Source organism: Neofelis nebulosa, chromosome 7 (genome assembly GCF_028018385.1).
Source record: "Neofelis nebulosa isolate mNeoNeb1 chromosome 7, mNeoNeb1.pri, whole genome shotgun sequence".
In the NCBI taxonomy this organism is placed as follows: Eukaryota; Metazoa; Chordata; class Mammalia; order Carnivora; family Felidae; genus Neofelis; species Neofelis nebulosa.
The window spans coordinates 66270386-66342474 of record NC_080788.1 but is presented as its reverse complement, the minus strand read 5'-3'; the positions used below and the strand labels follow the sequence as shown (position 1 = coordinate 66342474).

The following is a 72089-nucleotide window of genomic DNA, read 5'->3' as shown; positions in this document are numbered from 1 at the left end:
CAGAACCAGAGAAATAGAACATAAAGAAACTGGAGTTGTCAGATCGAAATTAAAGTAACCATGATTTACATGTTCATGAAAATAAATGAAAGCTGGTAAATTTACCAGAGAATTTGAATTAAAAACAAAAGCGAGAGAGAGAGGTGGGGGGGGGGGGGATCAAGAGGAAATTCTAGTACTGAAAAATACAATAATTAAGATTAGAAACTCAATGCTTGGGTTTAACAGATTATAGCGAGGGAAGAGGAAATTTCAAATAGTAGAAAATACCCAGACTGAAGCATGAAATGCAAGAGGGATAAAAAAATAGAAAAAGTAAGAGACATATGAGATATAGTGAAGAAAGCCCTAATGCATATGTAATTGGAGTCTCAAAATGAGATAAAATATGGAGCAAGATATTTGAACATATATTTGCTCAAATTTTCCAGAAGTGCTGGATCTACTGAGCTATAAATTTAAGAAGTTCTGCAACCCCCCAATAGGATAATACAAAGAAAGTTATATTTAGATGCATGATAGTAAAAATGCTGAAAACTAGGAACAAAAATATAATTTTAAAAGCAGGTCCCTCCTCCCAAAGACTCATAACCTTCAAAGAAGCAACAGCTAACTTTTGAAGAGAAATCAAGAAAACCAGAAAAGAAAGTATCTTCAAGGTGCTGAAAGAAAATAATTACCAATCTCAAATGCTATAGCCAGAGAAAAAATTTTTTTTTAATTTTTTAAATGTTTATTTTTGAGAGAGAGACAGATTATGAGCGGGGAGGGGGAAAGAGAGAAGCAGACACAGAATCTGAAGCAGCCTCCAGGCTCTGAGCTGTCAGTACAGAACCTGATGCAGGGTTCAAACCCACTAATGGTGAGATCATGACATGAACCGAAGTCGGACAATCAACCGAATGAACCACCCAGGCACCCCCAGAGAAAATATTCTTCAAAAATAAAGCAAAATAAAGATATTTTCACATAAACAAGAATGGAAATAATTCATAGCCAGGAAGTCTGCACTTAAAAAGACATGCTATAGGGGCTTTCTGGGTAAGGAAAAGGATAACAGACAAATGAATGGAAATGCAAGAAGAAATGAAGATCACCAGAAAAGATAAACAACTGTATATATATATATATATATATATATATATATATATATATATATATATATATATACTTTTATAAGCAATAATAATGATGTCTTTAAAATAGTCTTTAAAATCTAGGTAGAGTCATGATAAACAATAGCATAAAAAGGACGGAGAGTCAGTAGAGTTACAGTGTTAATGCAGAATAATGAGAATACTTGAATAACTGAAAGACAGTAAGAAAAAAAAAGATGAGATAATGGAAAATGGATTTGGTAACTTAGTATCAGTAATTACATTAAAAAAACCCAGACTACATACTTTTAATTAGACTACATTAGCTTAAAAAAAGACTATGATTGCCAGGCTAGATCAAACAAATAAAAAACAACTACAACCTGCTACAGAAGGCATATATTAAACCTAAGACCAGAGAAAGGCTAAAAGTAGAAGGGGGGTACCTGGGTGGCTCAGTCGGTTAAGTGTTCGGCTTCGGATCAGGTCATGATCTCACAGTGGCTCAAGTCATGATCTCATGGTCTGTAATCTTGAGCCCTGCATTGGGCTCTGTGCTGACAGCTCAGAGCTTGGAGCCTGCTTTGGATTCTGTTGCTTCTCTCTCTGCCCTGCCCCTGCTCTTTCTCTCTCTCTCTCTCTCTCTCTCTCTCTCTCTCTCTCTCAAAAATAAACATTAAAAAAAATTTTTTTAAAGTAGAAAATGGATTTAGCAAGTACTAACCCAAACAAAGTTGATATAGTAGTTCTTCCAAGATCAGATAAAGTAGACCTAGTTAATTTGTGTTATTAATTTCTAGATTTATTGCACTCTAGTCAGAACACATAGTATATAATCCCTGTCCTTTGAAATATATTGAGAATTGCTTTATGATCCAGTATGTTTTTTATGTATATGTGTTTGATAATCTTGTTCAATTCTTCTTTCTTTACAGAGAGATCTATTCAAAGTCCAGCTATAATTATGGATCTTCTGTTTCTCCTTTTGGCTCTATCACACATTTTGCTTTATGTATTTTTGAACTACATTTTAAGCTGCATATACATTTAGGACTATTATATCTTCCAGTTGAATTGACCATTCTATATTATAAAATGTTCTTTATTTCTGGTAAATGTGCTTGCCTTCCACAGAGAAAATTATAAATTATTACTGGGAGAAATTTTCTTTGGATGGGGGATAAATTTTTAAAAAATAAACAAATACATATATTCATAGGTTGGAAAACTACCGAAAAGTTGTCAACCCTTTCCAATGTGTGTGTATGGTTGTGTGTCGTGTGTTTAAAAAAATGCAATCTCAATAAAAATTCTAGGGGTGTGTGAGTTAGCAAAGAAAAAGGCTGATGTTAAAATTTATATAGAAATGCAAAGGGCCAAGGAGAGCAAATAATATTTGAAAAAGAAGATCAAAATTGTTAACTTTACCTACACATATAATCACTTGATAATGACAAGGATATTTCTCTAACACATTAGAAAAAGAGTGTCTTGGGGGGTCTGGGTGGCTTGGTCGGTTAAGCGTCCGACTTCGGCTCAGGTCATGATCTCATGGTCCATGAGTTCAAGCCCCACGTCGGGTTCTGTGCTGAAAGCTCAGAGCCTAGAGCCTGTTTCAGATTTTGTGTCTCCCTCTCTCTCTGCTCCTCCCTTGTTCATGCTCTGTCTCTCTCTGTCTCAAAAATAAATAAACGTTAAAAAAAAAAAAGAGTGTCTTTACAATTAGTGATACAGGTCTACTGAATGCGCATATCTAAAAAATGACTGTTTCCTTATTTCATATCACACACACACACACACACACACACACACACACACACAAAACAATTCCGACAGATTGTGAATGCAACTGTGCAACGTTAAACAATAAAACTTCTAGAGGATAACATAGAACATGGGTCAGCACATCTAGCCTGCCACCTATTTTTGTAAATAAACTTTTATTTGAATACAGCCATACCCATTCATTTACATATGGTCTCTGACTGCTTTTGTGCTACAACAGAAATATTTACTATTTGGTCCTTTACAGAAATAATGTCAGTCCCGGACATGGAAGAATACAGTCATGTCCTTGCGAGAGATAAAATTTCTTAAATAAAAAAGTACAAATCAAAGAAAATTATTAAATTGTACTTCATTATTACTAAGAATTTTTGTTTACTGGAAGACATTATTAAGGAAGAGTGGGAAGTTTTTGTGATATACTTCCAACTGTGGTACACTGTATTATTTGTTCCCTGTTTCTATCTCTGTTTTCCCTGGTCTCCTTAATCCTCCCTTTTAGGGAGAGGGTACTTCCTTGCCCCAGTGACTTTGGGCTTGATCTTGTGACTTGTTTTGGTCAATGGTGTATAAACAAACATGTTTTTCCTGACTGAATAGTTGCTTTCAGAGGCATTAATAGCTTCTGCCAGCCCCACCTCTTGCTCTAACCTTCAATCATGAGAACAGGATATCTCACATAGTAGGTCCAATCACCACTCATTTTTTAGAATGAAAATACAGATGAAGGCAAGCCAAGCTAAGAAAAGTTGAGCCCAGCCTAACCTAGCACAGTCCAGAAGAACTGAAAAAATCTGCAATCAATAGGTAAAGTAAATATGAAATATATATTTGTTGTTCTAAGCCACTGAGATTTTGAGGATGTTTATTGACATAACCTCATGAAAGCTAATCCATGGACAAAGGATATGTATTCAGAAAAAAATCCTGCAAATCAGTGAGAAAAATAAACATCCAATTAAAAAGGTGCAAGGAGAGGGGCGCCTGGGTAACTCAACCAGTTGGACATCCAACTTCAACTCAGGTCATGATCTCACGGTTCATGGGTTCGAGCCCCACATTGGGCTCTGTGCTGACAGCTCAGAGCCTGAAGCCTGCTTCAGATTCTCTGTCTCCCTCTCTCTCTGCCCCTCCCCTGCTTGCACTGTCTCTCTCTCTCTCAAAAATAAATAAACATTAAAAAAATTAAAAATGTGCAAGGAGGATGACCAAAATGGCCAATAAGCATATAACAAGTTGCTCAAAATGCAACAAATTCAAATTAAAACTAAGAAGAGATCTCAGTACCTTTCTATTGGAATGGCTAAAATGAAAGAACAAAACACCCACAATATTAGGTGTTGACAATGATGTGGAACAAGTCTAACATATGATGCTGGCTGGAGAGTAGTTTGGCATAATCATTTTCAAAAATAACTTAGTAGTATCTACATGAATATATGCACAACCCTACAATCCAACAAATATACTCCTTGATATATACCCAATAGAAATGAGTATAGATGTTTAACAAAAAACATTTATAAGAATATTAATGGTAGCATTATTTGTAATAACCCCAAACTGGAAACAACCCAAATACCCAATCAACAGGAGAATGGATGCTGTGGTATGTTTATTCAAGGAAATAGTACCCAGCAAAAAAAAAAAAAAAAAAGAAGAAGAAGAAGAAGAGACCACTGTCAAGCACAGCACATCAACATAGATGGATCTCAGAAATGTAATTCTCAGCAAGACAAGTCAGACACAAATGAGTATATCCTGTATTTCACATTCTATAATTTGCAACAATAGGCAAATTGAGTTTTGGGGATGGAAGTCAGATTAGTTCTTACCTTTGGAGGCAGTAAGCCCTGGGAGGGAACGTAGAAGAGTTTTCTAGGGTGCTTGTAATATTCTAGATCTTAATCTAGATGATGGTTAGTTACATGGATGTGTTTACCTTGTAAAAATTCCATAAGCTGTACACTTAACATTTGTGCACTTTACTATATGTTATACTTTGATAACATGTTTATGTTTACTAAAAAGGAACAGTACAGCCTATTAACTGAAAGTTAATGCTCACATTATGCTCACAAAATGTTCACACACACACACTCTCTCTCTCTCTCTCTCTCACACACACACACACACACACACACACACACACAAACACTTGAAGGAATTCAATGAAGCAAAACAAAACAAACATATTTTGAGGGATAAAGTCAGCTTACATGTCTTCTGCTTAAGGAAATTTATTTCATTCTGTACCAACTAAAACTTGATGATTTTTTTCTTCATGTAAAAACTGTATTAGGCATAAAAGATAATATATAAATAATTTATAATGCCTTCTATTTTACTTTCAAATCTTAACAGTCTAAGAAAAATATTCCATAGTAATAGGTCCCTGGTGATACAACAATTGAGTGTGAACAATTATTCTTGAACTGTGTTTCTATTAAATGCAGAGTTAGAAGATAAAATCCACTCTTAAATATAGAGGGCTAGAAGATTGTCGAGGGCAGGTATCTAATGGCATACACTGCTCTATACCACATTCCTAGAAAATTTGCCTTGTTTGTGGTAATAGTCAATAAATACTTACTGAATTAACATAAAATTAGATAATTTCTGTATTCAACATTAATAATCTAAATAATATAGTTTCACCGTGTCTTTATATCCCTTGCTCAAGGCTCCGGTTCAAGATGGCTACATAAAAGGATTCTAATCTCATCTCCTCCCACGAATGCACTGAACTACAGGTACATACGGAACAATTTCATTTGAAAAAAAAAAACCCTGAAAACTGGCATCAGGACCAATGAGCGAAGGCACACACTGAAGCAATTAGGCGAGGTTGGGACACAGTTTCACCATGAACCCCCACCCCCACCCCGTGCAGCGACCCACAGTTGAGAGGGAACCCAAAACCTGAGCTTCTCTTGGAGGAGCAAGGGAGTTGAACCTCAAGAAGTCGCCACAACTTTAAGACCTGCACCTGAGAGACAAGCCCCCAAAACATGTAGTTTGGAAAACCAACGTGGCTCCCTTCCACGAGACCCACAGGCTCTCAGCGTCTGAAAAAGAGCTCTCACTCTCGGACTTACCCGCCTCAGGGCCCAGCACGAAGGGACTCGGGGCTTTGCGTGGGAAAGGCTCGCTTGCTTTCTGCTTGTCCTGGAGCCTCGGCCTCAGGGGCAGGCTTCTGAATCCAAACGCCTTTGCGGGCCTGCCAGTTGTCTTCCATGATGGAGACTGGCGGGCGCCGTCTTCACGCTCTCCCTCTGCCTGGCTCCTAGGGGCCAGTAGGCCCTGAAGGGAAGCTTCTGCACGCCCAAGGGATGCCCGTGATCTGCCGGCTCTGGTGGCCAGGGGCACTTGTGTTCCTGGGACCCACGGAACTGTAACATTTGGAGAAACAGTTCTCGGCAGGCTGCCACCTCCAGGAGGCGCACGGACAACCAAATGACGCGGCCCAGTGTTTCTGTGGAAAAGCCGTATTTGCTTGTCCTGGAGCCTGGGCCTGAAGGCAGGCATCCAATTCGATACACCTCTGGAGGCCGGCCAGGGCGCTCTCCTGGAAGCACACTGGCAGGCGCCATCTTGACACGCTCCCTCTGCTGCGCTTGGCGGATAAGTGCCGCCATCACGCTCTCTGTCTGCCAGGCTCCTGAGCGCCGGTATGTCCCTAAGGGGAGCTTTTATACGCGTCACAAGCCCAGTCTTGGTGCGTGCTGCCAAGCGGATGGCCTCTTCATCTGGCGCTGGTGGCCTGGGGGCTTGCGTTTCTGGGTTCCACAGGACTAACATCCGTAGGAATAGTTTGTGGCATGCTGCCACCCCCAGACCACTGCTCAAGCGGCCCACTGACATCCCTTCCTCCCGTCTTCCTGTGAAGAAGGTCTGTTTGCTTGCCTTGGAGCTTGAGCCTGAGGGGCGGACTTCAGGCCTTCTGATGGAGGAGCTCTCCTGCTCTTGTGTGCTCAGGCAATGTGGACAGGTGTTTACGGTCTTGGCACCCTCCTCACTAGAGCTCTCTAGTATCTCACACACAGGCACTTACTCATTTGTCTGGAGCCCTGGTATTTGTGACTGCTGCCCAAGGGATACCTGTAAATCATCTGGCGCTGGTGGCCATGGGAGTTTTTGCTTGCCCATAGGACTGTATATTTTTACACTCTTTAAAAGCTGCTGTCTGAGGGTCTAGCTTCCAATCAGCCTAAATCTAGGTACTGACTGAGATTCTCCCCTTGGCACACTCTCAACTCCTGGGAGTCATTAAAAATAAAATAGGTTACCTGGACAATCACACAATTTTGAGAGATAACCAAGAACCAAGGCAGGATTGAATGAAAAGGTTCATCTCTTACAGGAGGCCCCTCCTTCAAGACTAGGAGAGACAGTTGTTTTATCAAACCCATAGAAAGGAACACAGAGTTAAGCAAATGAAGAAATAGAGGAATAAGTTCTAAACAAAAGAATAAACTAAAACCTTAGAAGAAGGCCCTCACGAAACACAGATAAGTAATTTACCTGATAAAGAGTTCAAAGCAATGGTCATAACAATGATCACTGAACTCAGCAGAAGAATGGATGAAGAGTGAGGACGTCAAAGAAGAGATCGAAAATATAAGAAGTACCAAAGAGCTGAAGAATACAATAAATGAATTGAAAAATATCCCATGCTCTTTAAGTTTCCAGTTACAAGAATGACTTACAAGGTCATTTGCTAGTGAAAAATTGTAATGTTTCTAAACATACTGCCATTTTTTTGGATCTCACATTTTCATTATTGTTTGGTGTCTGAAAAACTTAGCTTAAATCAATCCAACAATATTTTTCTAAGTACCAAAAGTAAGAGTAATTCTGAATAGGGACTGTATGAGACAGGTTTTGTTTTTGTTTTTGTTGTGTGTGTGTGTGTGTGTGTGTGTGCGAACACAACTATTTCATGAAACTAGTAGATATGAAACAGAGAGTCTGTAATAATATGGTATATGAGTATGTGCCAGTATGTCTGGTAAAGGGAGTGAGTGCTGAAGTCAGGCCACAGAATAAAGTCAATGTTTTTGAATTCTTCATCACAGAAAAAGTTGACCTAGAGATGGGCCCTGTGGGTACATGCAACCTGATGTTTATAGCAGCATTACCAACAATAGCCAAACTATGGAAAGAGCCCAAATGTCCATTGACTGAAGAATAGATAAAGATGTAGTACATATATACAATGGAATATTCCTCGTTCACCAAAAAGGATGAAGTCTTGCCATTTGCAATGATGTGCATGGAGCTAGAGTGTATTATGCCAAGTGAAATAAGTCCATTAGAGAAAGGCAAATACCATATTATTTCACTCATATGTGGAATTTAAGACAAAAAACAGATGAACTTAGGGGGAAAAAAGAGAGAGAGAGAGAGAGAGAAGCAAACCATAGGAGATTTTTAATGATAGAGAACAAACTGAAGGTTGATGGAGATGGGCTAGATGAGTGATGGTTATTAAGGAGGGCACTTGTTATGATGAGCACTGGGTATTGTATGTAAGTGATGAGCCACTGAATTCTACTCCTGAAATCAATATTGCACTGTATGTTAACTACCTAGAATTTAAACAAATTTTTTTAAAAAATGAGACGGGTCTTGAATAAATAGTAAAATCTGGACATTCATAGAAAAGGAGCAAAAATGCTGATTTTATTAAGCAATGTCAGACAGAATGTGGAAAAAGTACAAAATGGGAAAGCCTACCGAGATGAGTTTGCTGGTATTAGAAGCATAGTGAAGATTAGAGGGAAAGTGGAACAAGCAAAATGGCACTAGCAAAATGTGCTCCAGCTCCGTGCTTTTCTAGTACAGAGGGCTCATGCACCATCTCATTAAAATTTGGATTGTGATTTAGCAGGCTTGGTGTGGGCCTGAGGTACTGCATTTCCAGCAAGCTCCTGGGTGACATCAGTGCTGCTGGTTTGCAGGTTCACTTTGAGTAGCAAGGGTCTAGAATGCATAAAAAGATTTCAAATTTGATATGATGGACAACAAAGTTTGGAAGACCAGAGAGGGGAAAATGCAGGCAGATTATGAAACTAACGAAAACAACAACAACCATAATCACCACTTATCGAATTTTTACATAAATCATCTCCAATTCATTTACTAGTCAGTTAACAGAAGCAACCACAAAGGAGTCAAGAATATCAATGTAAAAAACAGGGTTGAAGAGAGAGAGACAAGGACTTTATTAAGGCAAGATAAGTCAGAGAGGACCAAGAAAGTAATGAAGACACAACACACGGTGGCATGCTCTGGGGTTTGCTTTGGAATACCGTATCAATATTAAAGTGTGGATGGCACGAGGTTGCCTTGATGGTCTGGAGCGGCTTTCAAGCAATCAAACAGACCTCCACCCGAGTTTGCAATGTCTTCCTTTATATACATTTTTTTAAAAACCAAAAACGTTGGATTCATAAAGAAAAGTGCTGAGGTTATGTTCTTCTCTTTTGGTTGTTTGCCTGTCTTAGCCTCCCTTCCCTAGTAACTCGTTTGCTGCTGGTTTGTAATTACCTGGTATAGCAGTCTGAGTTCACAAAGGGACCAGAGACTGTAAAGAATATCGTGGGATGTACATTTGTTACCTGCAGACTGAGCACTGGAATTTCAGGCCCTTGCTTTAAAAGGCAGAATACTTTGGAGTTTGTAGATAGTATAAGAAATGTGTAGAAATTTGAATAGTAAAAACGAGGAAAAACCTCTCCTAGGTCTGGTTTTGATGAGTAACTTAGCAGCTCCTTAGAAGGTTAAGAGGGTGGAGCTGGCCACCCTACTCTTTATGAAGTCAAGGGAAATGCCGGTAGTAGAGCCATCTCAGGTCAGATGGATGACCTCGCTGTCAACGCTATTCAGGGGTCAGTATCCTTGGGGAAGAGGACCTAAGGCCAGATGCCTGTAGAATATGCTCTCTGCCTCTGCTTAGCTTTCTATTGCCAAAGTATGAATTTTCAATATGTGTTTATACAGCTGCTCAAATCAAGCTTCTAGAAAATAGACACTCTAGGTAGGAAAACTCGCCTTTCAAAATTAGGAAAATATTCAGAAGTTAGCCACAGCATGTATGTTCTGCTCATCTTTAAACATTGTCCATGTCAGATGCCTAAAACTTTCAGATAAAGAGGTATGCAGGACAATGAGAAACGTATTTATCTTTTTATTTGTGTTTAAACAATTAGAAATAATTTTTACCCATTTTTATCACAAAGTTATATTATCACCTTAGAAACTATAAAATACCAATAAGTAGAAGAGGAAGTTACCACCCATAGTACCACAACTTAGTTGACAGTTTGGTGTGTGTTTTTTCCAATCTCTCTTCTGTGCATATTTTATTTGTTGTTTGACATAGTCCATATTAATTGGAATCCTGCTTTTGAAAGTTAACATTATACCGATTCTTCACGTAACAGAAGAAGCCTTCTAGGGGCTTTTCTGATGTTGAAATTATCAAGCAGTTCATCCTTGGAAGGTTAAGAGGATTAAAATAAATGGATAGTTCTATTAAGTAGAATGCACATCTAGAAAACAGCTTTTTCTTTATTGTTAAGAGTGTGTAAATGTAGTTTAAAAACTTTATAGCATTAATCTCTACTACTAGAAGACCTTTAAAAAGGGGTTGTATTGTGAGGAGGTAAAATTTTTTTTTTCTTAGTGAATATCAGAATTTGTTTAGGAATCCATCTACAAAATTCCAGTTAATAAAGTTAAGTCCAGGGTTTGGTGCAGATAAAAGGACCTGGGGTGATTTCTTTTTCCTCACTGACTGCCACCATGACCTTAAATTTTCTTTTTTAATTTGAACTATGCCTTATTAAAGTGAACTTTACATAAAATAAAATGCACTCACTTTATACATACAGCTTGATGAATTTTGACAAATTTCTACACTCACATAACCACTACCACAATCAAGATTTAGAACAGTACCATCCCTCCAAAAAGATCTCTTGTGCTGCTTTCCAGCCCTTCTCTTCCCACCCCCAGCCCTAGGCACCCCCCAGTCTATTTGCTAATCTGTAGATTAGATTTGCCTGTTCCAGAATTTTATATCAATGGAATCATATAGTAAATGTTCCATTGCATTTCATTTCTTTTGCGCAGTAAAATATTTTCGAGATCCATTTGTGTTGCTGTATGTTATCAATGTATTCTCTTCTATTTCTAAGTAGTGTTCCCTTGTTTATGGGTGTTTCACAGTTTGTTTATCCATTCACGGGTTTGGGGACATTTAGATTGTTTCCAGAAACATTCATGTATAGCTTTTTGTAAGAATGCAAGCTTCCGTTTCTCTTGCATTTCTCTTAGGAACAGAACTGCTGTGTCTTATGATAAGTATGTTTAGCTTTGTAGGAAACTGCCAAACTATTTTCCAAAGCAGCTGTATTATTTTGCATTTCCAGCAACAATGTACCAGAGTTCCAGTTGTTCTGATTTTTCATCACCACTCAGTGCTGTCAGACACCTTAAGGGAGTGAAGTGACATCTCAATGTAGTTTTAACTTGCATTTCCCTAATGACTGATGATGTTGAGCACCTTCTCATCTTTTGTTTGACCATTTATATATTTTCATTGGGGAAGTGTCTTTTCAAATATTTTGCTCATTTTTTAAAAAATAGTCTGTTTGCTCGCCAGAGTTTCTTAAAAATAGCTTTACTGAGGTATAATTCACCTAAATAACTGCCCATATTTAAGGGTATAAATTGGTAAGTTTTGAAATATGTATACAAATGAAACAATCACTACCGTCAAAATAGTGAAAATACCCATCACTCTATTACTTCATGCTTTCTTGCTTCAACTCCATGACCCCACCTCTGCCCCTTAACCACTGGCATCCCCAACCAACCACTGATATGCTTTCTAAATTTCAAGAACTCTTCTTTTTGTTATTTTCGTGGCTGCTTTTGTTGATAATATGTATCTTTAATCACAGCCTACCTTCAAGTGGTATCCTACTACATAGTAGATGAGCTTTTTGATAGTGTACTTCTATTTCTTCTCTCCCTCGACATTATGCTATAACCACAAGTTTTACCTGTATGATGGGTTATAAACTCCACAATATAACGTTATGATTTTTGTTTAAAAATCAATTATATTTTATTTATACCCCTTTGAATTTTTAGTGGGTTTTAAATATTCACCTTTAATTAGTAACTGTCTACCTTCAAATATTCTATTACTTCCCGTGTAGTAAAAGAAACTTACAACTGTATACTCCAAATGCTTCTTGTTCCTATCTTCTGTTCTAATTTTTCATCTCTCATATTTTTGATTTGATGTGTCTTATCATTTTTGGAAAATTCTTGGCCATTGTATGTTCAAATATGTCGTCTAATTTTTTCTTTCTTCTCTAGGATTCAATAATACAAACTTTAGACTGGTCATTCTTGGATACTCTTTCTGTTCTGTTTTGATTTCACTCCTTTTTGTTTGTGTGCTTTGAGTTATGAAATTTCTATTGTCCTATTGTATTTTTTTTTTAATGTTTATTTATTTTGATAGGGAGAGCGTGTGCATGGGTGGGGGAGGGGCAGAGAGTGAGGGAGAGGGAGAATCCCAAACAGATTCCACACTACGAGGCCAGAGCCCAATGCGAGGCCCCATCTCACAAAACGTGAGATTATTGATATAAATAACTGCACACCTTTATGGGTATAATTGGTAAGTTTTGAAATATGTATACAAATGAAACTATCACTGCAAAATAGCGAACATATCCATCCCTCTACTACTTCATGATTTTTTGCCTGAACTCCATGCCCTGAACTAAAATCCAGAGTTAGCTGCTTAAATGACTGAGCCACCCAGGCACCCCTCTATTATCCTCTTTTCAAGTTTACTGATTCTTTCCTTAGTTGTGTTGAGTCTACTTATGATCCTGTCAAAGGTATTCATCTTGTTACCATGCTTTTTATTTCTAGTATTTCATATATTTTTCCATCTATTGGCTAAAATTCTCCTAATACGTTTTGTCCATCTTTTAAACTAGACCTACTGACATATTAAGAGCACTTATTTTTAATTCCCTTTCTGATAGTTTTGATATCTGCTTCATCTTGGGTCTGGTTATGCTTATTCCTTAGTCTCTTAACAGGAGATTTTTTTCTTCTAAATGTTCACATTTATGTACAACAATAAAGACTGAAGTAAACAGAAGTTATGTCCAGAAATGGGCAAGGTTTTTCTACTAGGTCATAAATGTTGGAGTGTGTATCCAAGTAGTCAGGAGTAAGCGTTTTGTATTTGTGTGTTGTTGCTATGATCACCCTCTGTGCACAACCCATTGCAAATCTTTCTAGAATTACCTTATGTATATGGTATGGCTGGGTTACTGGAGAGTTTTCATAACATCTCTTCTCCATCTTCTGCTCTTGTCCTTCTTTGTGCCTAACAGGCAGTTTTGTCTCCATTTTCTTGGCTTTCTTACAATGGAAAACTGAGTGCTTCCAACTCAGTGTTTCTTGGCCCAGAGGTCAGAGCAAAAGTGATTCTGTGCATCCTAGCCCAGCTTTAGTTTTAGGCATGCCATCTGTGTTTGGATCTCAGTGGGGAGCTTTCTCAGTGACCCTGCTTCTTCTCCATATGGCAGCCAAATTTTGCCATGGTGGGTGTTATGTGTGAGAATTTCCAGCCTCTCCCCAGCAATCGGGGATCACTCATGGTCTGGGTTTTCTCTCCCTTCTCCAGGAATATAGGAATTTTTCTATGCATCTGTGCCCTAAAAGCAAGAGGTGGGTTTTTTTTTCTTTTTTTCTTTTTCTTTTTTTTTTTTAAAGCAGTCTCCATTCCCAGTGCATGGCCCAACATGAATCTTGAACTCACGACCCTGAGATCAAGACCTGAGCTGAGATCAAGAGTCAGACAGATGCTTAACCAAATGAGCCACCCAGGTTTCCCTGGAAGCACCAGGCTTTCTGCCCTTTGCCCATTGGACTAAGAGTTTTATTCCACAGGGGAGAAGGCTCTGGTGGGGCTTTGGGATTTTTCCATAGCAGTGCCTATACTACTGAGGAAGGATTTCTCTGGTCTCTTGTCCTGCCCAGTCTTTTTCCTTGGTGAGCTGTGAATGTTGGTAGAAAAGAACCTGCAAGAGGAATCCCCTTGAGTCAGCAGTTCTTAGGGATTTTATGTGCTCTTGCTACTTTACAGTGAGCCCTTAAAATTTGTTAAAAATTTTAGATGAAATCTTACTTACATGGTGCTCAGCATCTCTTCCCCACATATTCTCTTAGAACTGAGCCAGAGATCACTTCCTTTCTCTTTGGAGGGGCCTGTCTCTTCTTATATTTCAGGTTACTTGGTTGCTTTGTGATGTTAGCTCTCTGCTGGATACAAGAAAAGTGATTATTTTTTGGCTTATATGGCTTTGTTATTATTGCTGGGTGTGAACGACACTTTCAAAACCCTCTTAATACACTCCCATAGATATATGACTTTAAAATATTAATAAAATATTTTGTGTTTGGGATACACTTGATATATTTTTCCTTTTCCTTTAGAAATAAAATATTTGATATGCATAGATAGTCCCTGGTTTTATCCTCTGAGCTGCTCTGAAGCTTCTTTTTGAAAAAAAAAAAAAAAAGGCTATGACATTCTAAAATATTTACTGTATGCATGATTTGGAAATGAGGAGACTTTTACTAGCCTGTATTCAACTAGCTATGGCAAGCTGGAAACATCTGGGAAATTACTAGAAGAGTAATTTATAGGCACAGAAACAATAGACTTTTGAGCCTACTAGTATTTTTTGCCTGCAAAAGTCTGAGCATTGTAATCCTGCTTTAAAATATAATACAAATTGTGTCTTTGTGAATGCAGTGGCAATGTTTTATACACACACACACACACACACACACACACATATATATCTTAAGCTACCCTTGAAAACAAAGATGTTTACCAATGACTTTAGTGAGGTAAATCCTATGTAAATAGTTCAAGAAATAAAATTACTATGATGAATGACTTACACTTAAGAAGTAGCCATGGTAGATATGCTATATATTAACTTTTTAGTAAGTGGGATTGCTCTGAACAGTTTAAATTTGTTAGTCCTCTGATGGTGATGTGCTTGGAAAACGATTTTCTCTAATATTAGCAATTTATTCTGTTACATTATATAAGAAGTATTTTTATTATTTTTAACTACAGTAGGCCAACAGGATATTGTATAAATTATTTAATAAGATTATCTGGCAGATCTTTAGCATAATATGACCAATGTACATTTATCCTCCCTTTGCAGAAAAATAATGGGTTGATTAGTTTTGACAGTTTGACTTCTCATGTGAAGTTTTGAAGATGAAGCATTACATACATTATTTTAATCCTTTTCTAGAAGTTTATCATTGATGTAGAATAATACAATATGATGCAAATCACAGGGGAAATAAGATATGAGTTAATATAAATACATGTGTGATGGAAATATTAACTTCCAGGAATTGAAAGTGTATTCTTATTGGCATGAGAACACTTCATTTTTCCATTTTGTGGCTTTTAAACCATGAGGAACTCATAGTAAGGGAATTACCAGTTTAAAAATTGGTTTGTAAAAAATAAAAAATAAAAATTGGTTTGTAGATTTTATTAATCTTGCTCTTTTTGAGGCTGCCATTAATTATTGTTAAATATTTGAATAAATTGTATTTATCATAAATTAGACTCAAGGCCTAATTATGCATTCCCATGAAGGATGCAATTAAAAATGTGAAAGGAAACAAAAACAACAGCTTAATAAAATCAGCAGAACTAATTTGCATTTCTGAGTGGATAAATAGACATTAGAAAAGGAAAAATTTTCTTTGTGATCAGATCAAAGTGAAAAAAATCAAAATTCCCTTTACAAGTGCAAAAAAATATAATTTTCACTTAGGGCATTTCTGCAGAATTCAGAGTCTATATATCAGAAATGTGTCTATAGCCACAATTCTTCTCTGGGAGTGGGACTGTGATATGATTCAATGGGCAAAATATTTATAGAATAACAAAAATGAAGTTGTCTCCTGTGTATCAAATGTCAGCAGTATCCCCTATCCCCTAATCATTGTGATACCAAAAACAAGCAAACAAACAAAAAAACCATTCCACAAATTTGCAACGTACCCCTTGGAAGCAATACTGCTTGCTGAGATCCATAGGCTTACCGTCACGAGGCCAAAGAACTGGCAGTGGCCAATATCTTCACATTTTTGAACTTGAAAAATAGATATACTAGTAGTGACTGACTTAGCAGAACTTGGAAAGCTGACCTGAAGCTGACAGGCAGGAAAACTGATAAATCATTATATAAACAATAAATATAAAGACACAAGAATTTGTGACCATATGTCAAGGTAGGGCTGAAAGCAAGATGATACACACATCTGTTTTAAGACTGGAGGCACTGACTGAAAAACATTAAGTGAGTATCTCCACCTGAACAAGACATCTCATTTCTAACTCTTGATTGCATTTGGTTTCCAAAATCCTAGCAGCCGGTACTGTACCCTCTGGTCAATGACTTACAGGATTCTTCTTAGGGACTCTCAATAGCCTACAAAGAGCTAAAGCTAATGGGGTTTACCTGATAAAGCAAATCAGTCAGATGATGATTCAGTAAAACTCTGCTTCAGTCTTACAAGCAAACCCTGTTCTGAAGCTCAGATCTTCAAATCAATTTATACAGCCCCATGCTTCGGGATGAGTGTGAAACCAAGCACCACGAGACATTTGAGGAAAGCCTTCCATGCCAAAGCTGGAGACTCAAATAAACAAACTAAAAAAGCAACCTGGGGTGGAGGGGGGGAAGAGAATTAAATTGGGGTAAGAAGACTCTAAAGAATGATCACTCGTATCCCTTACAAAATAAAATACTTCATTCCTCAAGTACATAACAGGTTGCTATAGAAAGGAAGACCAGAGACAAAAAGAGTTAATGAAAAGTAATAAAGTAAGAAGATAAGTTAAAAGTTAGAAGTTAAAAAGTTTTTTAGGAAGAGGGAAGATGGCGGCATAGGAGGATGCTGGGCTCACCGCTTCCTGCTGACCACTTAGATTCCACCCACATCTGCCTAAATAACCCAGAAAACCACCACAAGGCTAACAGAATGGACTCTCCAGAGCCAAGCATAGACAAGAGGCCCACGGAAGAGGGTAGGAAGGGCGGAGAGGCGGTGCGCGCTACACGGACTGGTGGGAGGGAGCCAGGGTGTTGGAGGGGCAGCCTGCCCGGCAAGGCAGAGCCCCCGAGTCTGGCTTGCAAAAGTGGAGGGGCTGGTTGGAGTGAGTTCTGACAGCCAGCGGGATTTAACATCTGGAATATTATAAGTCAACAGCTCTGCTCAGAGAGCAGGGGGGCTAGAGGACAATGGAAGGGAGAGGTGTTGAGCCCTGGAGGACAGAGCTCAGCTCAGCGGGGAACAAAGGCGCTGGGAAGCGCCATCTCCCTCGCTCATCCCCCAGCCAAAATCCCAAAGGGACCCATTTCCCTTCACAGAACTTGCTTGCACAACGCAAAGCTGTGCTTCTGTGGATCCATCCCTGTGACGGGTCTGCCTCCCCCCTGGTGCCAGTGCCGCAGGGCCCCTCCTGAAGCAGACCACCAAAGGCAAAGCGAACTGAGTCTGCCCCTCCCGCCCCTATGCACCTTGCAGATCCACCCCGGCAAATATGCCAGATCTCATTGAAGCGGCACCACAAGCCCGGCAGTGTGCAAGTAGCCCAGACAGGGGCCACACCACTCCACAGTGAGTCCTGCCCCTGGGAGAGGGGAAGATAAGACACACACCAGTCTGACTGTGGCCCCAGCGGTGGGCTGGGGGCAGACATCCGGTCTGACTGCGGCCGTGCCCACCAACCCAAGTTACTCCAGACAGCACAAAGGAAGAGCCCTGCAGTTCTGCGCCACTCCAGGGACTATCCAAAATGACAAAACGGAAGAATTGTCCTCAAAAGAAACTCCAAGAAGTAGTGACAGCTAATAAATTGATCAAAAATGATTTAAGCAATATAACAGAAAATGAATTTAAAATAATAGTCATAAAATTAATCACTGGGCTTAAAAAAGTATACAGAACAGAGAATCTATTGCTACAGTGATCAAGGGACTAAGAAACAGAGAAGGAGCTAAAAAATGCTGTAAATGAGCTGCAAAATAAAATGGAGGCGATCAAAGCTCAGATTGATGAGGCAGAGGAGAGAATAGGTGAATTAGAAGATAAAATTATGGAAAAAGAGGAAGCTGAGAAAAAGAGAGATAAAAAAAATCCAGGAGTATGAGGGGAGAATTAGAGAACTAAGTGACACAATTAAATGTAATAATATATGCATAATTGGGATTCCAGAGGAGGAAGAGAGAGAGAAAGGTGCTGAAGTTGTACTTGAAGAAATCATAGCTGAGAACTTCCCTGATCTGGGGAAGGAAAAAGGCATTGAAATCCAAGAGGCACAGAGAACTTCCTTCAGACGTAACTTGAATCAATCTGCACGACATATCATAGTGAAGCAAAGTACAAGGATAAAGAGAAAATTCTGAAAGCAGCTAGGGATAAACATGATATAACATATAAAGGGAGACCGATAAGACTGGTGACAGATCTCTCTACTGAAACTTGGCAGGCCAGAAAGGAATGGCAGGAAATCTTCAATATGATGAACAGAAAAAAATATGCAGCCGAGAATCCTTTATCCAGAAAGTCTGTCATTTAGAATAGAAGGAGAGATAAAGGTCTTCCCAAACAAACAAAAACTGAAGGAATTCATCACCACTAAACCAGCCCTACAAGAGATCCTAAGGGGGATCCTGTGAGACAAAGTACCAGAGACATCACTACAAGCATGAAACCTACAGACATCACAATGACTCTAAACCCATATCTTTCTATAATAACACTGAATGTAAATGAACTAAATGCTCCAACAAAAATACATAGGGTATCAGAATGGGTAAAAAACCAAGACCCATCTATTTGCTGTCTACAAGAGACTCATTTTAGACCTGAGGACACCTTCAGATTGAAAGTGAGGGGATGGAGAGCTATCTATCATGCTACTGGAAGTCAAAAGAAAGCTGGAGTAGCCATACCTGTATCAGACAAACTAGACTTTAAATTAAAGGCTGTAACAAGAGATGAAGAAGAGCATTTTATAATAATTACAGGGTCTATCCATCAGGAAGAGCTAACAATTATAAATGTCTATGCGCCCAATACGGGAGCCCGCAAATATATAAAACAATCACAAACATAAGCAACCTTATTGATAAGAATGTGGTAATTGCAGGGGACTTCAATACTCCACTTACAACATTGGATAGATCATCTAGACACAGGATCAATAAAGAAACAAGGGCCCTGAATGATACATTGGATCAGATGGACTTGACAGATATATTTAGAACTCTGCATCCCAAAGCAACAGAATATACTTTCTTCTCGAGTGCACATGGAACCTTCTCCAAGATAGATCACCTATCTGGGTCACAAAACAGCCCTTCATAAGTATACAAGAATTGAGATCACACCATGCATACTTTCGGACCACAATGGTACGAAGCTTGAAATCAACCACAGGAAAAAGTCTGGAAAACCTCCAAAAGCATGGAGGTTAAATAACACCCTACTAAAGAATGAATGGGTCAACCAGGCAATTAGAGAAGAAATTAATAAATATATGGAAACAAATGAAAATGAAAATACAACAATCCAAACGCTTTGGGACGCAGCGAAGGCAGTCCTGAGAGGAAAATACATTGCAATCCAGGCCTATCTCAAGAAACAAGAAAAATCCCAAATACAAAATCTAACAGCACCTAAAGGAAACAGAAGCAGAACAGCAAAGACACCCCAAACCCAGCAGAAGAAGAGAAATAATAAAGATCAGAGCAGAAATAAACAATATAGAATCTAAAAAAACTATAGAGCACATCAATGAAACCAAGAGCTGGTTTTTTGAAAAAATAAACAAAATTGATAAACCTCTAGCCAGGCTTCTCAAAAAGGAAAGGGAGATGACCCAAATAGATAAAATCATGAATGAAAATGGAATTATTACAACCAATCCCTCAGAAATATAAGCAATTATCAGGGAACACTATGCAAAATTATATGCCAACAAACTGGACAACCTGGAAGAAATGGACAAATTCCTAAACACCCACACACTTCCCAAACTCAAACAGGAAGAAATAGAAAGCTTGAAAAGACCCATAACCAGCAAAGGAATTGAGTCACTTATCAAAAATCTCCCAACAAATAAGAGTTTCATCCAGGACCAGATGGCTTCCCAGGGGTATTCTACCAGACATTTAAAGCAAAGATAACACCTATCCTTCTCAAGCTATTTCAAAAAATAGAAAGGGAAGGAAAACTTCCAGACTCATTCTATGAAGCCAGCATTACTTTGATTCCCAAACCAGACAGAGACCCAGTAAAAAAAAAACTACAGGCCAATATCCCTGATGAATATGGATGCAAAAATTCTCAAGAAGATACTAGCAAATCGAATTCAACAGCATATAAAAAGAATTATTCACCATGATCAAGTGGGATTCATTCCTGGGCTGCAGGGCTGGTTCAACATTCGCAAATCAATCAATATGATACATCACATTAACAAAAGAAAAGATAAGAACCATATGATCCTGTCAATAGATGCAGAAAAAGCATTTGACAAAATTCAGTATCCTTTCTTAATAAAAACCCTCGAGAAAGTCAGGATAGAAGGAACATACTTAAACATCATAAAAGCCATTTATGAAAAGCTCACAGCGAATATCATCCTCAATGGGGAAAAACTGAGCGCTTTCTCCCTGAGATCAGGAACATGACAGGGATGTCTACTCTTACCGCTGTTGTTTCACATAGTGTTGGAAGAGCTAGCATCAGCAGTAAGACAACAAAAGGAAATCAAAGGCATCAAAATTGGCAAAGATGAAGTTAAGCTTTCACTTTTTGCAGATGACATGATATTATACATGGAAAATCCTATAGACTCCACCAAAAGTCTGCTAGAACTGATACATGAACTCAGCAAAGTCGCAGGATACAAAATCAATGTGCAGAAATCAGTTGCATTCTTATACACTAACAATGAAGCAACAGAAAGACAAATAATGAAACTGATCCCATTCACAATTGCACCAAGAAGCATAAAATGCCTAGGAATAAACCTAACCAAAGATGTAAAAGATCTGTATATTGAAACCTATAGAAAGCTTATGAAGGAAATTGAAAAAGATATAAAGAAATGGAAAACCATTCCGTGCTCATGGATTGGAAGAATAAATATTGTCAAAATGTCAACACTACCCAGAGCAATCTACACATTCAATGCAATCCCAATCAAAATTGCACCAGCATTCTTCTGGAAGCTAGAACAAGCAATCCTAAAATTTGTATGGAACCACAAAAGGCCCCGAATAGCCAAAGTAATTTTGAAGAAGACCAAAGCAGGAGGCATCACAATCCCAGACTTTAGCCTCTACTACAAAGCTGTAATCATCAAGACAGCATGATATTGGCACAAAAACAGACACATAGACCAATGGAATAGAATAGAAACCCCAGAACTAGACCCAAAAAAGTATGGCCAACTAATCTTTGACAAAGCAGAAAAGAATATCCAATGGAAAAAAGACAGTCTCTTTAACAAATGGTGCTGGGAGAACTGGACAGCAATATGCAAAAGGATGAAACTAGACCACTTTCTTACACCATTCACAAAAACAAACTCAAAATGGATAAAGGACCTGAATATGAGACAGGAAACCATCAAAACCCTAGAGGAGAAAGCAGGAAAAAACCTCTCTGACCTCAGCTGCAGTAATTTCTTATTTGACACATCCCCAAAGGCAAGGGAATTAAAAGCAAAAATGAACTGTTGGGACCTCATGAAGATAAAAATCTTCTGCACAGCAAAGGAAACAATCAACAAAACTAAAAGGCAACCAACAGAATGGGAAAAGATATTTGAAAATGACATATCAGACAAAGGGCTAGTATCCAAAATCTATAAAGAGCTGACCAAACTCCACACCTGAAAAACAAATAATCCAGTGAAGAAATGGGCAGAAAACATGAATAGACATTTCTCTAAAGAAGACATCCAGATGGCCAACAGGCACATGAAAAGATGCTCAACGTCGGTCCTCATCAGGGAAATACAAATCAAAACCACACTCAGAATTCACCTTACGCCAGTCAGAGTGGCTAAAATGAACAAATTAGGAGACTATAGATGCTGGCGAGGATGTGGAGAAACCTCAAAAAATTAAAAATAGACCTACCCTATGACCCAGCAATAGCACTGCTGGGTATTTACCCAAGGGATACAGGAGTGCTGATGCATAGGGGCACTTGTACCCTAATGTTTATAGCAGCACTTTCAACAATAGCCAAATTATGGAAAGAGCCTAAATGTCCATCAACTGACGAATGTTTAAAGAAATTGTGGTTTATATACACAATGGAATACTACGTGGCAATGAGAAAGAATGAAGTATGGCCTTTTGTAGCAAAGTGGATGGAACTGGAGAGTGTGATGCTAAGTGAAATAAGTCATACAGAGAAAGACAGATACCATATGTTTTCACTCTTATGTGGATCCTGAGAAACTTAACAGAAGTTCATGGGGAGGGGAAGAAAAAAAAAAGAGGTTAGAGAGGGAGAGAGCCAAAGCATAAGAGACTCTTAAAAACTGAGAACAAACTGAGGGTTTATGGGGGGTGGGTGATGGGCATTGAGGAGGGTACCTTTTGGGATGAGCACTGGTGTTGTATGGAAACCAATTTGACAATAAATTTCATTAAAAAAAAAGTTAGAAGATAAAGTGAAGAAGTCACCAAAAAAGAGACCTAAAATGCAAAGGGAAAAACAATCTCCCTGAAAAGATGAGAGACTTCCATCTCTTCAGAAGTTTCAGGAAGTAAGAAAGAAATGGAGAAACGAAAACAATCCAGTAAACCGTTCAAGAAGACTAGCCTGGGAGCACTGGGGTGGCTTAGCCAGTTAAGTGTCCAACTCTTGGGTTTGGCTCAGGTCATGATCTCACGGTTCGTGAGTTCAAACCCTGCATCGGACTCCGCGCTGACAGTGCAGAGCATGCTTAGGATTCTCTCCCTTTCCCTCTCTCTCTACCCCTTTCTCTCTCTCTCTTTCAATCTCTCTCTCAAAATAAATAAATAAACTTAAAAATAAAAAAGGAGACTAGCCTGAAAAGCCTTTCCTGGATTATTCTGTTGCTCTCCAGGGGAGAGCTGGGTGTCCATGGTTCCCTTTGGGCGCCTTTATTCCAGTGATGTTGCCAAGAACAAGTTAGAGGAAGTCAGTGCAACATCCAGTCCCCATTTACTGGAGAGTTTGACAAAGAGAAGATTGTCCCTTTGAAGCCTGAAGGACCAACCCAGAAGGTTTGCGGCCATTCTGATCTCCTCAGAATCAAGCTCGGTGTGTAACAACCTTCAGGAAACAGTAAATGGCTACTGACTTGAACTATTCCATGTTAATCCTACACTGTGTCTGCCTGAGAGTGGGTCTCAAGGGGTTGTTGTCTCTGCATAGTCCTTTCTGAGACTATATTGTAAACAGAAAGAGATTTAGATTTAACATACATTTTAGGCATGGTGATAGTATTTTTCTAAATAAAAAAAGAAATTCTTCTACTTGCGGATAATTTTGTTTTCTGAATTGTAAATTTATTGTATGAAAAGTTTTACAAAGGTATACAAATTAAGTGACATTTAATTTGTTAAAAAGAATAAAATTATACTGAATTGGATATGCTCCAGAAATTGTAGGGTACCTGCAGTAGCCTTAGGTTACAAATGCAAATACATTTCATTATAATTTTGTTCTACAATCAGTGCAGCGTACATAAATAAACCGAGTAAAGCTAGATTGTGTGATAAATATCACTTTCAATCAGTGGCACCTGAGGTCCTGTATCCTTTTGGAATCTTTTAGATGGTTGAACTTTTTAGAGATGGCTTCATCGTTTGGCATCCGCCTGTGAAGATTTAGGTCTTAAGTATAAACTTCCATAACATTGGGCAAGGACAGTCTACACAGTCTCTTTCAGACACACTGAGAAAGGACCATTTGTAATCATGAATAATGGGGAAAATGATTTCTTTTGGGGGAAATCTGAAAATTGAATACTTGTAAGACTATTGCTCAGAATAAAAGGTTTTCATTTTCTAATCTAATTACAAAAATATGAATAAATTGGATAACTACAAGGCCACAATCTGTCAATTTAGAGCACTCTGACAGGACTGTATCTCAACTTGGTTTCTGACTTTCCTTTTTCTATTTGAATGTATACATCACAATTAATCAGCCTGGGTCTTTCCCCACATTTATTTATTTATTTTTTTAATATTTAAAATATTTTGTTAACGTTTATTTATTTTTGAGAAGAGAGAGACAGAGCATGAGTGGGGGAGGAGAGAGAAAGAGGGAGACACAGAATCCAAAACGGGTTCAAGGCTCCGAGCTGTCAGCACAGAGCCCGACGCGGGGCTCGAACTCACGGGCCACGAGATCATGACCTGAGCTGAAGCCTGATGCTTAACCGACTGAGCCACCCAGGTGCCCCTCCCCACATTTATTTCATGTGGCAGTGTTTATTTGCTTTCTTGGATGTGAACTAGACTTGGGAAGTTGAATCCAGTTTGAGCTATGGAGCCAAGCAGACCATATCTGCCTTGATTTTTGAGATTGTAACTTTTGCCATTTCAGATGATTCTGTAGCTCAGAACACTCGGCAATTTTTCATTCATATGGCATCTTGGAGCTTTGGAAAGGAATCAAATGTTAGTATTTTCCCAATGAAATAGGATTTACTCCATTTTTCCTGTTCTACTTGTAGGTATAACTATAGTTGATTAGGCATGCCAATGCTGTTGTGAATGCAGAATTAGGTACCCATTTTTTCAGCAAAAATTTGAGTTTCTGATTGCCATCCAGGTAGCTTTAAGTTTCTTAAAGTGACCCAGACTTCTGGCCTATCATCTCTTCCAAATCTCTCTACTTGTGTTTCCTGGCTTACCCTTTCATTTTAGATTCATTCTCTGTTTCTTTGGTGCTTGGGGAATCCTCCAACAATGGTAGCACCAACTGCTGAAGAGTGAAATGTTCAGTTTAACCATGGGATTTTATTTTGTTTAATACCAAATTACGTACTGAAGATGGTGTGGTAAGTGAAATGTAGTAAGGGTAGAAGAAACTACTATCTTCGCTAATAAACACAACTCATATTTAGGGGCGCCTGGGTGGCTCAGTCATTAAAGTGTCAGACTTCAGCTCAGGTCATGATCTCGTGGTTCATGAGTTCTAGCCCTGCATCAGGCTCTGTGCTGACAGCTCAGAGCCTGAAGCCTGCTTCAGATTCTGTCTCCCTCTCTCCCTGCCCCTCTTCCACTCGTGCTCTGTCTCTCTGTCTCTGTCAAAAATAAAAACATTAAAAAAATTTTTAAACACAACTCGTATTTAAAATTACTTTTAAAACACATGCTTTTCTGCAATCTTATACTGGCTTGCATTCTCTGAAGAGAATCTAATCATCCAATATGATGTATTTCCCTGATTTCTGTGGTAAATAAATACATTTTATTTAAAATGCTACCTAATGTTTCTTATCCACTTAAAATGCCATTTTTTCCCTTTATTTCTCCTCCTGAACTATTTTAAGACCTTACTATATGTAAACAACTAACTGGCACAATTTTTATCCTTGAGGAACTTACAAGGGAGTGTGGGAAAGAGAGATGAATGAAAATAACTACATGACAATACAAATTGCTAACATTTATGGAGATCTTACTATGTCCTGGACATTATATGAGGATCGCAGGGAATTTCATTTAATTCTCTGAATAACATTGCAAGCTAGGTTAATGTTGCTTTCACTATAACAGATGAGGAAATAGGTCCAGAGACTTTGGATTTTTGGCCTAGGTTGAAGAAACTACGTTTTCTGATTTCAAAGCGGAGGGATTTTTACACGATGACTCACAATCTCTCCAAAGACAGAAATGTGGACCCAAGATAATATATATCCTAAAAGTGATGCAGATCAAATGCACTGGGATGCAGAGAAGGGATATAGCAGGTGGGGAATGTGGGATCAGAATGGATTTGTGGAGTACCTTGGAATTAAACTGAGTCTTGAATGACATCAGGGTGTTGGGGTAGGGTATGTGGGGTGTGTGTGTGTGTGTGTGTGTGTGCGTCTGTGTTTGTGTGCATCTTGATTTATAATTAACCTTCCTTAAAAATGGAAACACATAATCAATGTGTGACTAACATTTCCAAAGAAAGTATTAACCACCAAATATTTCAGTGTAAAAACAATTCAGTATATTTCACAAACATTTTTTAAAAAGACTTGGAAAAGAGGTCCTTTGAGGTAATAATGAAAGATCTGAAGAGGGAGTCTTTACCTTGGTGAAAAAAGGTTAAGATTTGTTAACATGTCAAGTTTAAATTGTCATCGTAATGGGAAAAGACAGTCTACCTCTCTACTTTTAGCTCTGTACACGTTCAGTAATAAATTTAAAAATGCATACTGGAGCTCAGAAGTTGATGTTAGCAAAAATCAATTTCATTCACTTTATGCAATTTTTTGAAAAATCAAAAAATTTTGGAAAAAAGATCCAGTTTATTTAAGTCCATAAGGCTTCATAAAGATTGGGTTTACTGTTTTGCTTTTGGAGGAAGAAAAGGGAAAGTATCCGGTTATAAGATACATATATAAAATATAACATATATATATAGTGTTAATTATAATAATTATAACAGTATAATAATTTTAATAATAGAAAATTATATAACATAATTATAATATAATGTTAATTATAATAATATAAAATATACCTGAAAATTCATTTAATGATGTACTATAGAAAATAATAAAAAGGTTAATTTACTAACTAGGATATTTGCTTTAAGTAACTCATTAGTGTTGTTTAATGACTTAAAAAGATCAGTACAACACAAAAGTCAAAAAACAGTGAATGATTTATATGTAATTTGGAAGCTTATGAATAATAAGAACTTGAGTAATAACCAGCTGTATCTTTTGCCAGAAGAGTAACCTGTGGTAAATTTTTAGTGTTGTATATTACCAGTATACACGAAATATAATACAATAAAATAGTATAAAGAATTATATGTCCCCATCACCCAGTAATTGTTAACCTCGGTGCCAACCTTGTTTCATTTACCCCACCCCTTTCATTTTTATTTTTGATAGAATCTTTTACAAGAAATTTCAGACATCATGTTATTTCTCTCTAAATACTTAAACATCAGGTTATTTCTCTCTAAATGCTAACAACTGAGACCTTTTATGTAGTCATAATACCATTATATACTTAACAAAGTTAGTTAACTTTTTATCACCTAATACCTAGTCCATATACAAAATTTTCAACTGTTTTAAAAATGTCTTTTTTACAGTTGGTTCATTCAATGAGAGATTCAAACAAGGCCCAAGTAGCACAGTTTATTTGGTTTTGTCTTTTAGTCTATAACAGATCCTCCTCCCTTTTTAATGATATTTCTTTAGAAGAAATAAGGTTATTTGTCCTTTGGAATAGTCCATATTTTGGATGTGGCTGTTTAATCAAATAACTTTTTTTTTTAAATGTTCATTTATTTTTGAGAGAGAGAGAGAGAGAGAGAGAGAGAGAGAGAGAGACAGAGAGAGACCCCTAGTGGGGGAGGGGCACCGAGAGGGAGACAGAGAATCCAAAGTAGGCTCTGCATTGCATTATCAGTGCAAACCCTGATGTGGGGCTTGAACTCATGAATCATGAGATCATGACCTAGCTGAAGTGAGATGCTCAACCAACTGAGCCACCCAGGCACCCCTCAAATAACTTCTTTACCTTCTACTTTCCACAAATGGTAGTAATATGTTTAGTTTATATTCAGGATAAGATGACTCATTTTAAAATTTCTTAGAAATGGCTTGCAATTGTCAGTATGTTATAGAATTATTTAGTGTCTCAGGTAAGTGAGTCTATAATTTTTACATACAGTAAAAATGAGGTATGTTTTAATATATAATAAAGTGGACAGATCCCAAGTATTCAAATTGGATGAGTTTTGACAATTCTACACTCTCATTTACCCATTATCCAAAACAAGACGTAGCACATTTTTGCCACCCCAGAAGGTTCCTTTATGCCCTTACCCAGTCATCTTCCCTTCCAGAGGCAACCATTCTCTGATTTTATTCAGCACACATTAGTTTTGCCTGTTCTTGGATTTTATATAAATGGCTTCTTTTTCTCAAGAAAATATTTTTAGGACTCATCCATATTTTCGCATGAACCAGTAATTCTTACCTTTTTTTTTTTCTTTTCTGAATAGCATTCAGTTCTATAACTGTGCCTCAATTTTTTATCAATTCTGCTGAGGAACACCTGGATTGTGTACAGTTTTTGGCTACTATGAATGTAGCTTCTCTAAAAATTCTTTTCTTTCAGCCTCATTGAAGGATAATTAACAAATGAAATTGTAATATATTCAAAGTGTACAAATGTGATGATTTGATATACATTTATTTACATTGTGAAAGAATGTCCACTGTTGCATTAATTAGCACATTCATCACCTTATTCATTCATTCATTTATTCATTCATTCATTCATTCATTCATTGAGAACACTTAAGTTCTAGTCTCTTAGCTAATTTTAATTATACAATATAGTAAACATTCTTTTTGTGGGTATGTACTTTCATCTCTCTTGAGTTAAAACCAACGTATGATCTCTAAGATATCCTTCTGGAACTTGATAAAATTTTGCCTACTCTAAGATTGCAAAGATATTCTTCCGGAAAGTTTAAAGTTCTAGCTTTTATGTTTAGGTCGAAAATCCATTTTGAATTAATTTTGGGATATGATGTGAAGGGTCCAGGGTCTTTTTTCTTCCAGATACTTGTACAGTCTTTCCAGCACCATTTGTTGAAAAAATACTGCTTTCCCCAAAGAATCTTGTGCCTTTGTTGAAAAATCAATTCTTGTTTTCATGTAAATCTATTTATATCTCCTTCTAATAATAAACTGTCATGATTAGGTTAGGTTTAGAGCAAGTCTTGAATTCAGAAGGTGGAAATTCTTCAACTTAGTCTTTTCAAGGTTGTTTTAACTAATTTGCATTCCCAAATAAGTTTTAGAATCACTGTGTCAATTCCTTCAAAAAGTGTTGCTGGTACTATGTTACCCTTGTGGGACTATAGATCAATTTGGGGATAATGAATATTTAATAATATGAAGTCTCCCAATCAAGAATATAGTGTCTCTTTCCACTTATTAAGATCTTTAAATTTATTAGCAATGCTTTACAGTTTTTAAGACAGAAATAATACATATATTTGGATAAATTTATTCCAAGGAATTTGATTTTTATGCCTTTATAAATGGTGTATATTTTTTAAAATTTTGGTTTTCATTTTTTTTGGCTAGTATAGAGAAATAAAATTGCTTTTTATATTTCAACCTTATGTCTTGCAATGCATTAAATTTACTCATTAGTTCTAATAGGATCCCCCTCCCTGCCATGAATTTCTTAGGGTTTTCTATGTATTTAACCATATCATCTTGGGGGAAAAAGAATTGTTTTCTTTTTATTATCTTTCTAATATCTATGCCTTTTGTTTATTTTTCCTGTTTTATTGCACTGACTAGAACTTTCAGTAAGAACAATGTTAAAATAGTGAGAATAGACATTGGGGAGAAAGTGGTCAATCTATTGCCATTAAATTTGATGATAAGTATATGTTTTTAATAGATGTCCTTTATTATATTGAGAAAATTCTCTTATTTTTAGTTTTCTGAGAATTTCATCATAAATAAGCATTAAATTTTGTTAAATGCTTTTTATGCACCTAAATGATTTCCCATCTTATTATGTTAATGTGATAAATTCTATTGGTTTTTGAGTATTAAATCAACTTTGCATTCCTGGTATATATGCCATTAATTATGGAATATATCACCCATTTTATATATCACTGGGTTTGGTTTATTAATGTTTCGTTGAGGATTTTTATGTACATCCAAAAGTGATTTTTATCTGCAATTTTATTTCCTTAAAAATTTTTTTTTTGTAATTTCCTGGTCAAGTTTGTAATTTGAGCTATTATGGCCCCATAAAATGAGTTGGGAACTGTTTCTTTCCTTCTCCTCTATTTTATGAATAGTTTTGTGTAAGTTTGGTATTATTTCTTCTGAAATGTTTAGTAGAATTCGTCAGTTAGACCATATAGCCCTCAAATTTGTGTGTGTGTGTGTGTGTGTGTGTGTGGTATGTATAAAATTTTAATTCAGATTACTTCTCCTGTTTTATATAGGGCTTTTCAGATTTTCTATTTTTGTGTGTGTCAGTTTTCATAAGTTGTATTTCTCAATGTATTTCCATTTCATCAATATTCAAAATGTTGGCATATAATTGCTTAAGTATCCTCTTCTTTTTCTTTTAATGACTATAGACCATGTAGCACTATTGCCTCTTTCATTCTGGACACTAGCAATTTGCGTTTTTACTCTCTCTTTTTTTCTTGGCCAATCTTGCTAGGATTTTATAAAATGTATTAATCTCTTCAAAGAACTGACATTTAAGTTGTTTAGTTGGTGTGTTGTTTTATGTGTCCTATTTCATTAATTTCTGCTTTCTATTTTTTTTTAAATAGAGGGAAGAAAATAAAAGCAGAGATTAATGAAATAGAAAACATAAAACAACACTCCAACTAAACAACTTAAATGTTAGTTCAAATTAATTTGCTGTACTTTGCCCACCTTTCTGAAATAAAAGCGATCATTTATTTTAAAGATTTCTTCTTCTTTTTAACATTTCGTCTTTGATCAGGAGTTCAAATCAATAAATTTCTCCCAAGCACTGACTTAGCTGCATCTTACAAATTTTTATCTATTTTATTTTCATAATTATTCAGTTTGAAATACTTTAAATTTTTTTCTAGTGGTTTATTCTTTATCTCATGGGTTATTTAGACATGCGTACATTATTTTCCAAATAAGTTAAGATTTCCTACATATGATTTCTAATTTAATAATGTTGTAGTCAGAGAAATATTCTGTGTGATTTCATTTTCTTGACAGTTTTTAGATTTCTTTTATGACCCTGCATATGATATGTTTTAGTTATCTCATGTGCATTTCCAACAAATTAGTTTCTCAGAGTTGTTGGATGGAATGTTCTATAAATGTTAATTTGTTCAGTTTTGTTGGTCGTATTGTTCAGAATTTCTATATTTTTACTTACTTTTCAATGTAGTTGTTTCTATTGGCCTAGCAATTATTGATAGATGGGTGTTAAAATCTCTAATTATCATTGTGGATTTGTGTACTTATCTTTTTGGTACTGCTCAATTTTTGGTCGATGTATTTTGAAGCTTTATCATTAAGTGCATATGTATCTAAAATTCTTATAGCTTTTTAATGAATTGGCCCTTTTATCATTTGAAAATATTTCTAAACTTGTCAATGTCTATTTTTTCTGATAGCTACAACAGCTTTTCCCACTATTCCAGTGTATATCTGTGCCTTTATTTATTTCCTCATTATATTTAAACTGTGTATCTTAATGATAAGTAGTTGGGCCTTACTTTTTTTTTTTAATAAAGTTCGTTCTGTTTCTTTTGTTTTTGTTTTTTGAGTTTTTAAATTAATTTTGAGGGAGAGAGAAAGAGAGCACATTTGTGTGTGGATGAGAGAAGAGGAAAAACAGAGAGAGAGAGGGAGAAAGACAATACCAAGCAGCAGAATTCTATTTAATCTCCCTCCTATTCTCTGTGATTTTATGTTTTCTTATGACTTATCTTAAATACATGGTTATTATTTTTGCTTTAAATTTTCAATAGTCTTAGGTTAAATATAAACACATATGTATATGCACATATTATATTTAAGTATACCGCATATTATAAATATAAGAGAATTTTATATATAAAATATATTTAAATATATACTATATAAAAATATAATATGCATTATATAATGTATTTATATGAAATAATATATAGTAGTGGATATAATTAATTATAGATAATAGAGCAATAGATACAAGATTCATTTCCCCTTCTAATATATATTATATATAATAATATATAATATGTATTTACACATATATGTAAAAATCTCTTAGATTTACCCACATAGTTACCCTTTTTGGTGATTTTTATTTTTTTTCCTTGTAGGTATAGGCTTCTATTTTGTATCATGTTCTTTAATGCTAAAAGTTTTCCTTTAGCATTTTGCATAGATTGCATTTATCAATATAAAACCTCTTGACCTTGTCTATTTGAAATATCTATTTTGCTTTTATTTCTGAGGAATGTATTTGCTATATACAGCATTCTATTTCGACTTTCAGGACTTCAAAGATGTTATTCCGTTGCCTTCTGCCTTTTTTTCCTGATGAGAAGTCAGCCATTATTCTTATTATCTGTTCTCTTGCATATAAGTTGTCTTTTTTTTTTCTGGCTATTTTTAAGATTTTCTCCTTTTAGAGTAGTTTGACTATGTTATGCAGAGAATATATGGGTTGATATATTTCATTAATTTCAAAAAACTAGCAGCCATTATCTCTTTGTTTTTTTTTTTTTTTTTTTTTTTTTTTTTTTTTTTTATTTATTTTTGGGACAGAGAGAGACAGAGCATGAACGGGGGAGGGGCAGAGAGAGAGGGAGACACAGAATCGGAAACAGGCTCCAGGCTCCGAGCCATCAGCCCAGAGCCTGACGCGGGGCTCAAACTCACGGACCGCGAGATCGTGACCTGGCTGAAGTCGGACGCTTAACCGACTGCGCCACCCAGGCGCCCCAGCCATTATCTCTTTGAAATAATTCTTTGCCCCATTCTCTCTCTCTCTCTCTCTCTCTCTCTCTCTCTGTTCTGTTTCTGGAACTTAAATGACACATATATTAGATGATTTGAAATCATTCAATAAATCTGTGACTCCCTCTTCAGTTTAGATTTTTTTTTTATTTTTCTATTTCTGTTTTATTTCTGTTGCTGTTTTCCAATTCAGTGATCTTTTCTTCTGCTGTGTCCAGTATGCTCTTATGTCCAGTAAGTGAATTTTAAACTTCTTATATTGTTCTAGCATTTCTAATTAGATTTTAAAGATAGTTTTATATATCTTCTGAAAATTTCAATCTCTTCCTTCATCAACTTTCACTAGATATTATAACACATTTACCAGAATTATTTTAAAGTTCAGGATAGCTAAAGTCAATATCTGGGTTATCTGTCAGCTTGTTTCTGTCTTTTTCTTATTGGTCTCATTTTTCTACTTCTTCACATTTAAAAATTTTTATCCTATTTTAATCTATGCCAGTCTTTTGTGTCAATAACATTAGAAACTACCAGCAAAGGGCTTTCCCCTTCTTCTGTCAGGTTGCTACGATCAGTGCTGAGTCAGTCTAATCTGCAGTTGAGCTGAACACAGGCTTTGTGATAGATTTAGTTAGATCCAATTTGCCACTGGCTTCAAATACTTAGAAGTAAGGATCAGCATTTTATTTTCAGTAGGGCTTGTGATATGAGCACTGGTAATTGTCTAGAGATACTTCTGAGTTTAAAAACTCAATTCCTAACTTTTTGAGTTACTGGGAGTCATTTTTGGTCACTGATCAGGGACGTGGTTGTTGAGGTTTGGGGTGGCTGTGGCAATTTCTTAAAGTAAGACAACAATGAATTTGCTGCATCAATTGACCCTTTCGTGAATGATTTTCCTGTGATGCTGTTTGATAGCATTTTACACACAGTAGAACTTCTTTCAAAATTAAACTCAATCCTTTCAAAACTTGCCACTCCTTCATAAACAAAGTTTATGTAATATTCTAAGCCTTTTGCTGTCATTTCAATAATCTTCACAGCATCTCCACCAGAAATAGACTTATCTCAAGAAACCACTTTCTTTGCTCATCCATAAGAAGCAACTCCTCATCCATTACAATTTTATCATGAGATTGCAGCCGTTCAGTCACATCTTCAGGTTCCACTTCTGATTTTGGTTCTCTTGCTCTTTCCATCATATTTACATGTATTTCCTCCACCGAAGTCTTGAACTCCCCAAAGTCATCCATGACAGTTGGGAATCAACCTCTAAACTCTTGTTCACATTGATATTTTGCCCTCTTCTCATGAATCACAAATGTTCTTAATGGCATCTAGAATGGTGAATACTTTCCAGGAGGTTTTCAATTTACGTTGCCCAATCCATCAGAGAAATCACTATCTATGGCAGATAGATATATGTATGTAGATAAATATATTTCTTAAATAACAAGACTTGAAGATAAAACTTGCTCCTTGATCCATGGGCTGCAGAATGGATATTGTGTTACCAGGCACGAGAACAACATTAATCTCACTGTGCGTCTCCATCAGACCTCTTGAATGATCAGGTGCAGTGTCAATGAACAGTGATATTTTGAAAGCAATTTTTTTTTCTTCTGAGCAATTATGCTCAACAGTGGGCTTAAAATATTCAGTAAACCATGTTGTAAACAGATGTGCTGTCATCCAGGCTTTGTTGTTGCATTTCTAGAGCACAGGCGGAATAGATATGACATAATCCTTAAGGATTATGAGTTTTGGAATAGTAAACGAACATTGGCTTCAATTTAAAGTCACCAGCTGCATTAGCCTCTAAAGAGAGTCAGCCTGTCCTCTGAAGCTTTGAGGCCAAAATAAGGCTGTTTTGTCTCTATTGAAAAGCTGTTGTTTAGGTTAGCTACTTCCATTAGTGACCTTAGCTAGCTGGCTCTTCTGGATAACTTGCTGCAGCTTCTACATCAGCACTTGCTTCTCTACCTTGCACTTTATGTTACAGAGGTGGCTAACTCAACCTGTGAACCAACCTCTGCTTCCAACTTTTGTTCTGCCACTTCCCTACCTCTCTCAGCCTTCACAGACCTGAAGAGAGTTAGGGCCTTGCTCACGATGAGGCTTTGGCTTAAGGGAATGGCTTGATCTTCTATCCAGACCACTAAAACTCAAGTGAAAATCTGGCCATTTGGAGTACCCAGGCCCACTACAAGCCTGTATTGTTAACTTATCTTTGATTTTATGATGGCTCGAATGGTGATGGTTATCTTTCACAGATTTATTGTGATTATTGGGTTCAACACCATAGAGAAGTCCTGATTAAGAATGACATGGCGGGGGGTGGGGGGAATGTGGGTGGCTCATCGGTTAAGTGACCGATTTCAGCTCAGGTCATGATTTCATGGTTTGTGGGTTTGAGCCCTGCGCTGGGCTCTGTGCTGACAGCTTGGAGTCCGGAACCTGCTTCAGAGTCTGTGTCTCCCTGTCTGCCCCTTCTCCACTCGTGCTCTCTATCTCTCTCAAAAATAAATAAATGTTAAAATTTTTTTTTAAAAAGAATAGCATGGCAGGAACTCAATAAATAAATTGTTCATTCAACTTCATTTTTTCTTCATTATATCAAATTAGAAGAATGAGATCAGAAAATTAGAACTGTAAACGTACGATGTCAACAGTGTCAAAGTTGAGAGTTTCCTTTTGAAGCACTTGCCAACTATTGTTTGTGGCCTTTACCTTGATGGAACTGAGGTTTATCTTACAGATACTCAACCATGTGAAAGTTCCCAGAGTTATATGCTGTATGATCAGCTTCCTGTTGTTTTGTCTACTCTCCTGAAAATTCTTGCATCCTGGTTCAGACCTAACATCCCTACATGGTGGAACTATGTCTGAGGCTACATTTCTCTATCCTCTACTTTTTTCCATGGTAATTGGCCCCAGAAGAAATAAGACCTTGTGTTATCGTCAGAGTAACTTTGCAATGGCTGACAGAGTGATATCAGAACTCCGTAGACAAATCTTCCCTTCGTGGGCAGTTTTACCCCTAATGAGTATCTACTCAGTACAATTAGTCATTTCAGTACCCTATATTTTAGAACTATTCATATGTTGGTTTATAAATAGCTGGCATAGAAAAGTGGTTTTGGTTTAATAATGCCCTCTATTTTTGATGACACTAAGTACCCTGTTATTCCTAGGAAAATAAATAATAATATACCTCTTACAAAATGCTAATCCCAGTCCATTATTATTAGTTCATTCAATGGGATAGGGTTGAGACAATGTGACACTTAAGTAAAAGCATGAGTAGTAATTATACTTTAAGATGTCCCATAATTAAAATAAAACCTTTATAAGAGAACATTTTCCATAGTTTACAATGTCTCTTGCAAGTTTTTCACTATGTCCATTTCTGCATCTCAAGTAATAAAAGCTATGGGACAATATTGTGTATCATCAATGCCTAACCACAGTTACTATTGACATGTTGCTTTGACTTTCCTTCTTTATAAAAAAAAGTCCATGTATGGGAGCACAGCACTTGGGGCTACTGATACATCGTGATGGGCGGGCTGCAGAACACAGATATGGCAATCTGCTTGGATGACTTTTGCTACACACTGGGGATCATGGACTAGGTCTCAGCAGGTTGAGAGCTGTGCATCCATGCACTGCAGAGTGCTCTGATTACAGCAGGTAGGTGGCTTGAGTGACGGAGAACTTCAGAGAGGTGGGAGTCCAACATAAAGTGATGTGTGATTTACTGGAGTTTGTGGGGACACACGCTATAATTGTATGCTTGGTATAATGTCTGATTGTTGTGTCTTTCATACCCTTGGGAGGTCAGTCCCCCATGTAAGTGATAACCCACTGGAGCTTTTGTTGTGAGAGCAATTGAAACATCTGAAATGAATAGCAACTGATTAATTGAAGCCGGTTACATTTTTGGAAAACAAATCAAAGTGATTTGCATGAATCACAATTTGTTACATAATACATTTTGAGGGCACAAATTACCTTTTTAAAGCCTAAGACACATATATACCCACTGGCACGAACAGAAATATAATAAACTGGGCTATAACCACATAATTCACATTGAATACTGGATGCCAAACCTTATGTGAAACAAATGATTTTCCAATAAACTACTCAGGCAGAGCCATATCTGTTCTAAAATTTCAATTGACTATTATTTATACTACCAATAATTCTTCACAATTGTTAACCATGGGACGATGGAACAATTTGTTTTACATATTAGTTTGGGGGGTTTGTGTATTCCCAAGTTGGGAACTGATTTGTAGTCATGTCCCAGAAGATATGGTAAATAAATAGGAAGTCGGAGAGAAGTACTTGGATGGAGGAAACTTCTAGAGTGAAATCATTTCCTTTTTCTAGTTTCGAATAAAAACTGTAGTAAAAATAGTGTTGTCAGCATTAAAGGCAAATATCATCATAATATGTTTTCCTGAATTTAATATTTTCAGTATATTGTAAGAACAGTTGTCTTTAATATCTTTCTTAGACTTATCTGTGTCATTCACATTATTAAAAGCTAGACTATGCAAATATTAATAAAAATAAAAACTGAATTTCAACCCTTATCGGTAACCACTTTTATTTAGCATATATGTGTATGTGTGTATATATGTACACACAGCACACACATATATACACACATACACATATATATGAAATATTCTTAGGAAAATATATAAAATACACAAAAACATATACAAAATGGGACTGTACCATATATGTCACTTTATAATCTGCTTTAAAATTTTTTTTTTATTTTAGAGAGAGAGAGAGAGAGCACACGGAGCAGGGAGAAAGGCAGAGGCAGAGACAGAATCTTAAGTAGTCTCCACACTCAGCACAGAGCTCAACACAGGGCTTGATCCCATGACCCTGGGATCAAGACCTAAGCTGAAATCAAGAGTTAGACACTCAACTGACTGAGCGACCCAGGCACCCCAATCTGCCTTTTTTATACAATAAAGACACCAAACATTTTTCTGTCAATAAATCTATATCTATACCATCATGGAATATAATTTACTTAACCAAACACTTAACATCATAAATTCGTTTTACTATAATAAGCAAAATATCAAAGAACATCCAGATACATAAATCTAAATATACTTGTTTGATGATTTTGTTGACATCAATTCCTAGATGTGGAATTATGGAATCAGAATGTTATGTAGATTTTGAATGCTTTGGCTCATATTGTAAAATCACCTCTCAATAAACTTGTATTAGAAGTTGCGGTATACACACACACACACACACACACACACACACTGGTATAGTATTCAGCCATAAAAAACAATAAAGTTTTGCCATTTGCAACAACAACATGGATGGAACGAGAGAGTATAATGCTAAGTGAAATAAACCAGAGAAAGACCTATACCATATGATTTCACTCATATGTGGAATTTAAGAAACAAAACAGATGAACATAGAGGGAAAAAAGAGAGAGGCCAACCAAGAAACAGACTCTTAACTATAGAGAACAAACCGAGGGCTGCTGGAGGGGAAATGGGTGAGGGGATGAGTTAAATGGCTGATGGGTATTAAGGAGGGCACTTGTGATAAGCACTGGGTGTTGTATGTCAGTGATTAATCACTAAACCCTACACCTGGAACTAATATTACACTGTATGTTAACTAACTCAATTTTAAATAAAAACTTGGAAGAGGGGCGCCTGGGTGGCTCAGTCGGTTAGGCAGTCCGACTTCAGCTCAGGTCACGATCTCGCGGTCTGTGAGTTCGAGCCCCGCGTCGGGCTCTGGGCTAATGGCTCAGAGCCTGGAGCCTGCTTCCGATTCTGTGTCTCCCTCTCTCTCTCTGCCCCTCCCCCGTTCATGCTCTGTCTCTCTCTGTCTCAAAAATAAATAAATGTTAAAAAAAAAAAAACTTGGAAGAAAAAAAAGAAATGATTCTTCAGTTTTCTTGTCTAATGACTCCTAACTACAAATGTAAATATCCTTTAACATACGTAGGTCCCTTTCTTACTTTTCTCCCCCCACCTCTTTTTTTCCTTTCATTTATCCATTTCTTTAGAAATATGAAGAGCAAAGCATCTTTTTGTTTTTCTTAAGTGCAAAAGCTTCCCTCATTTAACAGAAATTTACTAAATTTAATGATAAATTTAAATAATTTCTAACCTTTGCATTAATCCACCTCCAGAAGAAAGGACCACTCACCTTCAGAATTTTGGGATTCCATGTTGTCATTTCTATGCCTGTCATTTTGCTCCTGTTAGTGTCCATTAAGAACATTTTCCTAGGGAAGGTCAATGGATAGGCTGTAAATGATATTTCATTTTTTTCAGAAGGAAATGCATTTACTATAAACATCCCAAATCTAGTTTTTGTCTACAGAGGCCACCAATTACTAATAAGTTGAGAATAGAATGATCCATAGTCTTGTCTTCAATTCACTAGTTCTTATTAATTATAGGTGCATCACCAGAACAGCAGCATGTATTCCAAAAGATATTTGTTTGACCATCACTCAAACTTTTAATCTCTATTTTTAAATGCATTTGATCCATTTTTGACAAAGATATATATTTTTAAATTTACTGAATTAAGAGATTTGAAAGGAAACCAAAATTCCAACAAAAATACTTTTCTTAAGTGAAAGTTAGAATTTGGGGAAATTTCTGACTAATAAAAATATTAGAAAGTCAGAGATATCCCCCCTCAAAAGTGGCTACATAATATGAGCTAGAAAAAGCACATTGATAAGTTCCTGTCTTTTTCCTTCTTTCTTGATTATTTTTTAATTTTAATTTTAGTTTCTATACATTATTATAGTTTCAGGTGTACAATATAGTGATTCAAAATTTCCATACAACACTCAGTGCTCATCGCAACAAGTACACTCTTTAATCCCCATCACCTCTTTCATCCATTCCCCCCACCCACCTCTCCTCTGGTAATCATTTGTTTGTCCTGTATAATTAAGAGTCTGTTTCTTGGTTTCTCTCTCTCTCTCTTTTCCCCTTAGCTCATTTGTTTTGTTTCTTAAATTCCACATATTAGTGAAATCATATGGTATTTGCCTTTCTCTGACTGACTTATTTCACTATTATACTCTAGCTCCATCTATGTTGTTGCAAATGACAAGACTTCATTCTTTTTTTTTATGGCTGAATACTCTTCCATTGTATATACATACTACGTCTTCTTTATCCATTCACCAATCTATGGAGACTTGGGCTGCTTTCATATCCTGGCTAGTGTAAATAACGACGCTATAAATATAAGTGTGCATGTATCCTTTTGAATTAGTGTTTTTGTGTTTTCTTTAGTGATTTTAATACCATGATATTTCATGATAGGCATAGTAGCATCAATGATTTTTTTTGGCATTGATGCTTTTTAATGAGGATCTAAAGGTTTTTATGCATGTAATTCTAATATATAATCATTATCATTGGTAATATTTTTTCTAGCCAAATGTCTTTCCAATGTAATGATGTAAACACCATTAGGTATATGTAATGTGTAAACACATTAGGAAAATAAGTTTCATTGAATTAGGGTAACTCAAGGCAAAATTGTGAACTAAGTGGGATTTATCCTAAGTATTTTCTTTCTTTCTTTCTTTCTTTCTTTCTTTCTTTCTTTCTTTCTTTCTTTCTTTCTTTCTTTCTTTCCCTCTTTATTTCCTTTAAAAAAAAAAGAGAGAGAAAGAGAAAGAGAGAATGAGCAGGGGAGGGGCAGAGAAAGAGGGAGAGAGAGAATCTTAAGCAAACTCCATGCCCAGTGTGGATGCTGCCACAGGGCTTGATCTCACCACTGTGAGATCATGAACTGAGCTGAAATCAAGAGTTGGATGCTTAACCAACTGAGCCACCCAGGTGCCCCTATCCTAGGTATTTTCTTAACTCCAATTTTTCTCATTTGAAAAATTGTTGAACGTACATAATATTCTAATCATTGTGATAGGAGTAAAAGAATAAGGTATTTCTCTAATCTTAAACAGTTCTCAGTTACCCAGGAAAAGTGAAAGAAAAGTGGCCTGGGTTAAAGAGACCTCTTTAAGGACAGAACTTGTGCAGAGATGGAATGCAGGGAAGAAAATGAATTTCAAGGATTCTGTTGCAATTCTTTATTCTTTTCACTGAATCTACTAACTCCAGGGACACAAGTCCATGTAGGTTCCCCTTTCATGGTGGATGAGGATCAGGACCTTACCATTTTCTTCTCCCTCTTCACAAGAAGTCTCTCCATTGTGGAAGGACACTAACACCTTTGTGTGAATATTTGACATTGGCTTAGAAGATACTGTACATGCTATCTTTCCTCTTCCCAAAGAGGCAGTGCCCAATGGAACAAATCTTTAATGGCAGAATTTCAGGCAACAGCAGCAACAACTTGTTCTGGAGATGTTTTGGGATCTTTCAAACTGCTCAGCATAGACAGCCATTTATTCTGGCCACAAATAAGCCTCACTGTAATTTCTAAATGAAATCATCTTAATAGAAAGCTTTTCTGAAGGAAAAAAAGATAATATCCAATTGTGAGTGATAACTATGCCATGTGCAAGAATTTATTGTAATATTATTTGGAAATCTCAGTACAACTATAGCCCTCCACTAGTTGTTTACCTTGCTAAGTACAGATAAAAACCACTGACTTTGGTGATTCTCTGGGTAATATATATCCTGAGACACACTTGTGACAGTCAAGACAATAGAGTAACGGCTAGAGTGATTTAAGGCTGGAGTTCCTGACCCATGAACTGTGGGCTGGCTGGCATGTGTCTTTCTTAATACACCTATAAGTTAAGATGCTTCCTGTTGTAGGTCATAGGGTCTGGTGCCAACAGATCTCCTGGTCCTGGCTTAGGCTTGTTTTACACATTATTGGGAATTAAACTTGTTGGTACCAGTTCCATCTTTTCCATTAGATGCTCATTAATAAAACTCTAGATGCTCATTATTCATCACATCATAACATACTGGATGACAGTTAATTCACCTAAAGTTTTCACATTTGATAACTTCTTCATTCATGCTAATTGGGTTACTTGGAATTTTCCATCAATCATGGCATCTCATGTTTTGGCTCTTCTGAAAGAACCCATTTGTGAGATATATATTATACCCCAGACATACGCAAGCAAAATTAAGTGTAGCATCTAATTTCAACTATAATTCATGTCTGCTTTGATTGAGTGGAGGGCACAACTTAGCCCCTCGACAGATTCTTTCTCAAAAGAGGAAGATAAGGCTAAGAGGCATTGCCTTTACCTCAGCCCACTTTACTCAAAACTCCATGGATTCATAGCGGCATGGGAAAAGATTTACATTCAAGGAGACTTTGAAGGAATATTTGCTGCAGGGAGCAGTGTGGGGAAAATGCACTGAAGGTTCTGAGCATTTGGGGAACTGAGCTCTGCAATGTTGCTTTAGGTAGCATTACGATTTTGTTCCTTGTGTTCCTCGTCTATAAGCCCCAACAGGTACAACTGATGTTCTCTTTGGATCACTCCAGCTCTTTAATATGATCAAACTCTGTGGGTGGGAATTCTTGAGGTCTGAGGAAATGTGATGTTGATTTTCTCTACCTTGCTACAAATAGTTCCCCTTTCCATTCACCCACACTCTCCCTTTTAGAGAAACGCTTTGCTCTTTTATTCAAAGCAACTGATTTCTCATTCTAACTTTCATCTGAAATTCATGCTCTGTGTCTTTCTTGTGACGTTATTGAAAAAAAAAACACAGTAGGCTTGAAAAAAGTAAGAATGTTGGCGGTGTACATTTTGCTTTTCTTCTATTTGCTATTATCAGCAATGCTTACAACTTTGATACAGCATATTCCAATAAAAGAGAAACTCAGCAGAGGACATAGGCTCAGGCCGTCTTTGTCCACGACGCATGGTGAGTCATCTTAGCACAATGTGTTTGGCTTACAACTACAGCAGTGTCTGCTCACTGGGCCGAATCAGCAGTCATCCGACTGGTTCGGGTATCTTCAAGGTCAAGTAAATAAGCCATTCCTACAGCTCCAAATTTCTCCTTATGCCAACATGCTGCCAGGAGACTAAGTAGGTCACAATCGGACCAGATAATAATTCATTTCAGGTTTCCAGGTTGCTAAGAGCCCCAGCGGCTTTCCTATGTATGGCCCACATTCTCTTCAATCTTGCTCAGCTATTTCCCTTCTGAGGTCTTGCTCTCAGATCTGCATATATTTACATGTTTTAGCCTGTAAGCTTTTTAGCTACAAATTATATAAAATAGAGGTCAGCCCTCTGCCAATATAATTTTTTCCCCCCATTTGCTTACTCTAAAAAATAAATAAAAACATGAATGGGAAGAATAAAGAAGTGAAGTCTTTCTATAGAGGTCTTTTAACTCTGACAGTCAAGACCACTGTTGTTTTAATAAATACTACTATCCAGAGTGCTGCATTTTAACTCCGATTTCCAAGGTGCTTTGCTCCAAGCTGATGTTTTACCTACTGTAAATAGAGGGGAAATGGTAGTCCTCAAAAGTTAAAAGACTTATGATCCCTCCCAGTGAGGCCGGATCTTAAGACAATTTATAGACTTGGAAAAAATCTTCCGGACAGTCTTAATTAAGTCACCAGTAGTATGTACTGGAATTTGGCCGTTCTCGGCTTAGTTTTGTTCGTAAAGTTGCAATTAGTAAAAAAACATCGGGTCAGGCCTTTCTGCTTTGCAAGGTCATTGTGGTTCTTCACCCTGAAATCATATTTCTAGAATGAGTTTTTCTTTTGAACTTATGTTTACTTTCATATTTTAATCTGTTTCTTAAGGGTTACTGCTATTTAATTTTCAATCTCCTTCAACATTTCTCAAACTTTCCAAGCACTTTTGGTTTTGTTTCCTTTTTAAAGCATACTATCAAAATATTGTTCATGGGTTTGGGAATAAAGAAGAAATACTACTAATTTATAAATTTGGCAATATTCCATCTCTTATACTTATGTGCTGCTGGCCTAAATGACACATTCGTGTACATTAGAAAAAGCTCTTCTTTCCTTAAAACATTTTCTTATTTGTCAGAACATGGGTTCTCATAAGTAAAGGAATCTACAGTGACTATGAATGGTTCTCCCTGGAGGTGGTCAGTGCACAGTCTGTACCGCTGTATGCAGGAGACATGAAGAGTCTTTAACTTTACCTAAACATTGTTGCCCTAATCATTGCTGTATACTTTCACTGAGGGAATACCATCTTTATAGATAGACTCTGACTGCTGAAACTTGAAGCTGAACTGGAAGTTCAATGGAGATAGTGTTGCACCAATGATTAAAATGGCTGTTAGCTGTGGTAAGAAAAATGGCTCCTTCTCTTAGGATTGTAATGCAAAGCTCCTTTAGCCACAGAACAACACCAGAGGCATGAAACCAATCTTTTCTGAAGAGATTGCCTCCAGAAAAAACAAAACTCTGATGTTAAACAGAGAAGTCTGTAACATAAATCATGCGCTGTAGTGCATGATTATTGGGCACATTATAATCTGCGTATGTACGGTATTTTAAAATATATCTGATGATTAATAAATCATCTACGTGTAATGACATATGGATATCAGAAAAATGGTTCTCTGAGTGCTGTTAAAAACTGCAGAGTAGAATATTGGCGTGTTTCCAAGACTCGATTCACATGCTCTTTCCAAAATCTAAACAACAATGGATCAAATGTTTACCTGGATTAATGGTTTAAGGTAATTATTCTATTAATTCTCAGAAGACCATAATGCAAGTTAAAGATTATGATCTACATTTAATGCCATTTTAGCGATAGCCTATTAAATGTTCATCTTTTACTTTCTGAACAAAGTATACAAATGGAACCCCATTGCCTAGACTAGAGGGTAAAGTACAAACTCTTTTGCAAGGCATGCAACAGAAGTTCCCTGGCCAAGTTTACTGTCTAGGCTTTTGTTGGTGTACGTGGATGGGTGAGGGGCTTGGACTCTTTCCTGAGTAGGGGCCTTCAGCATCTGTCCCATGATCATGGGTAAAAGGACAAAAGGGAGTTAACATTTGTGTCTCAGATGAAGGTGTGCTCCGGGATAGATGCAGTGCTTCAGAACTGGATCTGAAGGGAAATGTCTGCCATGGAGATGAGGTTAAATGAAGAGTGTGGTGCTGGGGGCAGCACCTGAAGAAATTTCTGAAGAATGAAACAGTTTGTGGGTAGCGTGCATTTATGTTTTTGGACCCTTAGCTTTCTTCAGCTCTTTCTTCAATAATTTAAACATTCACTACATTCCAGTTGTAACAATGATTACTGTTCCCTCTACTTTGAAGGTTTTTCCCATACCTTCCACCTTTTGAATATGTTCTTTAAAAACCAACTCAAGCCTCTACTTCTTTTTCTTTCTCTGGACCTCATGCAAACTTTGATAGTAGCATGTATCCTAAGACATTGTGATTATTTATTTGAAGCCTATTTCTTCTTACAGACTATTAGCTCACTGAGGTCAGGGCAATATTTTCTTTAATTTTTCTCTCCATGGATGGAAACTAAGGTACTTTCAGTAGAGTTTGTGGAATAAAGAAAGAAAAATTATTACTGAGATTTATATCCTGCTCTTACACATACAAAATAGTCCCCTTCACATCATCAAGCCCCAGGTATTTATAAACACTTTTCAGGTGCCAACGACTCATATTGGTAGGTGTTCGGGGGGGGGGGGGGGGGTTGGGATTCAATGGCTTGTATATGAGACAAAGGCTTTATTATTGATGAATTTACAATGCAGTTTGAGAATCAAGATATATATATATACTTATGAAATCAGCAGGAAGAATACAAGGTAGAGTAAAACATATGCTGGCTTCTTTGTTACAGACCAAGCTCATCATGAGTAAATACCTCAAATGAGGAATATATGTATGGTTTGAAATAACTCCTTCTAGGAACTCCCTTACTATTAAAGCCTTTCTCGGGGAGTAGACAAAGAAATGAAAGATCCTCGTCATGAAAGAAGAACTTTGTCATGTTAACTCTGGAATGAGGGTTTGAGTACTTGACAAGATGGAAGTTGAAGTCACTTACAACCCTGAGGTTCCTCATCACTATGCAGCAATAACCCCATTGGGATGAATGGAGACATTGCTTCAGGAAAGGGAGAACACGATAACGTCTGTCTGAGAAAATGTTTCAGTCACCAGGATCTGGGGCTCCTGAAGAACAAGCTACTGGACAGTGGGACTGCCTTCTGATTTCCTCTCCTTTCATTTTGTTTGGGACAGCAGTGTTAGAAAACTTTCTAACTAAGATGAAGTTTTCCAAACATACTCTTTTCTTCTTAATGTTCATGATAGCCTCGGGGCTATTTTCATTCTTCCTCTTCTCAAATGGATTGTGTAAACAAACATTCCACTCGTTCTTACCAGGAAGGCTAAATTGCTAACCAGAAATCCCACAGCCTTCAGCGAGCCGTTGCTAAGCGGTGTTAGTAGGACAGAGAGCTTTAGTCATTATTTTGTAGCTAATGTAAACCCATATGAAAATCAATTTGTTTCTATAACCACCTAGAGATATGCTAACTTAGCCCAATAGTGGGTTTTTGTTTTGTTTTGCTCACGGATACCTTCTAAGAAGGTTAGCCTAAAAGGCTGGGAGTGGGGGTGGGAGAGCATTATGCAGTCATAGCATTGGGATACCTATCATTTTCTTTTGACTTCTATTTCACAGAAATAACGGCTGAGAAAGCCAGCACATGACGAAAGAGCACTTTCTAAGGCAAACATTTTAGTTCAGCATCATATGGCATCACTCAGATCCAATGCCATTTGCTGAAATGGTGTGTGTACTTACAGTTCTTCCTAAGTATGGTAATTAAAGAGGGAAGAGCCATTTACTTCTTTCCTTTGATTTTTAAAGTTGAATTTTTATTGTGTGAGTAGAAAAATGAGAAAATATGTGACCAAAAATTTTTTTTCCCCTTCTTTCCTTTTGTACTCTCTCCAGGATTTAGCCCAACCATTTACTTCATTTCCAGATTATCAGCACATATAAACCCATTAAGGAAATATGCCTGAAGCAAACACATACCATACAGACTTAAACAAAGATGCAAATGCAGTTTAGAGACTTGGTTAGCTAATAAATTACAACCTGTTTTGACAAAGAAATTTATGGTTTTGTTAAAATACCCTTATATATATCCTTATATACACTCTGACTCTTGTTGATGGATATTTCTCCAGAATGTCATTTTCTGTCAAAGCTCTCTTTAGCCAGTAATTATTGCTGACAACAATCTAGGCCCTGGCACTGTTTGCGGTCACCTCTGGCTGCTAAGAGGAGCAATCTAGACCCCAGCGCACTACAGTTAAATTAAATTATCATAGAGATGCAATATATGCTGCCACACTACCCTAGCCATGCACCCCGAATTGAAAAAAGATTGATAGACTACAGGAATGAATCAACAAATAACTACGTGGGTGGTACCCTAAGATATTTACTTCTGCAAACATTGATATAGATAAATGGAATGTCGCTTAAAGATCGTGTTCTCCTGAAAAAGAAAGGGTAGTTTGTTTGTTTTCCACTATAACTATCAGCTCTCAAGTGATAGTGACAATGTGTTCATGTTTCCCATATATGGGTCCATATATTTGGTGTAAGACTCCCCTCCATGTAACTAACATTAAGTCCTATGTAACGTTGTATGTCAACTATCCTTCAATAATAACTAAAAAATCATCATAGGATAAGGTCATAGGCTCTGTGTGTTTGAGACTGACTGTCTCACTTTGGGAAAATGCTGCAGAAATGACCTATTGGGAAGGTGACCAAATAATACAAGCCTTTGCTTTACCCTGGAATATGGATCTGCATCTATGCAAAAGAAAGGACACAGTTGTAAAATGCACTGGGATGTGTCTATAATTATAGCCACTATTTAATGTAATGAATTGTAAGAACTAATTCCATGATGGCACTGATACTTTAGTGTTGGGTAGATAAAACATAAAAATAACTTTAGTTTGGGAGACCAAAAACCAAATTAAAGAAGCTGCTTAGTTTTTTAACATTTAACTCTTCACAGGCATATATAGTTTTCATGCAAGACTCAAAAGCAAAGGGGTGTATAAGAAACAATCATTTCTTTTAAGAAGACCCAGAAGATGAGAGTGGCAAATGAAGCAATCAGAGAAAAATATAAAACAGGAAACTTTAGCCATATAAATCTCTGAAATATATGGACAACTATTTTGTGTTTATATTTGAGATTATTTCTAAGTCCTCAGATGATAAGGACATTTTAAGACACAGTAGAGTATGATATACATACTGTTTTCAAGAAATTCATCCAGATGGTAAAAGATGATAGGTAATGATAATCATAAAACTGGACAGCAAAAGTTCTTAAAAGCTTGGATAAATGAATTAAATCACACCATCCTGAAATAGGTGTGTATCTTGTAGAGGCAGTAAGAGAAGTATATATGTAAAGAGAATAAAGTGAGACATGAATAGATTTTCATTATGTGTTAGTCTTAACAGTGTGTTTCTCTATCTTTTCTGTTAAAATTTTTTTTTTAATGTTTATTTATTTTTGAGACAGAGAGAGACAGAGCATGAACGGGGGAGGGTCAGAGAGAGGGAGACACAGAATCTGAAACAGGCTCCAGGCTCTGAGCCGTCAGCCCAGAGCCCGACACGGGGCTCGAACTCACGGACCGCGAGATCATGACCTGAGCCAAAGTTGGCCGCTTAACCGACTGAGCCACCTAGGCGCCCCCTCTATCTTTTCTGTTAAAAAATATAAGATCTCAGGGGTGCCTGGGTGGCACAGTCGGTTAAGCGTCCGACTTCAGCCAGGTCACGATCTCGCGGTCTGTGAGTTCGAGCCCCGCGTCAGGCTCTGGGCTGATGGCTCGGAGCCTGGAGCCTGTTTCCGATTCTGTGTCTCCCTCTCTCTCTGCCCCTCCCCCGTTCATGCTCTGTCTCTCTCTGTCCCAAAAATAAATAAAAAACGTTGAAAAAAAATTAAAAAAAAAAAGATCTGATATGATGATAAATTATAAAATGCTACGTATCGCCTCATGTCTATTTACATCCCTATTAGCATATAAATTTTTTGCTGTGGACAAATAAATCAAACATTAACAGCAGATTTGTGTCAAAACAGCTTTATAAAAAGGGTGCTGGTACTTTTGGCTAATAAAAATAGCCACAGTTAACATAACCTCCAAAAGATATGACATCTTCATGCTCAACAATATCAGTTATTAATCACTTTTATCATTGGGAAAGAAAATCTTTTCAAGTGGAAAAATATATTGGAATAGAGTAGATTCGATATGAATGCCCTAAATTTCTGGTACCCAACTCGTATACTTAATACAATTGAACTAAAAAGGGCTTCACCATTATCCAATCTAATTCCTTCATCTTACAGTTAAGAAAAATGAAGCCCATTCATTCACTCAACAAATATTTATTGAGCGTCCACCAAGTGCTAGTCATGTTCTGGGTGTTGGGGGATGGAGCTACGAACAAGATGCACGAGGGCCTTTCTCCAAGGAGTATGCAGGGCTGATTGGAAAGTCTTCTTTGAGGATATAGTATTTAAGCTGATAGATGAATGATAAAAAGAAGCCAGTTGGCAAAGATGGAGAAGAGCATTCTAGGCAGAGGTACTAATTAATGAAAAGTTGTAGTGCATTAATAAGCCATGAAGGAATGACAAACAGGGGAGGGGAAAAAGCTCACTGTGGCTTGTGCATAATGAAAAGAGGACCATAAAAGAAGAGAGAGAGATAGGCAGGGACAGGCATCATGCGAGCTTTGCAAGCCAGTGTAGAAAATTTGGATTTTTTTTTCTGATGCTATCTATTGGAAGGTTTTTAAATGGGAGGGTGATGTGGTATGATTATACAGTGAAAGGATAGGATGATTGTGGTGTGGAGAATGTATGAAGGAAGAAAAGAACAGAAGAAAAGTGACCGGATAGAATGCCACGGCAAGGCAGGCATGGTGGTTTAGGCCATGCTGGTAATAGTGGAGAAAGAATTGTTTCCGTGTGAAATTTGTTTTGGAGCAGAGTCATCAAGGCTAGATGAAAAATTGGATGCTGAGGGTAAACAAAATGTAGAAATCAAGGATGACACCTAGAATTTTAGCCTGAGTTGCTGAGGAGATGGTGGTGTTACTTATTGAATTGGGAAAGACAGAGGGAAGAGAGTCTTGGACTTACTTTTGGTTCGGGGGTCATGGGTTTGATATGGCTAATAGACACCCATGTGGAAATGTCAGATAGGCAGTAAGATGTTAAAAGTCTAGCTTATGGATGCTGTTTAAATCCATGTGACTGAGTGAATTCAACAAGCAGAAAGCATGTGCATACACAGAAGAAGTGAGGGCCTAAGGTATGGTAGAGGATGAATACATAGATAGTAAAGCGGTCTGAAAAGGAGAATTAGTGTCCCACTGGGAAAAGTAGGAGATCATGATATTATGGAAGCCAGAAAAAAATGTTTCAAGAAGATGGATATTATTACTATGATAAATACTGCAGATAATCAGGTAACATATGACCAGAAAGGTAAGAATTGTCTTTGGCTACAAAGACAAATGTTGGTTTGTCCAAGACCACCCAGACAGAAAGTGCACAAAATTATTTGTGGTTTTCTGTTCCCCTCCACAAAAAGTAGAAGGCTGTGTCTTAACATTTGAGGACTTCTACATGTTAGCTGTATATTACAACTGCCCTCATATCATTGGGATATTGAATGAATAAGGTTTTATATTAGCTTACCTTTGATACTTTTATCAATTGAAGTTTTACATTGCACACTCTCACAATTCAATATATGTTTCCTTCAAAGTATGAAAAGAACCCAAATGCCCACATGCTTTAAAGATGGGAATAATTGAAGCAGAGTAACAGTGGTAAGAATCTTCCATTGGTAGTTGTTATATACTAAGTAACTAATGAGATCTCAAAATATAAATTATGATTCAGGGATTCTATTACCTCCTTTGGATTCAGGCAGAACAATTCTCTCAAAAAACACGTACTTATGGAGCTCTCAGAGATAAGTTGGGTATCTTTCGAAGGCAAAGAGGAGGCACACATGGGCTTGCTGTTTCCTGGAAGACTGCCAGAATCACTGAAGCCTAAAGAAGAGAGAATCTTACCTGAAATTTTCCTGTTCTATGCTAGTCAAAAATGATGAAAAACTGTCAGTGCTAAAAACATCAAAATGATTCAGAAAATCTCCATGTTAATTGTTATACTAAGGACAAGAGTAAAGTGAATATACTGTAGTTACTTTGTCAAAAATGCAGCTTCAGCCGGAGATCTGAAAACACATCTGATTCTGGTGACACCTAGGAGAACCATCGCATATGCTTTAGGCTCCAAAACCTTAATATCTGTAATCTGATTTATGATAAATTTAGTTTTCTTGCAAAGACTTTTAAATTACTTATTTATTTTTAAAATATTGTATTCACTCCAGGTGTACAACATTGTGATCCAACAGTCATCTGCATTAACAAGCACTCACCACGAGAAGTGTATTTAGTTTCAGATAGAACTAAGTAGCTCTCGGTCCCCATGGAAGTTTCTTCATTACTTTATCCTTAAAATGGTTTACGATCCTTCAAATGGATTTAGATGAGGTTACGTATGTAAAGGTCTTTCCCCAACATCTGGTATACAGTAAATGTGAAATAAGTGGTAACTATTATTTTTAAACTTTTTATATTCTTATGGGAAGGCAGTCTCACTCAAGGTAAATTTCACATCACTAGATAACAGACGTAAACACAGATGGTCATTACCTCTGATCTTGTAGAGAGGAATTCATGCACTGGGTGGATGGTTTCTAAATCCCCTCCATTCAAATGTACAGTGATGTTATGACTTTGTCTTCTACTCAGTATCATCACCACTGTCCTGTGAACTTGAGGAGAAGACAGAAAACTGAAGGCATCATGTGAAAACAATTCCTGAATCTCCCTTATTTAATAAAGTGTGGGTGTGAAAACAGGAACAAAGTAACAGGTCCCATGTGCAGTGTCATTATCTACATACTCCTAGAAGTCCCTCGCTAGTTATTTTCTTCTATGTGTTTTCAAACTTTTCTTCCTGGGCAACACTCTGTGATTATGATCCAGATACCAGATGTTTGAATCCGTGTTTCCTGTCTCCATTTTACATCTGGACAGACAGAGGGATGAGTCCATGGGCTGACACAGAGGGAGAAGGGCAGATGAGGGAAAAGGAGAGATGTAGTAAGTAAGAGCCGGAAGAGAAAAAATGGAAGTGAGGTCAAACTCGTGAAATAAGCTACTTCCAGAGTTAGAATTAGCATGCATGGGGCTCTAGTTCCATAGCTCCAGACTACCCTGGCTACTTTCTACATTTCAAAATACTAATTTACATTTCTCAAATTTAATTTACATTTGCATGACATTTAACGGGCGACTTGTACCAAATGACCATTTGACTGTGCAAGCACATAGGACTCATTCATACGTATACTGAGGCACAATTTCAAAGTTTTGAATAACACAAAGGATTTTCTGGAGGGTTGCCTACGGAGGTGAGAATAACAGACAGAGAACTAGCTTCGCCCTGGCAGGAAAGCAGCGATTCTAACCCCGTTGGTAAATGGCAAAATTGTAGCCTTCTGGGGGAGACCTGTTACAATATGCAGGTTCTCATCACCCTCATTTAGAAGCCTCTTGCTGCTGATGAATCAATAGGTACATGACAGAGAACGAGGCCCTGTGATGGGGAAAAAGGGTGATAATTTTTTCATATTTGTTTTGCAAGAGATAAAATGAAAGCCCGGAAAATGAGGGATTTGTGATCACTGAAGGCTAAAGTTGTTTGTTATCCTGAGATTAGACAGACATTTAAATATTAGCTTTCATACTCAGTATACCCAGATCCTTGAACTGGAAACCCTGGTTATATTTAGAGAGGAAGGGGTAATTTTCTCAGCATCTTTCACTGAATTGTTTGGAACAATAACAGAATGAGCCCCACTTTTGCCAGGTAGATGACTATTTATTTGGCTTTGTATGCTGGTAAAACAAACGTATGTGATTTAGAATACCAGCGGCCATCTGATCAGAACAATGTGGACCATGCACCAACCAGATTCTTTCCAGAAGGAATTTGGGGCAAATCTAATAAAATACCTATAATTCAGGGTCAACAGCCTTTTTTGGGTTCTTCCTCCTCCCTTTCATCTTTGAGAAAAGAATGATGTACAGGCTGTATGATAGGTACAAAGAGATACAAAGCGGGATGTTGTGATTGAAATGGTAAACTATATTATAATAACTTGCAATAATGCATTATGCAGATTTGAAAAACTATATGTAATTTAAACCAAACATGTATGGTCAGAAATTGTATTGCTTGATAAAAACAGACTTTTCCCTTAAGTAATGAGTCTAGAGGATGTATTTACAGGGCTATCAAAACAATCAGCAACATCATAAGGCATAACATTTGTTTGCCTTCTCAGGAAAGTAACTGTGCAGGCTTATGGATCATCTAAATTAGACTTTACTATTTTGATGTCCTTGCCATTTGTTCTTTTAAATTTCCAGCCTAAGGGGTATATTCTCCTATCAGTGTGCATGTGTAAGTCCCATTAAGGCTAATAGGAATTTGGTGCCTGAATCCAAAGAAAAATCTACCTCCAGGATGGCATTTTGCACATGTAACACACAAGAAAAATAACTTTAAAAAATCCATTTCTCTTTATCCAAAGTGCATAAAACAATTATATCAATTATAAGTACAACATAAAGTACTTGCTTGTGGAATTTTAGATCCATTTAATAAATTTGCAATTTTATGCAATTCTCTCACTCAAAATTGCTTTCCTCAGATATGCTTTACGTTGTCTCAGGCTTTGAAGAACCTCGTGACGGATAGAAACCAAGGGATATAGGAGAGGTGGGAGTACATTTCTCAACACGGTCTTCATTTATTTATATTCTGCGGCACACGCACTCATGATGTTTCAAACTTATTTCCACCAGATTCAAAATAAAACCTGGAACACAAAACAGCTTGCCCATATTTTCTTGTTTAAGGCTCTATCTCCTGAGCTTTCCTTTGTATCTCAGTTTCTAACCACGTAAGAAATTTTCAGGCAAGAGTAGGTATTCAAATGAGATGTTAATTTAAAAAATGGTTACCTCCTTCTGTTTATTTTGGTAGAAAGGAAATATTGGTTCTTGGAGTTGCATTAAAACCCAGATAAAAACCAGGTTTTATCTTTATACATCTTTCGGGAAAGAAAATTCTACCTCAAGAAATTTCTTTAACAAAGAGAACATTATTTCAGACTCTAACATTTCTGTCTGCCGATTATCATTAGTCATAAGCTAAGCCCTGCACTAAATGTCTAGTGAGCACAGATAATGTTCATTTTGTCTGGAAGACAGGTTGCCGCCTGTCAAGGAGCGATGGAATAAATGACAGGTTTTGACTCTGTGCCTTGCAGGCATATTAGGCTAAGAAATCGCCAACATGATGAAAAATTATTTTGTCAAAAATTTGTAGGTCACCCATCATTGTCTAATGTATTCTGTGATTAATTGCTAGCATAGATCAGCATTATGTCTTTCCAGTGAATCGCTTAATTGTTGCCTGCTTCATGCTCTTAATGTAATGATGAGGCATCTGCTCCTTTCGCATGTGCTTTTAAATGCCAGCTTTTGCATCCAGGTTACGGGGTTGGTAATACTCAACTTAAAGAACTAGTTCAAATTAAAACTTCGGGTCCGCCATCTCTTCTTGCTTTTTATGGGAGCGTGCGCGAAAGGCTGAGTGTTAGTGTTAATGTATGTAGATTTTATTTCTGATGAGTGATTATTTGACTGCTCATTTTACGAAGATTTATGGTGTGCTTTCTATCTCCTGACTGCAGTGCTACTCTTATCTTTAATAAAGGAGATGAGGACATTAATCAGCCATTGTCAGGGCTCCTGACTAAGACATTAAATGTACTGTATGGGATAGGTAAACACGCTCCAGATCCTTCTCTACTCCACTAGATCAGGCAAAAAAACACTCATTATATTTATCATAATTTCACATCTGCTGTTTTTGAAGCAATGTACCATGAGGCCATAAACTGTATTACAACTGTGCATAAATTCAACTGATTTGTGGCTGGAGTAACTAATTCCTAAAGTACATTTTAGAAAAACAAGCAGTGAGCCCTGAAATTGCAATTCCATAAAGGCACTAAATTACTGACTGCAGAATCAAAAATTTGCTTGATGTGATTCTGCAGTGACCATTTTATAAAAAGTGACAGTACGCCTGTGATTGAGTCAATAAAATAAGGACGAGTGAGCTGTACACTCACACAAGATTAAAGAGAAAGGGAATGACAGAGGACAGACTCGTGGTGTACAAATAGGGAAAGCAGAATGTCTCCCCCAAAATGGCTTGAGGATGCAACTATTAATAGCAGCAGTATTGATTTGTCAGTAATCTTTTCATTATTTTGGAAGCGAAAGAAAAAAATTTAACGTCTCTCTTTTATTCATTTCACAGCATAATTGGGAACATACACAATATTTAATGAAATGGATTTAGGAATAATTTTTAATTGTGGCATTAGTTATTGATTTAGGCACACCAAAATATTTTCCAAAATTACAATGGAAAATTATTTATGGGTTATTTGTCTTCTTGTTTTCTAGAGTGTGTATCCAAGCAATCTCTTTGTTAGGGCTTCCAGCCATGTTTGGATAGAAAATGTGTGTGTGTGTGTGTGTGTGTGTGTGCGCGCGTGTGTGTGTGTGTGTGTTTACAGAAGGAGGAATGGAGTGTATATTTCCATGTGTGTTTTTACCTTTATGGGTGTATTCAACTTCGTTTTTTTTTTACAAACTTCCTCTGTACCTGAACTTGCTATAATGTCTTCTCCAAAAGAGAAAGGAGAATAGGGACTGATCTTTCATACAGGACAAGTAAAACCAGAAACACCACTGTTTTGGAAGGCAGAATACACTTGACATTTGTTAACATGCAAACCAAAGGCAGGCCTGACACTTGGAATCCTGAATAGAGGTGTGAGCCCACACATGAAACTTGCTAAGGGCGGCAACCATGTATATTCTACCGAATGTAGGATGTGATTATGTGATTATTTATTGACTGGAAAAAGCAATTTAAGAGAAAAATAAATGGAACTGGGCTTTCAATGCTTGGGTGTCTCAAGATATCCATCGCCTTCCACCAATTATTTCATGCATTTCTTCTGCTGCTGAGGCTAGAAGTGCCACAGAGGTGCTTTCCTTTCATTTGACTACGATACATACACATTCTTTGTTTAATATGATGTGTCTGAAAGCTCTCTCTGGTCAATTGTGGGCAATTACTTGCTACCTAGGGCAAATTGTGGAGGGCATTTATACAGGACATATTTTAGGGTAATATAATCCCAATTGCTTTTATTTGCAGAAGAATATATATGCCATATTTTGTCCCTTTCCATGACCACTCTTTGGGTCAACTTTTATAACCACAAATCTGAAGCTGGCACATGGAATACTGCTCTATTCTTTACTCATAATATCAAGTCAAAAATGGTTGTGTTCGTAAGGCATTGCATAGTTTCTATCTAATGGTATCAATCTGTGCATCACAGAGCGTTTCTTTTCCTGACATTATTACTTTACTGAAATTAAGCTTGAAACAATCTGATGTCAGATACTGTATATCTACTTTTATTGCCAGCCTTTCTGAGCCCACCATATTGCCAGGACTGCATCTCATTTTAGATGGGTTTAACCAGATATATATTCTCAAGTTTATTGAGAGTTGGATAGATTACATTTCCCATTCTCAAAGAGCAGGCTGGTCCTTTCAGTGCATTTTATAGAACAAATGTAAATTCCCATGCTGCAGTTGACAAAAATTCATGGTTCTTTTCTTAGTGTCAAAAATAAATCCAGCATAGCATTGGAGATGAGTAAGTGTGGTAGAGTGGGGCAGGCTTCAGTTCACCCTTTCTGATTTAGCAGCAGTTCCGATGTACTTGAGAAATCTGTAAAAGTTCAATTATTATGGTCTAGGCAAAGAGATTTGCTCGCACAACAGAGCTACTGTACTTGAGAATGAATTGTAAGGACTCAATGAAATGAAAAGCACTTTCTGAGCACAGCAAACCCCTTCACTTCCCATCTCCTCTCCCTGCCTTCCTTTGCCCATCTACTTGCATCTTTTGCATGAAGCTTTTCTGAAGGCTTTCACTGTAATTAAAATAAAACACAAGCATAAAAGATTGCCGAATCGCTCCATTAAAATGCAATAAAAATTAGTCTTTTATTACTTTTGGGAATTTAGATATTTAGGAGGTTCGGGATAAGCAAAGAATAGCTATCAAATAAATTTATTAGCAGCTTGACTTGATCAGTTTGTCAAGATGGCTTACATATGTATGTCTTAGAAGGAAAGGCAGATTTGTATGAAAAGGTGTTTTATAGCTAAGGGTAAACCAAACATACTGAATCATGGAAAAAAATGCTCTCTCAAATTCCATGTACTTTATCAACACAACACACAGCTCAGATTGCAGACTGTCTGCTTAAATGCCAAGAGCATGTCCTTCTAAACAAACAGCATCTCTTTCTGTGTTTACATTCATTGATTTGATTCTTTTCTGGTCAAAGTGAGGAGTTGCCCCTAACTATCCATCAAAAATTGGTGTTGCTTTTAGGGGAAAAAAAATGAAGAGAATTCTGTGGAAAGAATGTAGCCTGACTACTATAAGAGTCAGTCCAGGTATGTCTGCTCTTAACATTCTTCTTTTGTCATGTCCTTTTGCTGTTCCAAGGCTTGAGCAATTAGGGGATTGGTGCAACTGGGAGGAGTTAAGACCTACATAATTCCCAGCAGGGGGTATGTGACCAGTCTTTCTTAAGGACGAAGGTCTGGTTCCTTATAGTCCCATTTACTCTCATGTTTTTCCTAATTAGCAGATCATAAATAAGGTGGTATCTTGTGGAACCACCAGGTGTCAGTGAGGTAAGGACAGCCTTTGGCTACCAGGGGAAGACACATCTGGATACACACACACACACACGCACGCACGCGCAAAACACATAAAACAATTATACAGATATGGTGTATTGTTATTACTTTATAATCATCCACCTATCATATTCACAGTGTGATTGTAAAATAAATTAAAAATATAAAAGGAAAAATTATCTCAAGTTCATAAATTTGAATGAGAGGTAACCTTCTCAGTAGTGCAAAATAAAATTACAGATCCTAGTCACAAGACATTGTTGTGTCTTGTGAAAATTAATCATCGGTGAACATATATTTGCCCTAATTGAGGACCGTATCTTACATTCTCAAGGAAATTCAGATGATAAATATTTTTGGAGTATTCACTGTATACCAGGAACAATCCAAAGCACCATGAACTTGTCAAATCCCACCCGTGATCACACTACCCAAGGTGAAAATAATTAAAATCCAGGGTGAAATTGTTCTCTTTTAAAGCTATATATAAAAGAAGCTGTTATGACAGCACAGTCAATGGAACTTTAAATTATACTAGTGTGGAAAGAAGCTATGAAATTAGTGGCAATACTTAAACATGCCATGGTTACATCCATTTGTTTATTCATTTACTCATTGAACAAATCTGTGTGAAACACTGATTAATTATGTCCATCACTGGATTAGGCTCTGAAGCAGCAACAGTGACCCAGACTAAACCCATGCCCCTCCATTGCTCACAGGGAGGCTGGAATAAATATGCGCCCAACCGATCATTTATGAGGGCAACTAAGCTGGGCCTGATTAGTCAGAGAAGGCTTCCTAGAGGAAATGACTCACGTCACGAACAAAGAGCAGTTGGCCAAGTGAAGAATGGGGCCCAGAGACAGAGAGAGAGGTCCCTGAAAGAGGGTTTCCAGTTGAGGTAACAGGGTGTATGAAATCCAGGATGTGAGGGAGAGCATGGTCTACCGTAGGAAGTAGGAGTTCAGTCTCCCAGAAATGCAGGTTGAAGTTGGGAGGAGAGAGCAAACAGGTCATTCAGGGTCTCAAGAGCCAAGAATCTGGATATATTCCATAGGGCAATCAGAAACTATCAAAGGACTTTATTTTATTTTTTATTTTTTTATTAATGTTTATTTATTTTTGAGACAGAGACAGAGTGTGAGCAGGGGAGGGGAAGAGAGAGAGAGGGAGACACAGAATCTGAAACAGGCTCCACGCTCTGAGCTGTCGGCACAGAGCCCGGTACAGGGCTTGAACCCATGAACTGTGAGATCATGACCTGAGCTGAAGTCGGACGCTCAACTGACCGGGCCACCCAGGCGTCCCTCAAAGGACTTTAAATAAGCAAGGAGATATAGTAAGATATTTATTTTAGAAAAACTACTTTATGGGATGTCTGGGTGGCTTGGTCAGTTAAGCATTTGACTTCTGCTCAGGTCATGATCTCACGGTTGGTGAGTTAGAACCCCGCGTAGGGCTCTGCGCTGACAGCTCAGAGCCTGGAGCCTGCTTCAGATTCTGTGTCTCCCTCTCTCTCTGCCCCTCCCCTGCTCACACTCTGTCTCTCTCTTTCTCAACAATAAATACACATTTTAAAAAATGGAATAAAAAGAAAAATTATTTTGGTTGTAGTTGAGAGGAGGAGTCCCCAAATTCTTTTATCCTACACCCCATCAGTAAAGCTTTTTGGAGAACTTATTTCTAACATATGATACGAATATTTATTTCTTTATTTATAAATAATATACAGTTCCCACTGTGCTATTACATTTATTTTTAAAACATGCAAAATGAAAGATTTAATGGAATGAACTAATTTTGAAGTGCATTTTTAAAAGTTTTAAAACAATATTTCCTTTTTGAATCTCACCAGTGCCTCTGCTTTATTTTTTTTAAATTTTTTTAATGTTTATTTATTTTTGACAGAGAGAGAGACAGAGCATGAGTAGATGAGGGGCAGAGAGAGAGAGGGAGACACAGAATCCAAAGCAGGCTCCAGGCTCTGAGCTGTCAGCACAGACCCCAATGCAGGGCTCGAACTCACAGACTGAGAGATCATGACCTGAGCCGAAGTAGGACGCTCAATTGACTGAGCCACCCAGGCGCCCCAACCAGTGCCTCTGCTTTAAAACCGTAGACGTTTGTTTTCATGCAGTGGGTTAGTTTTGATATGTCACTGGTCACCACTGTAAGATTTTTATCATATATCATTATTGCAGTAAGACCCCTGATAATCTTATTTAAAATTATAAACCCTTCCTTGGCATTCCCCGTCTCCTTTCCCTGCTTCTTTTGTCTCACGTTACCTTTGAATACTCTACATAATTTGTTTCTTTAGGTTATTATACACCTTCCCTTCTTCCCATGAGTGCAAGAATTTGTCTTTTTGTTCACCGCCATCTCCTGGACCTAGAATAGTGCTCGACCCACTGGAGGTGCTCAGGAAATATTTGTCACGTGAACAGGGTGAAGGTCATTATTAGTAATTGTGAATGTATATCTAAATCTCAAATAGTCTTCCTGATAATTTAAAAACTTTTTTACCTGAATTTTTGTTAGACCAATTTAGGCCGTCATTATTTTTGTAGCATGAACAGTGAAGCACTCAATCAGGATTAAGTGAAGGAGTTGCATGAGCTTGCACGACCAGCTCTTCTGCAGGAATCTTTCCAAATCATGCGGCCATCCTTTGAGGATCCGTTTAGTGAAAATGAGACAACATGATCTGGAAGCCCATCTAACTGGGGAGATACAAAGGATATGTACTGGGATAGGCTGGACCAGGCGAATGCACGAGGGATTGTGCATTGTTACCTCGCTCAGTCTATTCTTGTGCTGCAACTCATGTCTGAATGAGGTTGTCAGGGTCAAATTCTATATTGTTTCAATGATGATGACTTTTCTCATTTTTAGACAAAAATAAATATAAGTAGACTTTCTCATGTGTTCTCTCAGCTCAGTGCCTCACTCTAAACACTTTGAAGACATCTAGGAGAGGGAATGAATTCCGGAGGGCCTGGCTGAGTGTAGCAGAGTGGTTAGGAAGTGATCCTGGCTTCCTTCCAGACATCCAGCTTCACCTGAGGAAGTCCATGTGGACAGGCTCTGAGGTTTTCAGCATGGAAAGATTCAACTGTTTTTGGGAAATATATTTTCTGCTATGCCTATTTTTTTTTTTTGAATGTCAATTTATTTTTGAGAGAAAGAGAGACACAGCATGATCAGGGGAGGGGCAAAGAGAGAAGAAGACACAGAATCTGAAGCAGGCTCCAGGCTCTGAGGTGTCGGCACAGAGCCCGACACGGGGCTCAAACTCAGGAACTGCAAGATCATGACCTAAGCTGAAGTCCAACACTTAACTGACTGAGTCACCCAGGTGCCTCTGCTATGCCTATTTTTCAAAAAAATTGAACAAACTGAGGCCAACTCCTCCCCTCCCATATTATACCATATTGTCAATGGGTGAAACACCAAGATATGAAATGATAGTAATATGATATGATAGATATGATAGCAATCATTTTTCGGATTGCCTGTTGTTAACTGTCTCTGCTTAACTGAAAAGAGAGCCCAAATAAGTAGACTGAAGCTATAGTTAGGGCCCAGTTATGTGTATGCGGATTTACTGATAGTGACTATTTTAAAGTTAGAATGTGGGTGTTGTTTTAAGTTTATTTATTTTGAGAGAGAGAGAGATGAGGAGCAGCGAGAGAGGGAGAGAAAGAACCCCAAGCAGGCTCCACCCTGTCAGTGCAGAGCCGGATGCAGGACTCAAACTCACGAACCATGAGATCACGACCTGAGCCGAAATCAAGAGCCAGATGCTTAACCAACTGAGCCACCCAAGTGCCCCTAGAATGTGTTTTTAATAATTCCCATGCCCATATTTGTGATCTGTGAAGAATGATACCTGGTGTCCTGCTTAGCACAGCATTTCGTCGGGTCCTTTCAGGAATTTGAGTCAAGGAGAAACTGATTTTGTCGTATTAAAAGTTGTACCGAGCCTGGTGTCTTAATTCACTTCAACTGCTTAAAGTACAATTGATAGTCTAAAGTGGTTGATACTACTTTTTTAAATTGCTTGTACTACCTATTTTTTTTAAACCACAATTTATTGCTGCTATTGGGACTGATGCTATAGCATTCATTCCAAGTAAACAGTAAACAGCCTAATTTCAGCTGATGTGGACCATACTCAACAGAAAAAAACAGTGCTGGGAAGGAATATTTCTAAAATTGTGACTTAATATTAAATTTTTTAATATTTTAATAATTCAGCAGGAATTGACCAATTTGTAGCTTACCTCTTATAGGGGTTGTATATGAAAGCCAGAGTTAGCCACCCTGTATTTCTTGAAATAATGTTCTTGTGTCCTTAGAGACTGATGCCAGGTCCCTGAACAGACTTGCTGTTGGTTCCGTAATCCAACTCCACACAGAAGGATAGTTTTAATGGCTTGTTAAAGTCCCTTGTCGCCTTGAGACTCAATTACTCAACTTTAGGGACTATAATCTAATTAAATCATTTCAATAAGAAATCATGATTTTCATCTAAATTTTAATTTAATCTACTCTAATGAATTATACTGAGGTTATTATAGTATCCTTTCAACTTCACCAGTAAAGGCATCTCTGCGTTCACAAAGCAGGGCAAGATCCTTATATGCGGCTTGGTTCTTTCAAAGTTGAAGGCACTCTCTTGCCTAGTCTTCTCTCTCCAAGTGCCTTTCCATGCTATGTTTGTCCATTTTGTAAGTTAATGGTGCCCATATATGCATAAAATGGGACTAGTACACTGAACTTTGTACAAAGTGAATATGAGATGGTATCTCAAGTATGTGCCAAGGGATCTGGACAGCACAGAGCCAAAGCACCCATTTTGGCCATTTTGGCTATCAATACTGACCACCCCAGCTTCAGACGTCTGGAGTCTGAAGAAAAAAATGCCTCAGGATTCCATTTATATCATTCAGATAGGTACGATCTTGGGCAACATTTAACGTGAATTTTGTTCTAAAAACTTCCGATATAGTGTTATAAATCACAAATCCAAAAGGCAAAGGAGACAGAAACAAAGAAGCAAAAACCTGAAGCTCCTAATTTCCCAAACAAGGTATACTCCTGTAAGGTTTTGTGATTTCTAACATCTTCCTCTTGTGAGAAGAGCTACTTTTAGAACTTGCACCTAAATTTCAGAAAGAAAAAAAAATCCATTAATCAAATGCTAATTAGCATGTATCATTAGATGTTACAGAGTGAGACAGGAAGCCCACCTCCTTATAAATGGCTCATTCCGTTTTTCCTAAACTGTCAGGTAGTTGGCCATTTCTCTCTCTCTCTCTGATTCAGTTCTTTGCTGTGCAGACTGCAAAATATAATAACTTCTAAGCAGTGTGTAAAACAAAGTGCTCAATTCACTTTATTAAAATATCCAATAATAATTGATTTAAAGGCAATAAAATGTGTTCATTAGAGGGTTTATATTCAAGAAATATTGAAAGTATACCTAAAACTGTCACTTTTATTGTGAATGAACAGGATAATATAATTTGAAAAGAGTGTGATCATACTAAAGATTTGTCCTGCAGCATTATCTGATAGCTCGTAAAGTGCTGAAATTTAATATGATGCTTTCAGTCAGTTTAATTGAAATTTAATTGCCACTTTGGGCAGAAGGTTTAGATCTGATCAATAAAATATTAAAGATTTTGTGCTTTCGCTTGGAACAGCTCCTTTAGCGATGCATCAAGAGGACCCTATATTTTCGGAAATATTTGTTTGTTATAGTTCACACAGCACTCAATATCACTTTCTAATCTGAAAGTTTTAATGTGCTGTGCAGACAAATAGTGGAAATAATAAAGCAATAGTTGATCCATTTAATTACAACACGATGAAAGAAATAACGGTCACCTTCAGATTCATGAGAAAGGCATTAATGTAAAAGAGCAATAAATATTTTGAAATGTCAAACCTCAGAAAGACAGAGTCCAACTTGAGCTGGGTTGTAAATCAGACTGAGGGAAGGACCTTGAAAAAAAGATGGTTCTTTGGTATTTTAGAAATAATTACTAATACAAAAAGGGTAATGATGAAACTATAAATTACATTAAAAAGGGCCATTAGAGGAGGATTAGTTTATAAAGCTGAGAGATGGTTCTTAAAATTGTCCTGCTGGTTATTTCTACTTTTCATTTTATTCAGGAATCCCCTGCTCAATTATCTGATTATTAATAAACTAATTGATCACTACTTTGCAGTTCAAATACTAAAGTTAAGTTACCTTTCTCCTTTTGGGGACTCCCATGGGACTTTCACGTTATATTTTAGGTAGGGGGAAAGTTGGAGATATTGTAAGATATACGAACAGTGAACTGGAGACTGACTTTAAGCTAAGCAACATTTCTATTAATGTGTCTTAAAATTAAAAGTTCTTTCAGATCATTATATTCCGAAGATGACCCTGATATTTGTGTCACTATATTCTTTTCTTAATGTCCTCTTTTTACCTACAGAACACTTCAAAAGCTCCATGTTCAAGCACCTATATTTCTTTCTTTCTTTCTTTCTTTCTTTCTTTCTTTCTTTCTTTCTTTCTTTCTTTCTTTCTTTCTTCCTTTCTTTTTTTATTCTCAAGTTAGCTAACACACTGTAGTCTTGGCTTCAGGAGTAGATAACAATGATTCATCACTTACATATTACACCCAGTGCTCATCCCAACAAGAGGCACATACATTTCTTTACTCACCAGTCTTCTATGAGAGTCAAAGTTTAATATCACAGCACATTGTTTTATTAGGTTCAGTACATCTCTAAAGAAATAAGTATATTTTCTGTTTACAATAATATTGAAACAAGACTAATTATCTCCAACAACCATAAACACTCTTCTTTTTCTTCTCCAGCCATCTCTGTCCCAGATTTCCCTTGGTTAACTGCATGCTATGTCCATAGTCTTTAGTCTTACAATCTTATTTAAATAGACAACTTATTTTCTTCTGAAGAGGACATATTTTTTTTCCCCGTGACCAGTCAAAAATTGTTATTTTGTGACATCTAGATACTGGACATATTCTAGGGCCTGCGAACACAGAAATGCCTATAAAAAACATTCCTAGCTTCAAGAAACTTATGTTCTACTGGGGGGAAAAGACAATAAACACACACAAAAAATAAAATAATTTCAAATCCTGGCAAATACTATGAGGAAGATAATATAGGTTAACATGAGAGAGGTAAGTAGTGTGTGTGTGTGTGTGTGTGTGTGTGTGTGTGTGTGTGTGTACATGAGCAGCTTTAGCTCCTTCTCTGAGGAGGTGACATCTAGGTTAACGGTGAATGATGATAAGGACTCAGCCTTTTAAATATTTAATGGAACACTTTCCAGTCAAAGGAAAGATAGGCATGAGGCTGATTTCAGGGTATATAAAGAATACCAGTGTGGCACCCCTGCAGTAACCAAGGGAGAGATTAAAAGAAAATCAGAGAGGCAGTCAGGGACCTGGTCATACGGGTCATGTAGAGTCTTGCAGGCCATAGTGATAAGTTTTTATTTTTACTTAAATATAATGGAAAGGCATGGGAAGGATTTAAGACAAGGCAAGCAGGTAGTGATGGAGTATGTATATGTGTGTGTAGGGGCTGGAGTTGAGTGACATAAAATGAATTATGCTTTGAATAGCTCACTCACGGCTTTGTGGAGGCTGGATCATAGAGTTAACGGTGGTGGAGGCATAAAATCACAGGCTATCACAGCATCCAGGCAAGGTAGCTTGGACCAGTTGTAATGATGGACGTGTTGAGAGGTGGTCAAGTTTTAAGTGAATTTTAGAAGGTAGAACAAAGGACTTACCGATACTTTGAACATAAGTGTGCTGAGGGTAAAAAAGAATTCAAGATTGATGTCCAGGTATCAAGCCTGAGCAATTGTGCAAATGGCTGAGTACTGAAATAGAAAAGACCCAGGAGAGGTTTTTTTTTTTTTGTTTTGTTTTTTTGGAAAACCCAATAGTTTTGTGTGGCCTTTGTTAAGTTTGAGATGTCTATTGGAGAGCCAAGTGAGATGTCAAATAGGCAGTTGGATCAGAGTTCAAGGAGAAGTATTGACATGGGACCTAAACTAAGTTTTATTAACACATAGATGGTATTTGAACTGAATGAATCATCTGAGAGATTGTAGTTAGAGAAGAGAGAGCCAAAGATAGAACTTTGATACTCTATCATGACAGATATGGCAGAACAAGGGAAGCTGGCAAAGCAGATTGGGAAGGAGTGATCAGTGAAGGTGGAGGAAAATTAGTCATGTGTGGAATCACTAAATTCTAGATAAGGCAACATTTAACATAATTTACTCCTGATCACTGAAGACAAGATTCCTTCAATGGAGCAACAGGAAAGATTTAGTATCTTCAAGAGATATTGGGAGGTTAAAAATTGGACTTGGGGAATATAGACAGTTAAAAAATATAAATTTATTGCAATAAGGAGCAGAGAAATGGAGCAAAGTCTGGAGAAATAAACAGGCTCAAGAAAGATCTTTATTTTTTGTAAAAAGAAAGTTAATATTAAGAAGTATTTTTATGTCTGTGGTAGTGATCAGTTAGAAAAGGAAACTGAATGATGCGGTAGAGAAGAGTAACAGATATGAAGTGAAAGGAAAGGAGCTTGGCTGCATAGCACAGGTAGAACAGTTGGTCTCAGAGAAGAGTGGAGACATTGCTTACATTTGTGCAGAAGGGAAGACAGACTATGTGATTACCGATGCAGGTAGGTTATTGGAATTAGTAGTGGAAATATGCAGTGATTCTGATCACATCTATTTTGTCCATAAAACATGGAGCAAAAGCATCATCTAAGAGTGAAGGAATAGAGGAACATTAGTGGAGGATTTGAGGAGAGTGAAAGGATGAAATAGATATTTTGAAGAGGAAAAAATTGAATTTAATAGGCAAACAACTAGCATCTTGTATTTCTGAGCGCCAAGTTGAGATTTGTAGCCAATAATTTGAAAGGAATCCAGCAAAAATGCACACATGATTTTCTGTAGTAATGTTTACCTGTTTGTTTGCTAGGTTACTTATCCCCCTTTCTTACCTACTTCTTAAGTCAAGTCACCCAGGAAAAACATATGACAAAGCACAAATCAATTCAGGTTTAGCAATGGATGGCCATCTGATTCATAACTTCATGGTAGCCATTAAGACACATACCAACAAGGGGCGCCTAGATGGCTCAATCGGTTGCGTGTCTGACTTTGGCTCGGGTCATGATCTCACAGTTTGTGAGTTTGAGCCCCGTGTCGGGCTCTGTGCTGACAGCTCAGAGCCTGAAGCCTGATTCAGATTCTGTGTCTCCCTCTCTCTGCCCCTTCCCTGTTCATGCTCTGTCTCTCTCTGTCTCTCAAAAATGAATAAATGTTAAAAAAAGAATTTTTTAAAAAAAAAAGACACACACCAATAAAAGTGAGGAAGAGACATTATCCCAACTGTAAGAAGTTAATACTCTTAAGTGGTGGAAGCCACAGTCTTTCTGCTCACTTTCCAGGAGGCATGCTGGACTTCTACAATTTAAATTTGAAGCTCTTCATAAGTTTTGCCTCCAAAATTTGTAATTTTCTTGAGAGTGTAATTTGGGGCCCTCCCATATTATAGTTCTTAATTATTGATCTGTTGTTTTTTCAAGAATTACAAAAATTCAAAAGATATACTATTGTTAACCAAATATTGGAAAATATAGAAAACCAGAAATATGAAGAAACTTTTTCTGACTATACCACAGAAAAACAGTCACCACTAAAATTTGATGCCTTTACCATTTCATTGTTTTGGGTTGGGTGTGTGTGTGTATGTGTGTGTTTGTTCATGGATGTTTTGGTAATCATTTTCCTTTGTTTAAATTGTACTCTGAGTACCTTATTCATTGCTGTGTTATTGTAAATCTGTTCATCACGTGGAGAAAAGGCGCAACGGCTAAGAAGTCTCACTATGGAGTGAGACTGTCCTTTTCAATCCTGGCTTCTCAACTTGCTTAGTGTGTTTGATCTTGCACAAGTTATTCAGCCATTCGGTGGCTCAGTTTTCTCATTTGTAAAATGGGGATAATACTTTCCACCTCACTGAGTGATTAGAAAGATTAAGTAAGTTATTGCATATAAAATACGTAGACCATGCCTGTCACATGGAAAATGCACAATTGAGTTTTAACCATTATTAATTAGAAGTGTTAATGTATATTCGAAAGGATATTTTCCTGGAAGTTTATATATCTAAATTTTTATTGCAGAAGTCACATAGGTTTTTGTTAAAATATAGAAATAAAGAGGACAAATACAATTCAGAAATGAAGGAAACCAGTAATTGTGACTGGCAGTGAAAACACCCCAGGATAACTACTATTAATGGTTTCATGTATATCCCTCTGAAAGTATACCTTATACATGTACCAGGATAGTTCATGGAACCCTGGGCATGGCCCAGCTAATAGATATAATTATCCTGGGTCTACAATTAATATGCTTCATTCTGCTGGTGATGGGAAGTGAATCAGGTTACAAGTCACCGAGACAGGCTTGATTCTAGTTAGGAATTTTAACATGTTAGTGACAATTTTAGGGTCAAGTTAAATACCAGCAGCCAAGTTATTTACAGAGCCTAATTGTAGATGGTAAACATCTTCATAATGCTTTTTGTGTATTTTCTTTAAAATATTAGATACTCAACATGGTATTCGTTGCGTATAGATTGTGTGCTAGGAATCCTGGGGCTGGGGACGTAGTTCTCTGATCTTATAGCGGTAAAATAATAATGTATTTTATAATTTTGGCATTCAGCGAACATCCCTTTTGTGGCATTATGTTGTGGCCTAAGTCACATTTTGGAAATACATTAATAAATACAAACATTTGGTTAGTTTTGGAAGATTCTGGCCTGTATCTGGGCAACAACAGCCCATCGAATTGCAACAATAAACTTTCTTACTTTTTGTGAAGAGTATGGCAAATGGAATTTACATACTGGGACGTTACCTCAACTTTTCACCAGAAGAGTCTACATGGTGTAGAAAAACAAAGAGGCACCATATCATAGAAAATGATGTCATTTGGATTTTATAGATGTGGGTATAAAACCAAACTCCGCCATTTACGGTGTGGACTGGGGCACATTATTTAGTTCTTTGTGCCTTAGGTTTTTTCATGTATATGATAATGATGATAATACCTACCTTGTGAGGTTTTCCATGCTAATTAAATGAGACATTGTATGTTATGAAGCATGCACTTACATTGTGGTCCTTGCTGCTCGTTTTCAGGAAGCAGGGGATCTCTGTGAGCCCTTGACAGGATGATAAAGCAGGCCAGGAGCTTTGTTACCACCATGGCTCTGAGGACACTACCAGCTTCTTCAGTTTGCAGTGAGGGGCCTGCTGGCTTGAGGCCACCTGGCCGCAGGCTGCAGAGGGGTGGGAGAGAGGCGAGGTAGGAAATACTCTCTTCTAATGTGAACAATGGGAGGCATGGATAAGTTTTAAATGATTGCTTTTAGCATCAGCATGATTTCAGCCTGAATTTTCCTTTTGATAACTGCTGGCAAAGAATGAAAAGCTTCAAATATTTTCAACTCCTCCTTTCCATCACCAGACAATAATGTACTCTTTCTTGTCTATCACTTTATTCACTAAATTAGTCCATGTTCTCATCCATCTCTACCAGTAGAAGCTACAGACTGATATTATCACTGAAGCCCAAATGCAGCTCCTCTTTGATATAGATTTGGTCAAAGAGAAAGCTCGAGCCTTTTCTTGGGGCCTGAAAAACTTAAATCACTCAATCCTAAATTTATGAAGGGATAATGGGGACTAGCGAATTAGGGTAAGCAGGGGAAAATCCTTCTCCCCCCACTTCTGCTGATTTGATTGAGGACTAAACCTTAGTTTCCCCATCTGTAAGACAAAGATGCTTTTCCACCTTGTCATCCCTGAGGAATGTGAAGAATCTGAATGGTGAATGGTTTGATCTTAGTAGCGAGAAAAGAATAAATTGCTCACTTAATAAATTGTCAGGCCACTTGGGTACTATTTAGTAGATTACCTTTTCCAGAGCGCTAAATGATAGTAAATGGCAAATGGCAGTAACTGGAAGAGTTAATGCAGCTTTGATCTCTTGAACTAAAAGACTCTATAGTTTCCCTAGAATGAGGTGGAATTACTTCTTCCCTTTTATCTGCAGCCCAGTAAACCTTCGAAAAAGGAAGACATTATTACTTTTTCCCATCTTGCATGACCGTTAAATAAAAGGGACATCATAGCTCTACACGCAGATACGCACACACCAAAAGTGGCTATTACGATCTCAAAAAGAATTGCTTAGAAGTATCATTTATCATTCAATTAATCAAAAATACTTACCGAGTACTCACTGTGTGCAAGCGTTTGTGCGAGGAGGAGCACATGTGAAGGAGGGAGCCTCTTCCTTTTAGATGCCCAACACGAGGAGAAAATATTTTCTCCAGGTTCTTAATCTCACATTCCTTTCAAAGAGCTGGCACTTCATATACCACTTTGCATTCTAATACCCACTGCTGGTTACATAGATGGTGGCACATAAGAACCACAGGAGAAGGCCAGGACCTAGGGAAAATATATGTTAAATTATATTTTAAATACTTCTCCAATTTCTCCAGTCAGGGACCGATTATGACCAGAAACAACACAAAAGGTATCTGTCTTACTTGGTGGAACCTTCCAGAACTGTTCCTGGGAGCAAGTACAAGGCACAGGGCAAACTGTCCTCTGTGTATTACTGCAAGGTGTAGTCACCGTAGCTGACAGTTACACTGTTAGTGCTATGCTGGATGACCTTGCCATAGCCAAGGGGCAGATTTAGTCTGGAAGGAAAGGGTGCACTTTCTGGGACGAGACTATGGTTCTATTTCCTAAAAAGACTATTTCTGCAGATTTTGTGAGATATTCTCAAGTCATGGTTGTTAAAGAGAACCAAATTTCAGGAACTGGCAATGCAGATGGGCTAACACAAGAGGGAATGCCCTGATTTCAACTTAATTCTGGTAGATGTCTTATTGATTCTGAGCTGCTTCTACACAGTATGGGTAGTCTGAGTGGCAAACGCTGTCTTCTTAATTTGAAAAGTAGTATATGCACATGGTAGAACAAATAGAAACCCCAAAATATACCCACCAATATACAGAGTTAAAAAAATCTAAAACTCGGTTCTACTACCCAGAGATAACTGCTCTTAACATTTGGTATATTTTTCCTTTGTATTTTCTAAATTGGAATCATATTGTATATTCAGTTTTGCAGCCTGCTTTTATTCATTTAGGAACATATTGAACACATTTTCCCATGTAATTAAATATTCTCTGAAAACATTATTTTAAATTACTGCCCGGTTCCCCTCTTATTGGGCATTAAGATTGTTTCCTAGTTTCCCCTCTACAGAAGTAAGACTTCATTGAATATTCTTATTCGTAATATCCGTTGCCTATTACTTCTTTAGATTCTTAGAAGTGACATTACTGGCTCAAAGGGTATAATTTTTCAAGGCTTTTGATATATTTTGTCAGATTGTTTTCTGGAAAGATTGTACTATTTTATACTCCCATCTATCTGCAGGCCTTTTAGGGTACTGTTTGATGACTAATGCTGGGTTCAAGAGCTCTGAGCCCAGACAAAAAAATCACACGATTCACTAAAACTTGGGTTGTTCTGGTTTTTAGTATAGACAGAGCTCTTTCCTTTTTCAGAATGAATTGGACTTTACAATGTTGTGTAGAAGAGAGTTTTGACTCTCATGGTCCAAATTGTATGGATAATTGTACATTTTGTATTTCTACTACCAGTTAGAAGTGATAAACATGTCAAATTTTAAACACACACACACACACACACACACACACACACATGCATATTTTAAGCAGAGAAGTTTTACATCTAAAGATATATTCTTTGTATGTTTTTCTTAGTCTCAGTAGGATAAAAATACCTTCTATACATCCACATTCACTACTTCTGTATGTATTTGTTGATATATATTAAAACTTGGCATAAAGCTCATCTGTATATTATGGATGAGCCACCATACTAATATTTTGTACCTGGTTTCAACTCAACATATTAAGAATGTTCTTCCAATTTTGACAAGTTCTTTTTTAACTAATTTTTCAACGTTTTTTTTTTTTTTTTTTTTTTTTTTTTTTTTATTTATTTTTGGGACAGAGAGAGACAGAGCATGAACGGGGGAGGGGCAGAGAGAGAGGGAGACACAGAATC

At 37.2% G+C, this 72089-nt stretch overlaps 1 long non-coding RNA gene across 1 annotated transcript; it reads right to left on the bottom strand.

Moving 5' to 3' along the window:
* Positions 1 to 14124: 14124 nt before the first annotated feature.
* LOC131516782 (uncharacterized) lies at positions 14125 to 52655 on the bottom strand. Its single transcript, XR_009264237.1, has 4 exons — positions 51584 to 52655; positions 51307 to 51451; positions 38989 to 39067; positions 14125 to 14249 (listed from the first exon to the last, which is right to left on the bottom strand). It is a non-coding gene; the product is annotated as an uncharacterized LOC131516782 (long non-coding RNA).
* Positions 52656 to 72089: the final 19434 nt, after the last annotated feature.